Source organism: Cryptomeria japonica, chromosome 6 (assembly GCF_030272615.1).
Source record: "Cryptomeria japonica chromosome 6, Sugi_1.0, whole genome shotgun sequence".
NCBI lineage: Eukaryota > Viridiplantae > Streptophyta > Pinopsida > Cupressales > Cupressaceae > Cryptomeria > Cryptomeria japonica.
This window is the reverse complement of record NC_081410.1, coordinates 432,734,178-432,806,266: the sequence shown is the minus strand read 5'-3', so window position 1 is coordinate 432,806,266 and position 72,089 is coordinate 432,734,178. Positions and strand designations below refer to the sequence as shown.

Sequence of the window (72,089 nt, the reverse complement as noted above, 5' to 3'; positions counted from 1 at the left end):
TACTATTTTTCTCAGTGCATTGAACAAAGTAGTTCATGTTCGGTGAAAAACCTACATTCATAAGAAATAAAATAAAAATATATTAATTGTTATACTATTTGGAAATCTTATAATAAGGACTAAATACTTTTAAAAAAAAACTTTTAAATGAATTAATTTGACCCCCCAAAAGCTAATGTAAAATTGGTTTTTTATCAGCATTTGATAGATGCAAAGGAGACTCCATTGCAAGTATGATTTAGAAGTAGAGAGGTTCTATGCAAGAAATTTTGATCTAAGAGCCTTTGATTTATCTCTTCAATTAATTACTTAAAATGGGACCTCTTAAAGCTTAAATCATTATATTTTTTTAAATATGTATGATTTCAGTAAAAATCAGGACGTACCAAAAAGTGGGAACCAGCTTTGTGAGTTCACCCCGCTATGTTCTCACCTTCATTGATGACTACTCCCACTTCACTTGGGTCTACTTTCTCATTCATAAGAGTGAAGTATTTGACAGATTTCAGGACTTCAAGACTCGTTTGGAGAAGCAATCCGGGAAAGTGGTCAAGATTCTTCATACAGATAATGGAAGGGAATATGTGAACAAAAGACTTGAGGATTTTTGTACATTTGAGGGGATTGATCTTCAACATTCTATTGCATACACTCCACAGTAGAATGGAGTTGCAGAGCACAAGAATAGAACTCTCAAAGAAATGGCTAGTTGTATGATACATTCACGTTCTCTTGATCTCGCCTTTTGGGCAGAGGCTATCAGTTGTGCCACATACATCCAGAATCGGGTTCCTCACAAAGCTTTGCAAGGTATTACTCCTTTTGAGGCTTGGGCTGGTAGGAAACCGATTGTGAGACATTTCAGAGTCTTTGGGTGTCCAACATGGGCTCGCATACCTCCATAGAAACGCAAGGCATTCTAACCTTAGAGTCGGCCTTGCATATTTGTTGGATATCCTGAGGGTGTTAGGGCATATAGATTGATGGATCCTGAGACACATGAGGTGTTTATTGAGAGGAGTGTTCACTTTAAGGAAAAATCTCCTAGCTTAGCCTCTCTACCTCCTCCACCTTCCTCCATTGTGGATAGTGATGCTAGTGATTCAAATGATGAGAATCCTTCAACTCCAATTCGCAGGGTTACACCTCCACAGGGTCCACTTGTAGTTGAGGAGCCTCGTTCTCCACCTCCACCTAGACCTCATTGGGATTGACAGACACTTGAGTCTGTGGGTTCTCTTGTTGGGGATCCTTCAGATACACAGAGGACTCGATCATAGCATCAGGATCTTCCACATGCATTCATTACTACCGCTTTCAATCCATAGACATTTCGGGAAGCATCAGGGGTTCCTGAGTGGGACCAAGCTTGTAGCGGATGGTAGTGTAGATAAGTATAAGGCTCGGCTTGTTGCGAAAGGTTTCTCTCAGGTTCCAGGTGTTGACTATACTGAGACCTTTGCGCTTGTAGCCAAGATGAACTCCATTCGCTTGACACTTACTATTGCTGTAGCTTATGGTTGAGTTGTACATTAGATGGATGTGAAGAGTGCTTTTCTTCATGGGGATCTTGATGAGGAGATTTATATGGAGAAGCCACAAGGTTTCATCCAGGATACTTCCTTGGTTTGCAGACTAAGGAAATCTTTCTATGGCCTTAAGCAGGCCCCCAGGGCTTGGTACGCCAAGATGGATTCCTTTATTCTCTCAGCAGGGTTCACTAAGTGTCATTTTGATCCGAATGCCTACACTTTGCGACAGAATGACTCTCACTTGATACTTGTGCTCTATGTTGATGATTTGATCATTACAGGGAGCACCTCATCCATCATTAGCAGGGTCAAATCTGCTTTGCATGATAGATTTTCTATGACTGACTTGGGTCTTTTGCACTACTTTCTTGGGATAGAGATTTCATAGTCACCTTCTGGGATTACACTATCGCAGCCCAAGTATGCTCTTGATCTACTTGCATGCTTTCATATGGTTGATTGTAAGCCTGCCCTAACTCCCTTTCTTTCAGGAGTCAAGCTTGAGGCTCAATGTTCTTCTTCACCAGTTGATATCACATTGTATCGTCAGCTTGTGGGTAGTCTCATCTACTTGACTCATACATGCCTTGATATTTCATTTGCGGTTGGCATGGTTTCCTGCTTCATGCAGGAACCCCATGAGCTTCATTGGAAAGCCACCAAACGCACCCTTCATTACATCCAGGGTACAAATCACTATGGGATTCACTATGTAGCAGGCACAAGACTTCGCTTGGTTGGTTACACAGACTCCGATTGGGCTGGCGATCTTGATGATCGTAAGTCTACTTCAGGTTACAGTTTTCACCTTGGTTCAGGCCCCATTTTTTGGCAGATCAAGAAGCAGTATGCTATTGCTCTCTCTTTGACTAAGGCTGAGTATTGAGGAGTTGCTAACGCAATGACTGAGACCATTTGGCTTCAGTAGATTCTCACAGAGTTTGGGTTCATCACTCCACGACCGACAGTTCTACATTGTGACAATCAGAGTGCTATTGCAATCTCGAAGAACCCGGTCCAGTACCAGCAGACCAAACACATCAAGATCCATATGCACTATATCCGAGAGCTGATTCAGGAGCAGGTCATTGATTTGTAGTATTGTCCTATAGTGGAGCAGGTTGCTGACATCTTTACCAAACCTTTCACCGAGAGTAAGTTCCAAGAATTGCGAGCTCTCTTGGGGGTGCAGGATGTCTCATTAGGGTGGGTCAGCTGACTTCTCCTTCCTCTCTTATGGGGGGAACTTTTTCCTCTTTGAGGTTTTGTCCTTCTTCTTTGAGAGTCTTTTGTACATTCATCTCTCTTTTGGGGGGAGTTTTTTCCCCCTGGGTTTTCTTCCTTTCTCCGTTTGTGAGAGATTGCATTGCATAGTTTTGCTTGCATTTGCATATTGTACATGGGTACCTATCATGGCCTAATAGTCGGGACCCATCTTGAATTGTTGACTTGAGTCTTCATTCCCCTAAGTTGCACTTAAGGGGGGGTGTTGGTGTAAATAAATATTCATTATGGATATTATTACACTTTACTTAAGTTAACTTAGGATAATGCATCTCTTCGTAATCTAGATTTGAGACACTTAGGGAAGTGTGCACATAGGGATATAGCTTGTAGGAGAAATTCCACCTTTTGTGGTCTTATTTTGTTGTTACACTCCACATTCGGTGGGTCATCCACCTCTTGTGGAATATTATATTATTTCTCCTACCTACCCCTAGTATTTCTTACCTACCCTTGTTTCTCATTGAGCTACATGTCATGATTGTGTGCTCGTACATCCATACGGCCTTGCCTATATAAGCAGGACTATATTCATTGTATTGATTAATCCAGTTGATCATTTGCATATTGATGAGAATACAGTTTGTTCTTGTCATTCTTTTGTCTCTCTTTTATACTTTTCATTGTGGCCTTGATCTTGGAAAAATCTCACACCTACAAACATACAAATTGATTGTCAATTACTTATATTATGGGTTCCTATTTTGGTTCCTTGTGAAAGTGTTGACTAGTTTCTTATGGGGCTAGAATCACCGACATGACTAAAATATGCAAGGAACGTGCATTTTTCCAACTCCATATTGTTGAAGGACTTGTTTGGTGCTTCCATTTTTAGTTCAAGATGAATGTTTGGGCAAAAGTGGCTAAGTATGAAAAAGGCAGAGCTTTTAGTGGTTCTTAGAATTGTCGGAGCCATCAATTGTTTCCTAGTTCCCAATGGATTGTCAAACACTAACTAGGGAAAGAAGAATAAATAAAAAATGAAGGCAATGAAGTGCCAAAGATCCTCATTGTCCCAAAACCATAGGAACCTCCAATCAAGTTTCTAGTTCCATCTTTGATGTTGATAAAGCAAATATCCTGACTATTTTGGTGATTTCATGAGTTCACAAACCCAAAGGTTTGTCAATTCGTCAGTTTGCCAAAGTGTTGATTCATTGATAAAAATGAGTTCTAGTGCCCAAGTCTTTCAGGGGTTAGAATTTTGACATTTCTTCTTTCCTTCTATTGATTTAGGATGTTTCATGGCACAATCTTGAGGATTGATGTTCCATGGAGGAGGGTCTCATCAACATTTCTAGAGTTTCAATGATGATTTTACACTTATAATGATTTGAGAAATTAGTGACAATCCTAAACCTTATTAATGCTACAAGAGGCCAAAATTGGTGTGATTTTCTTTGCCTACCCCTTTTGGAGACCATTAGTATACAACCATATCTATTGGTATTTCAAAAAATATTTTAAATACTATTTAGTGTGAAATAAAGGAAAAATTATAATGCCCATTCCTTGTTTTTAAGCTTATTTGATCAAAACAACCCCTCTTAGGCATGATTTTAGATAGATTTATTAAGTAATTTATCTTGATAAAATGACTCATTAATGTTGAAGTATGAGACTACTCAGAGGGATGAGTTTTCATGCCTCCTCATGATTAGATCAATTTTTCATGGACACTTATCAGCTAGGAATTTAAAGAAAGGCGTGACTAGAGTTGATATTGTAATGTGTCTCTTTGATAATTTGTTCGCTGACTTGTTGTGAACTTATGGGTCGAAAAAAAATATTTTTTGAGAAAGGTGGATAAAATTTTCTACAAGGAGATAGTTGTATAGGGTCGCTAAAAAAGATATTTTTTACAAGCCATAGGTTTCATAGTTCAAATTTTGGGTAAATTTTTTTTTGTATTGTAGTGATTTCAGTTTATCCCAAACTTGTTATATCATCTTGTAAACATTGAAGGCTAAATGACTAAAGGTAGAATCAACCTTAGTTGAGTGTTTTCATATGTATGTTATACATTTTTTGATGTATTTTGTCTAATTTTTCAACTAGAAGTCTATAAAATCCTTGTAAAGATTTTGCAAGGTATCTTTTTAGCATGAAAATAAAATAAATGTATGGGAATCAGTAAAAGCACAAACCTATGTCACATTTCCAACTGGAAGAGTTCCGTCCAAAACTACATGACCTATATGTGGCACAAAGGGTTTCAGGTGAAAGAGTCTCGATCGAAACCCTAAAAGATTTTTTTTCCTTTGCAAGTTTGAATCAACATAAAATTTTCTTGTAAGGTTTCAAGAAAAAGGCTTTTGGTCAAAATAGTTTTGATTGAAACCCTTCCAGTCGTAATTACCTATGTGGCTACCTTATTGGCAACCACATCATCATTTTTTATTTTTTTTGGAACTTTCTACTTGAATTGACTATTTCTTTAGTCAAAATCGTTTTTCTTTTTTGTGGCCGATAGATGTATTTTATATATTAATATTAAAAGTTTAAACTACAGACATTGTCCACCATACTCAAAATGCAGGGATTAACCCCAAAGTCTGAAACAGTATGAAAGGTTTTTTAAAAAGAGTATAAACCAACAAGAGGCCTATATGCAAACAACCATACCCCTCTAAACACAATAAAATTTAAACTAGAGAAAACACTACCAAAAAGAGCTAGGCCTAAAGACAAAAATCCTACTTGGATTTATTTTTCATCTCGGGACCGTTCACCCAGTAATCTTCAGCTTTAAACTTTGTTTTCTTTCCCTCACCTTGTTGCTTCATCTTTGCCTCTCAAGCCATTCTCTTCTGAACTTCGTTGGTGTAGATGAAGACCATTAAATCCTCCCATGCCTCTCAAGCTTCTTCAGGCCTCACAACTCTATCTGCCCCATCTCTCCACCGCACAAATAGATGATATTCCACATTGATGCGATCTGGCATGATGCCTTCTCCAAAAGGACGTCGCAACCCCTGCCTCAAAACCACTCTCCTCAACAGAGAAACCAAACCACACAGAGAGTGTGTAGGAACACATGCTTTGGCCACCCATGCAACCTCCGACTTCGTCCCAAAATTGAGTCCCCAAGCCACCAACATCGAAATTATGTTCATATTAGCTCTGTACCTGAACTCAGACACCAAAAAATCATTACCCAATAGCCTCTTAATAATATCTAGAAACTCTTCCTCATCAAAAAGGAAAATACCACCCAGTCTCTTGTCTGTGATTCGACCCAAGAAAGCCAATTGTTGTTTAATGGAATGCAAAGTGAAATTGGCTTCCATCTCTACAACTTGTGCTTTGGGGAAATTGCCTTTTGTCTACCAATCTTCTACACCATGCCACGCCACCCAAAACTGCTTTCCTTAGGTCAGAAAACAAGGGACATGCAACAATTAACGAAGCCAAAAAATCTAGTAAATTAGGATACAAAATCCTTTCCCAACTCAATTACACGGTAAACCACGTGCCACCATACGTCCTTCCAATAAATAAGAGCTTGCAATAATGGCAAGCAAGTTGGTAACACAGTTTAAATGATGAGAAGGTAAACTTGGTGAGAAGAAAATTAAAAATCATTTAACACTTCCCCACTAGAGGGCAAACACCCAAGCTCTACATGTTGCTCCTTAATTCGATCAAGCCACATCACACCTTTTGTTGTCCCACCATCTAACTACCTGCTTATCCAACTCACACCCTAGGTGGGACAAAGCATCCGCCTCCACATTTCCTTCTCTTCGAGTGTGAGAAATTTTAAAATCTTGAAAGAGATTTATTTTTTTGCAGATAATATTAATAAATTTATTGATACACCAACATTGTGAGGGCCCTTTAGTAATTGCATTTGCCACTGTCTTTGAATCCCCCTCTAAATGCAATTTGGAAACTTTGAGATTACCCGCCAAATCAACCACCAGCAAAGCAGCTCTCACCTTAGCTTCATTATTTGTACCCTTAGGCAGCCTTTGAGCTCCTTTTGCAACAATCATTCCTTCCTCATCTCTGGCAATACAACTCGTTCTTGAGATACCTGGATTACCTCGCGATGCACCACCAAAATTGTTCTTCACCCATCCTTTCTTCAGTCTCTCCCATCAATGCAAAAGCTAATCCCAAACCGTAGGATGTACCCTACAAGGCCATTAATGGGCTAGTCAAAATTGATTTTAATAAAACTAAGAATTCTCTTTTGTAGAGCTTAGAGTCCACAATCCAAACACATATCATATATTTTAATATTTTGATTAGTTTTGATATTTTTTAGAGTATTGCAATTAGGTTATTATAATAAAACATGAGGTTGATTAGAAATTTAAAAATATCCAAAAAAATTGAAAAATATATGGCTTACTAGAGGAGAGAATCCTCCAAAAAGGTATAATTTGTTTTCTAAAAATGATAAAAAGAAATTAGACGTAAGTTGACATTAAATGAAAGGTATTAAATTCTATTAAGTTCAACTTTAAAACATTATTATGAGAAAAACATTCATCAATTTATTTTCAATGCACTAGATATTGAAGTTATCTATTTAGGAAAAAAATCCAGGAACAATAAAATTGTTTGGTCTTTCTTTTGTGACATTAATTGAACCTTAGTTTTTTTTTTAAACTTTCAGGAATTCAAATTTGCTCATTAATTTATAACACATCAAATCAAATCAATTGTTAAAATTTTAAAAAATTTACAAGCATAAACTTCATCAAAATTTCTACATTTTATTAGTTTACACATTTTAGAATTCAAAACATAAAGACCTCTTTTATGCGGTTAAAGTCCTTTATAAAAGTGTGACACACATTTGTATTTCTACCCACATTTTTATAGATAACTAAGTAGACAAGCTTAATATTTTACAACTATCTATAGTTTTTATGAATTTATGTGTAGAGCCCAACTTGCTTGTGCGTTTTGGATAATTTAGTCTTTTTGTGATGTGTTGATTAATGTATCACCTTGTTTATAATAGTGGCATGCTTGATTAAAAACAAGGACTTTGTTGCTTAATTGGATAAAAGCACTAGTCTATTATTGGTTTCTTCTCCCATCATCCTCAACACACTCTAAATACATCAACTCAAAAAGCTCTTTCCAATTAGATTACTTGTGTGTGTGACCCATAACAATGTTTTAAATGCATTAAGAAAATACGAGTTGTTGTAAAACACATTTTCAAACACTTGTATGGATAATTATCTACTTTGAAAAGGTGTTCAACCTTGAATCTCTTAAACCAGGATATAGGCACGAAGTGAGAACCATAATAGGAGTGCACTATGCAATATGGTTTGTGTCAAGGTAAGTGTTATGCTTATGTGGTGAAATATATTCTAGCACCTTTGGGAAACCCCCCTCGGTTTTATAGAGCCATAAGCGAAGGAGGTATTACCTACTTTAATAATTGGTTCTTATATGCCCAACCTGAAGACAAGTTTGTGGTGATCTTCCTAGGTATCCCCTAACACTTGGGAGATTACCAAATCTTAGGGATTTGGGGTCTATAGTCAGGTCACCAATAGTTGCAACATAGAAGAATAATACTATGTTTACAAGAGGTATCATTGATTAATATGTAATTACATTAAACCATTCTCTCAAAATGGGTACAAAACTAAATGAGGATTGGCATGGATATGTAAATTTTTCTATTATAATAATATGCATTTATTTAATTAGCTAGATTTATGTAGAATGATTTTATGTCTTTACAATATTTTTGTAGATGGAAAATTCTAGTACCTCGAATGCTAATCTAGGCTACTTAAAAATGTAATTAAACTATCAAACATTTATCTAAATTGAAGTGTTCGATGATCGTTGGATATGATTCATGTAAATCAATGTAATTTTAGCAAATCAAATGCATGAAGATATATATACTCAAATATTGGAACAACGATGAAGATAAGCTTGATGTTGTGCATATTTCATATACTTAGGTATAGAAAAATATGTAATTTAGCTATGCTCGTTTGCTAAGATTGTATGCAGATTTGTAATTGATTTTGATCATTTTTGTACATATGAATCAATTTTGCATTGTAGATATAACCTCTAACATATATTCTTGATTTGACTCAATCCAAGCTTTTTTCTAGCTAATTCATTTGATTCTTTATGCCTTCAGTATTAAAGATTGGTTATTAAAAATACGTTGTCGAGGGCTTGACTTTGCTAGGTTGACCCCTTGATCAAATGGGCTTTAACAATCATGATTAAGATCAATGAATAGTAGGCAAGTATATGAGTGATCTACATGATTCTAATGCAATATTCTAACTCTTTTTAGCACACTACAAATTATAGTGTTTCTATAGATGCTTCTTGTATGTTCTAGGCTCTTGAATGATTGGATATGAATCAATAGTCAAACAAATGTTTTCAAATATTAAGACATGTTGAATTGTTACACAAATGTGTGCTAAGTTGGCCTCCAATGACTACTGGAAAAGGGTAAGAGTAAAACAATTATAATTTTATAAAAAAAAATTTTGGGTCAAATTTGTACCATTTGGGAATACTCTTGCAAGTCACAGTAAATGACTTGGGACAAATGATGTAAAATATAAGGATCTGGATGAATATAAGGGTCAATGATAGAAATGCGTGAGAATGAATATGGATAGGACAAGGATAAAGACAAGTGTATAGAAAAGTAAGTGAGTATTGTTGATGGGTTCCTATTCTATTTCCTTGTGAAAGCAATACTCATTTGGCTTTTTTGGGATTGAATGTTGTCATTTTTATAGTGCTTTTCATATTTTAGTATAATTTGTGATTGCATTTATTATTTTTATTTCCAAAAACTATCAAAAACCATTAAATAGGGATTTTACCTTTGGTAAAATCTCCATATAGCCACACAAAAAACCTCTTTCCTTTCTTGTGTTGCAAGTTGCATTAAAGGATGAAGTGATCCAATCTATGCACATTTGGTGATATCTTCCTAATTCTTGGTCATTTCATGAATTTCTTGCAATAGATTAGTTTGTTGTATTGTCGTTTCATCATTCTAGTTATTATTTAGTATATTGTATTTATTTGGTTTTCTTTTGTTGTATGTACAAGTTGTTTTATGGCAGAACAATGTTTCAAAATTTCTAGTCATATGGAATGATGTTTCATTCCAACATCCACAAAAGCACTAGCATTTGACATAGTGATCTTCAACTTTTCAATTTAAGTTCCTCCTTTCTAGTATTTCTATGCGTGCATTAAAACTATGATTTCTATGTATTTTTTGTCATTAATAGAATTTATTTTCTTAAAGTGTTTTAGCTTCATTTGTCAAGCATATATTTGTTTATAATTAAGACACTAAAAGGGTTAATTCATATAATTTCACTAGTAGATTAGTTTAAACAAAAACCTTAGGCTAGTTGACCGTAGTGTGATTCAATATTGAAATCCTTGTTGAGGAAAGCTTGTTTTTCCTTCATGGAGTCGAATTTCACTTCATTACACTAGCCTTATGGACTCTTGGTTTTAGAGCTAGGGCCATATTTCCCCCTAAGTAGAGCAAGACCTCATTCTTTCCTATAACATTTTCATACTACTAACGTTATTCTTAATGGTGATTCTACACATTGATCACCCTCCTTCAATTGGGCTTGACTTCTTGAATGTTCATTTCTTGTACAAATTTATTTTTATCTTGCATATTATTATCAACTTCTAGTTTGTTGATTTCCTCCAAGGCATTTGCATGCTTTAAATTAAGCTTCTCCATCTTTGTCAGAATGAATACCTCACCATCAACTCTCTTGGCCAACAAGGACGTTCTAAGATTCATTATTGATTTTGAAGTGAAACCATTTCAACATTTTGCCATGTGAAAAAATTATGCATACCAACAAACATCTTGACCAACATATTCATAACAGAAGCCACTACCTCTATAAAAGAGGAAGGGCAAGAGATATCCTTAGAAGCAAGGGAGGGGTTAGGCTTGTTTCCCTCTACCTCAAATAAATTGTCCCATCGCCACCAATATCCTCTATCACAACTTCACCCTTCTCCTTATGCTTATGTTTCATAATGAAGTCCTCTTCGTCCCAAGAGTTTTTATCAACATCCAACTCATCCAACTCATCAACATAATGAAGTCCTTCCCTTTTCAACATTTGCCAATGTGAATAAAATACTTATACATATCAAAAAACTTCTTGACCAACATATTCATAACAAAAGCCACTACTTCTATAAAAGAGTAAGGGCAAGAGATATCTTTACAAGCAAGGGAGGGGTCAGGGTTGATCCCCTCTACCTCCAATAAATTGTCCCATCACCGCCAATGTCCTTTGTCACCACTTTAGCCTTCTCCTTGTGCTTATGCTTCACAATAACTTCTTCTTCATCCCAAGAGTTATTATCAACATCTAGCTCATCCTCACACCACCTCCCCCTTTCAACATTTGACCATGTGAAAAATGATTTATGCATACCAACAAACTTCTTCACCAACATACTCATAACAAAATCCACTACCTCTATGAAGAAAGAAAGACAATAGATATCCTCATAAGCAAAAGAGGGATCAAGATGGATCCCTCTACCTCCAATAAATTGTCCCATCACCACCAATGTGCTCTGTCACAATTTTACCCTTCTCATTATGCTTCATAATGACTTCCTCTTCATTCCAAGAGCTATTATTAACATCCAACTCATCTCACACCACCTTCCTCCTCTTCATCAACATCCAACTCATCGTCACACCATCATCCGCTTCTTCCTAGCCTTGGATTTGGCTTTTCTAAAAGAAGACCCCACAACCATTCACAGCTGCTGCTACGTTTGGGTTCTAGAAGCAAGAAAAGAGCATGTGAACAGGGTTTTCTGTCTCACTCTGCTGGCCGAATCGGTTTTGTCTTTATAGCCATGGCAAACCCCACCTCCACCTGTAAGGCGATCAGCTTTTCCCAGATCTCGATATCAATGTCTTCAGTTTTCCACCTCCCAATAGGTAGATGTCTTGACAACTGGTGAATTTCCCGTATCCCATAAAACTAGCATTAGAGGTGGGGTTCAGTATATGGCCCACCAAAATAACTCAACTTTTCAGATGATCTGGTTCTGCCAATGGATTACTTGATTGCGTTAAAACCACGCAGGGATTCGAACCAGCAACAGGTTCCCCAGTGGTTACCTTGCAAGGCCATAGATGAACCTTCTCCAGCTTATTACAAGTTCCATACAGAACTTATTGGGAAAGATTAAATGAATTTAGTATATATATATATATATATATATATATATATATATATATATTTTGTTTGTACATGAAGATTTAATAGAATAGGAGATTTTTAATGTTGAGAGGTCAAAGAAAGTTTATGGGATAGTAGACCCTGTTAAGATCTTGTTATTTTAGCATAGTGAAGTGTGGTCTTCTACAATTTAGTTTGAATATGAGTTTTCCTATTATCACCACCCATTCAATATTGAATAAATTTTGAAAATAAGTCATTGCTAAATCACTTATGAAGTTGTCTCCGATGTCATTGTATGCTCTGCAACCTAAAATAAAATGGTTTTTTTGTTTCCACAGTCCTTGTCGTATGCAAGATACAAACCCCCTCTTTTGGCCTTTTTCACCTTCATGTTTCACTTTGGAGACAATGTTAGTCCTCTGTTGGGCAAAGAGAATCTTCGACCTCCAAAGGATATGGCCTTAATATAGGCCTTTCAATGATGGTCTATGTTAGGGGTTAAATTCTTCAAGTTGATACTTCTTTCTTCCAAACACCTTTATCCACATAACCTTGTGAAATTTCTCAACCACATAAGACTTTACATCTTTACTTTCATTAGGGCAAGCATTCAAGTGAAGGTGCCACTTGTTCATCTACTTACAATTCAATTTCATTAATGTCTTCTTTCTTTCACCCAAGACATCTTTAAATACAACATTGGGCCATATTGTCATTAGCTAAACTTTTTTCAGATATCTCAAAAGGTACACCATAGTGATGGCCTTAGCAGGAACTGCACCTATTTCAGCTAAAAGAATCTCTTAGGGAGTCTCCATTTTTAGTTTGAATTGCTTCTGATCAAGAATTTTTGAATTCTCTTTATCTATGTCTATTTGGTGTCAAAAGTACTACTAGCCCAAATTTCACTCATAAAGCACCACATAATTACTGAAAAACCAAACAAATTTGAATAGTTTTCCAATCTTATAACTCTGCTTCTACTTCTATTTTGAAGAGAAAAGAGTGCTCTCCAACCTCCCAAAGTTCTTTTCCCTTTGCAAGTTTCTTGAGTTTGTTGTTAAAGTCAATCCTCACATATTTATGCTTTGTTACTTCCTCTAGAATATTACCTTCAAAATAGAATTCAAACCGATTATTTTTCCTTTTATTGGAAAAGATCATAATCTTGGTCTTACCAATATTAACTTGCATGCCCACATCTTTGCAAAAGTGCTCAAGTGCGGCCAAATGGGCTTTGCAACAATTGGGTAGATCTAGCAATCAAAATAAGATTCATGGGGACATTTCAAAATGTCCTCATCTTTTAACATGAATAAATTTGAATTGTTCTCTAGCCATTTTAATAGTAATATATACAACCAATATAATTAGTGTGTAAGGGAACTCCCTTAATTTGATAGACTTTAAAAATTGTTGATGCCTTTTTTCAATTGCTCCCTCATAAGTGATTTCGTTTTCCATATTTCTGATTTCCTCTAGAAGTTGTTTCGATGTAATGTAAAATTTAGGTTTAATTTATTCCAACTCTAGCCTATAATCTATATTTTTTTATGCATATGTTTGTGTGTGTCCACATGCACATTTGTGAGTGTGTGTACGTGTCTATCTATTTCTTGACTTTGTGTGTTTGTGTTTGTGTTTGTGTGCATGCATCTGCATGTGTATGCATATGTTTGTGTATGTCTGTGCACGTGTCTATATGTCTATCTTTGTGTGTATTTGTTTGTGTGCATGTAGTATACATGTGCATGTTTATGCATATATTTGTGAGTGTGCAAGTGTTTGTATATATATATGTGTTTGTGTTGGTGTATATTGGTGCATCTATATCAATGCGTGCATGCACGTGTTAGTGTGTCCATGTGCATGTTTGTTTTTGTTTGTCTGTGTCTGCCATGTGCATGCATGTGCCTATGTGTGTGAGAGAGAGAGAGTTAAGATGTATTGCAATGGATCTTTGCAACCATATATACAATTTTGAATGTATGGTCATCATCATTAGAGCATCTACTCAAGTTTTGACACAACAAATTGTAAGATATCATGTGATGGATCCTTGCAACAACATACACAATTTTGAATGTATGGTCAACATCGTCAGACAACCTACTTTTGATTTGACATAATGCATGACATCCTTGCATTAAGAACAAATTTTCTTACCATAACATACACAAGTTTGAATGTATGGTCATCATCATCAAGAAATCCACTTAGTGATTTGACACTGTATGTAGGTCCTTAATGGTATATTTGGCCTAAGCGATTACTCATGACATAATCTAAGTAGGTTGAATTCTATTTTATAAAAAAATAGCAAACAGTAAGAATTTCAATATCAAACATGGTGCTTTGGTTGTGTCTTCATAGCATTTCTATGACTCTAAATCAATTTGAAAAGCTGAGTCATGATGGTTGAAGTACAAGAAGCTAAATAAATATTCAAACTTTGCGAAATTCATTTGTCACAAAAAAGGTGCTACAATTGCCTCCTACGTCATCAATAGTTGTTGACCCACCATAATATGCAAATCTTGAAAATATTGAGACTTCAATCAACTCAACCTCTAAGATTTATCATAATCACTTTTCAACTTTGTTACACAAGGATGCATCCCCACCCCTCAAACATCCATCCCTGCCCCTTGAGGCATTTCAAAGATGGTCGAACATTAGGGGACATCCCCTAGCCAACCCCCTAATTGAAAAACCAAGAAATGTCCCAAAATGTGTCCTTGCATTTGTGGATGGTAGGAAACTTATAAGGGATGCATGGTTGACTCTCGAGGCAATCAAGGATATCTCAAACATCCCTCGATTGTCCTAGGGATGGTTAGGTGTCCCCTATGGAAAAGAACATATATTTCAAATTTTTAATAATAAAAAAGGACATATAGCAAATATTTATTAGGTTTAAAAGGGGTGAGGGGATCCCACACCCCTTATTGATTGTGTTGGAGACTACACCATTGCTATTGGAGACCATTCAAATATCTTATATCAATATTCAATAAGTACACTTATAAGGATAGGGGTAGGAACGCCTCCCCCGTGTCACACACTTAAAAACTTTACAATGAATATCGAGTTCTACAATACATACGACCTCATTTACCATGCTATTATAGGTTGGAATGCCTCCCCCATGTCGCAACCATTGCATCAAGGTATGTTATTTCTCTCTCTCTCTCTCTCTCTCTCTCTCTCTCTCTCTCTCTAAGGTATGTTGAGACTCTCTCTCTCTCTCTCTCTCTCTCTCTCTCTCTCTCTCTCTCTCTCTCTCTCAAAGGTATGTTGAGAGAGCAAATGCAATTGGACCTCTTATGTTCAAACATGGTTATTAAGAACTGGTTGTTCCATTGTCATGGATGGGTAAACTAATATTCGATATCAACCACTCTTTAATATTACTATTACATGTCTTGCTAGTTCATAATGTTTAGAGCTATTAATTGCTTTGGAAAACATAAGGATGTTGATTACCAATTTGTTATTTCTAAAGGAGAACATAGAGGAGGTTGGGTCTTCTTATATTGTGCAAGCTATGACAGTTTGATCTTATGTTTGTAAATTAGCTAGTTTGTTAGTTGAGAGCACTTTTTAGACTCCATGTTGTGCACTATGCTTTGTATAATGCTTAAAAAGACATTGACAAAAATAAATAGGCTAGAAATAGTAGTGGCCAAAGCTAGAGACATACAAATGTTTGTATGTGACTATCACACTTCATTTGCACTCTTTTGATCTTATTCAAAGAAAGAAAACCCTCAAACCAATTGATACTAGGTATGTTGGCTTTTTATTTTGCTAGAGAGGATGTTGGAGGTGTAGAATTCTCAACAATCCATAATGGTTTGGTTTGTGGGGAGTGGAAAAGGGAGGCTCAGTCATATATGAAAGAAAGGGTGATGAGAGAAAAGGTGCTTACTAGTTTTAATGTCATATTTTTAAAATAGTGCTTGCAAATATATTTGCTCTATTATACCACTTATTGTGGGGGCAACCAAGTATGCAAATACAAACTCCCCTAGCATTGGAGAGATTTATGAGGCTTTTGATCAAATGAAGGAAACAATTTGTGACAAGGATGTCGAATTACAATTCTATGAAAAACATATCAAATCTATTGTCAAGTAGTGGAACATAATGAACACCCCTCTTCATATGATTGGCTATACTCTTAATCCCAAGTGGTACACACCTAGAGCTATTTGAATTCTTCATTCTAAAGATAAGGTAATGGAAGGGTTTATGAAGGCTCTTTGTAAGACTTATAGCAATGAGAAGGCAACCATATTTAGAGAGTGGTGGCTTCAGTTTTCTAATCTTCAAGGTCCTACATTCAACAAACCAAAGGCTAAGATGGATTAAGACATTGTTGTAAAGGAAAAAACATTGGATGGTGTAAATTTCATGGGAAGAGCACACCACAATTGAAACAATTGAGAGGAATTGCTCCACCTATGGTTTCATCCACTCAATCACGAAGAATAGGCTTACCTTTAAAATGGACAAAAAAAAATTAGTTGCAGTTCATAGTGCCTTGAGACTTCAAAATCGACAAACTACTGAATATCAACAGACTCCAACAACACATGGAATGTTGACCCTAAAAATGTTAGAAAAATTGACAAGGTGCAACCAAGATTGGTTGAGGTTCCATTGGAGGAACAACTTCAACCCAAGAGTGATACAAACTCAATGTCTTTTGATATTGATAGCCCAGATGAAGCATAGTTGTATTTTGAAGTTTGACCATGTGAGACTTAAATTAAAACTGAATTTTAGTTTTAATTTCTGAACTTCAAAATTAAAACAAACAAATATTGTTGTTATATAATATGCTACTGTTATACTATTGCCATGATTAAACTACTATTATTATACTGCTGAGATACTACTGGTATAAACTCTCTCTCTCTCTCTCTCTCTCTCTCTCTCTCTATATATATATATATATATATATATAAATAATTGCCAACCCGCCACCATCCCCACAAGATGGCCCTTGGACTGCTATCCTTGAAATGCATCCCCTGCAATCCCCGTCTCTATCCCCAAAATGCCGTGGAACACAGTCCTTGCAATATTTACACTATGGGCTCATTTTCCCTGGGGTCTCACCTGGCCATCGTTGCCTTTAATTTGGTTACTGTGATTAAACGTATAAAAATAATCTAGGAGTGTTGAGTCAATACGACTTGTAAATTTACAAATCTGAAAATCAATGGGAGAGAGAAAAGATATTTCTGTTCATGGAAGTTAGATAGACTATCCTATTCACCATACATCAAACAACTTAAATTTAAAAGATTATATGAACGCTTCAAAATGGAATCCATTATCTCCAAAAACACTGAACGATACAGGTAATGAACAAAGTACGAACATGTGCTCATTGTGACACCAAAATCACTATAAATTTCAAACAAGAGAAAAGCATATTTATAGTTGAACTCTCCAAGAGTTTTAAGCGAAAGAATCAATTCAAATTTCTTCAACCATTTGTAGTTCAATTTCATACAAGAATGTCGGTATGTTTTGAGGACAAATATGCAGCTTATATCCATGAACCTACAAAGTTTGAAGGTACCAGACCTTAGCACACCCACATTCATTTGCCGATCAAAAGAGGTTTGAGATGCAAAGAAACTGCAATATTATACTTACATAATTATCAGTTTCAAACCATTTTGGGATAATAAGGAAAGACATCTTACTACACAAATGTTACCAAACAGGCACATGCAATTTACTACAATAAGTCAAGTCAGGCACTTCTTGATTATAATCTATATTGCAGCCATTTAAAGCAGGCTATTAGCTATGCATAACAATCGGTAACATTAGAAGTTCAATGTTGGAACTCTTAATAGAAAGGAAAAGAAATATACATGATATGGTAAACCAACAGGACCACCAAATTATTCCATTGTCAAATAGAATGGGCCTGTTTTATTATTTCGAAGTTTCTACAAACAACCTATATGTAATACTACATTTTTGAAATCCTACTTGATATTTTGGGTCTGGATTAAACATCAAACTTGGTGAAATAAAAATATCTGAAAAATAAGGTCTGCATGTACACTCACATTTAAATGTGTCTTACATTTTCAAATGGATGTTCTAACTCTTTTACCCCATTATTCACTTTATATCAAACATTCCTTTCCGTACACTTGTATTTGTCCCAAGTTCCTGATACTGTAACTGAAACAACAATTTAATATATTAACAACTCCAAAGATGGCATTAACCAAGCACTTCAATTTGCATCACTGAAGCTGTGCTATAATAATTGCACTCCAGGTCAGACCTGAGTATTTGACAGTATTTAAGAGTTTTGATCATTTCCCCTTCGACAAATTAAAAACTTACCACTACACAAATATTAATTTTTAGTATTTTACATAGACTTCAGTGCAATTTATACAATCACATGGATTAATTACTTTATTGCTTGAAAGCACAACTGCAACTAGGAGAATCATTTCTTTCAGCTTATAAACAAGTCACAGGATATATACGATTCATTACGTCTCTTACATGACATGACAACAGGTATGAGTACCATTCTGTGAAGGAGACAACTGAACTTGACATGATTGATCTTAGCCCACAATTTGATACTACATGGTACGCTGCACACCAGTTCCACCACCACTGTTGTCTTCTACATCCTGTAGAAATTTCAAATGTCTAAAAGAGGTCAGAAATCAAAATCACAATGGCTTGAAAAACAAAAAACAATAAAAGTGACTTTCTTGCCACAAAACAAAAGAATATATAGTAGACATAAAACAGGCTTTATACTAATTCTAAATGCATTTAATACTGAGAAAAAGAGTAGATAATTACTTTATACTTAAAACAATAAATATTTAACTATAAAACCAGAGACCAAAAGTTTCTAAGAAAAAAAAGAGATTAGAACAGAAAATAAGATTTGTCATGTCAGAATATAATTTGCAGAAGATGAATACGTACAAGTTGCTGTAATGTATAGAAAAATTCTTATACCAGCTACAGAAAAGGGAAAATGTTGTGATGGATAAAAATCTGACACGGCGCCCAACCCAGCCATCTCCCAGCCATCTCCTATAAGAAATAATGACCTAGGAAAGACTAAATCAAAAGTGATATTCGAAGACATCACTTTGAAATGTCACTCTATGAATATTTGGCCAGTGGCTAGCAAGCCTCGTCAAACTTCCCATTAAAATGTAAGCTATTAAATCATCATTGTAGCTTGCACTCATAACAGCCTTTGGTCAAATCTGAACTTTAATATAAGCAGTTATCAGGTGTCATATTATTAGTGGACAACTGCCACATTCTTGATGGCATCCAAATAACTGAACATTTCCATTTAGTTCTCACAAAATAATTGCCCTTACATTCACTTTGTACATATAGACATTGAATTGTCATGGGTAGATGATTTGCAAATCTTTGTAAATAAAATCTACAGAAAAATATCTTTTCTTTTCCTTTATTTCAAAACAAATAAATATCCCATTGGATAAACCATAATATAGTCATTCAAAAGTAATTCTTGGCAGGGAAAAACGGACTCCAGTATCTATTTCTATATAAGAGTGGACATCAACATGTATTCCAAAAGAGCTCAACTATTCCAATAATCCAGTTCAACAAATATACAGATTACTTTTTTAAGTGATTACTAGAACCTTCTAAAAGAGTTCCAAATAATACCAGACCAAGTGTTCAATCATAGTTACTACAATTTGACATCACTGCATAATCTCACATTCGAACTCAATGAAAAGTACATTGCTACTCTTTTCCAATATATAAGGGACATGGTAATAGAGCTTGCCGCAGTCCTGAAAAATAAGCTCAATATTTAATAGCAGGATTCAATAGCTTTTGTGAACATTATTAAGAATCTAAATATGTATAACCAGGACTTATTAGCCAGTTCCAACACTGCCATTATTCACGTATGCCAAGCCATTGAAATTTGAAGTCATAAGGGTAGCACCATTACGAGATCACTGAATTGATCAACACTCATTTGAAATCATCTTTCTTCAGCTTTCAAGGAATTATATATGAGAAAACAAGAGGAATCAATGATGGGTTCACCATTGTTGCCCATTATAGCTGACCTCTTTAAAGAAAATTTGAACATCATGAATCAGGATAGTTGATGATACTAATTCAGATGGGCCATATCATAAGCTCTAAAGGGTTCTTTTCCCATATCAATAGCCATTCTGAACTAATAGATATATTCTATTTTAGACAGATCATCCTCGATCTTCTCAGCAATTTCTTATTAGAAACTTGCTATTCTTGTAAATAGCTTGTATTATTTATGAGCGTTTTGCTCATTCTGATTAATCAATCAATTCTTTGAAATCCATTGCGTGTCTCGCACTGTTTTATGCTGTTCGTGTCCTAGCTGGTCCATGTCTCAACACTGCCAACAAAATTGCTAGAATCTTAAAAGAAAAGGTACAAAGGCAACTTTTCTACCTCCTAACACCCTTGAAAACAAACTGACAGGTACAAATGCATAACTATCAAAAATAACATTGGTGTTAACCTAATTCTCTATCCCTATGGACCCCTAAACACAAGAGAGTTTAACAAATCAACCAAACTAAGGTACATTGCACCAATTTCCAGTAGAACTATGTTGAAAAAGAACATTCACATGTCATAAAACACACATTCACATGTCATAAAACACCACATATATTAACAATGTGAAGATCAAAGCCAAGATCAACGATTAGACTCAATAGCACCTTTTGGAGAGAGTTCAAATAGGATATATTGGGACGATATTGACAGAAATGATGGTTGGAATCTTAGTTAAACTTGGCAACCCACCATCGACAAACTTGGTAATGAGGCGGGCCGTGATGCTCAATCTTTCAAAAAATCCAAGATATGCCCACCCAGCATCTTCATATTTTAATTATTTATTTATAACACTTCAACAATTTGAAGTATAAATGGTAAGGAATAGGTGTTGTACACCTTGCATAAAATCGATTATTTTGTTTATGCAAAATAAGTAGTTGTTTGTGGTGCATCCTAGGTGAAGTGTTTAGCCACATTAAATATTTATTTGGGTCTACTTGTAAAGTTGTGTGTAGCATTAGATTTGATATTTTATGTTCGTTGCTTATGAGAAAAATATTTAATATTTAGGAAACTTAGTACCAAAAAGTAAATGTGTAGTCAATAGTTTTGTGAATTGATGGTTTTGAGTCACATGGTTTCACCTTACCACTTGGTTGTATTTGTGTGAGCTTGATTGTATAAAAGCAAGCACATGTTTAGTGGTTGGGGTTGGTTAGTTGGCTATTTTGACTAAGGCTTGTGCAAGCATCCCTTGTAGGTTGCACATGTAAGAGTTTGAAGCAAGGCATGGTATGTGTGGTTACATTCTTGTTCACATAGACTGCATGTAGAAAGTTTGATGTTTCATAGGTGTTCATGGAGACTGCAGATGTATTGTAATCTTTATTGTTGAATAATATGAGCGATAGATGCTTTTGAGAGGCTGGTTTTTTTCCTTTTGAGGGCTTTCCTAGAGTATATCTTATGTCATCTTTGATGGTATGTTGTCTATTCTTTTGCATATGGATTTTGAGTACTTGTTTGCATGATTTTCTCTATTTGGATTACATGAAAATTGTTATAGATGACAAGAAATTTCCTTTCATTTGGTATCAAACCCATGATTTTGGTTGGTATAACCCTTGTATAAGAAGATTTGGTGCATAGTTTATTACAAAGAGTAATGATCAAGATAATAAATATGATCTTTATTATTCGTTGTTAACAAAGGAGTCAGAGACTCCTTAAATACAGTGAACCATGGGGACGCGTCCCCCCGTCAGAAACGTCTCGGGGACGGGGGGACGGGGACGCGACGTCCCCCGCCGTCCCGCCACCGCCACCCAAACGCCACCGGGACACGGAGGCGTCCCCGCGTCTCCCAGGGAGACGTGGAGACGTGGAGACGTCTCCTTGGGAGACGTTTGGGCGTCTCCCAAAGAGACATGGAGACGCCTCCACGTCTCCTTGGGAGACGTTTGGGCGTCTCCCCGTCCTTCAAGAGACGTGCAGACGTCTCTCCAAGGACAGGGAGACGCCCAGACGTCTCCTGTCGCCCCCACTTATATGCAATGTTTAAAATTAAAATTTAAAAAAAAAGTGAGTTTTTAAGTTTTTGGAGGGTTAAGGGGTAACTCTAATTGGACGTGGGCCAATAGAAAAATAACACCCGACACCTTTAGAAAATAATAAAAGTATTTTTGGCCTCGCGGGGCGCTGCCCCTCGACCCCGCCCTGTATCGCGACAGGGAACGCGCAAGGGGCGATGCCCCTTGACCCCAACTTGGGGGCGCTGCCCCCAAACCCCCGTTGAAAAATATAGGGGGAAACCGCGTGGAAAATCTAACCTCCGAGTTTGATTAGGCTCCATATAACAACACAACTTAGAAATCTTGGTATTTAGATTTAGTATTTCAAATTTCCTATAGTCTCATTTCAAATGTAATTCTTACACTATAATACTGTCATACATCTTTTCAAAACTAGTTTTTCAAGTACTATATGTATATGTACAAGTATATGAGCACCACCCCCCCGCCACCCCCCCCGCCGCCGTCCCCCCGCCGTCCCCAAATTTAGGCCCTTGGTCCCCCCGTCCCGGAAACGCGTCCCCCCCGTCCCCCCGTCCCCCCGTCCCCAACGCCCGTGGAACACTGCTTAAATAAGAGATTGCAAAAGATCTATCCGATAAGGGTAAGATCGACAACTAAGAAAAAAGAAGAAGAAAACTAAGAGAATAAGAATATACCTAAAGACTATTCTGACTTCTTAATTGACCATTTTAACTAAATATTACAATATTATTTTAATACCCTCCCTTAATGGTCAGTTTGTCAACTATACTAAGCCAAACCCAAAAACTGGAAATGATTTGCTGGTCAAAAAGCGTAGAAGGCTAACTCCTGCTCAGAATGTTTTGCGATATGAGCCTCTAGTAGAGACCCTCCCTAGTTGGATAGCTGATCAGCCAACCTCTTTCTTCAACACCTCTTCATGTGACCGAGTTTACTATCCCTCCCACAATTCTAAGTCACAGAAAACAAGAAACACAGATTTTGTCATGCTCCCAAACTCTAATACACAATAAGAATGCAACAAATATCCAAGCAGATTGCAACTTTAAATAATTGAAGCTCGGCAACTATTTAGTGCAGGGCCGACCCAGCATAAGTAATAAATGTTGGCAATAATTATTCAAGGAGTGCTGATCAACACAAGAAAAGCATTAAATACCAAGGGCCGACCTCCTAGTGTTAGCACCCACAACAAGAGGCCGACCTCTTGAAGTGTTCGCCCTTTGTGGGGAACTAAATTAAATTGAAGTTATTATTAATGAGAGGCCGACCCTTTGAAGAGTTGCCTCCCTTTTGAAGAGGAATGAAGTGGTACCAAAGGAAGGTAAGATGGGAATGGGAGGCAGGCAGAAAATAAGATATATCAGTCCGTTCAAAAAGCAGAAATAGCAGAACAATTTCATATTTGAATCATAGATATCTGTATGCATCATCAAGCAACAAATCCAAGCAACATCAGTACTCATAAGAGAGCAGATCAGTTTATAAGACAACAGCAATCAAGTATATAAATTTATCAGATCAGAGGATTACCATATATTGCAGACAATTAGCAACATTATTCATCTTTGTGATATGCAGCATGATAATGTTTTTTTGCATAATTCGTCACATATTGATACAGGCAGTAATATGTATGCAACATAATAATATATTTGGTACATAACCTCTCATATATATTAGACTAGGCAATAATGTGAAACATCTCTAGTCTATTCATCAAATTGCTGCAATCAATCATGACGAGGTTAGTAAGGGAATACAAGGAAGGAGAGCTGATATGAGATCCTCTTCTAAGTATGCCACCTCATGGTGGATGGTTGGTGGCCTGCCACATGAGGCCAAGGGGGGCAAGGTATATCCTGCCCTTGGGCTTAGATGGGAAGGATACTCCAGGCACCCTATTGTGGTTTTCCCTCCCACCTCTACCATGGTTGATTGTTGGAATGAATTTAGAGAAGTCTCAATCATAGGAGGGTGAATAAGGTGACACGAATAGGGAGGGCAAAGACAAGCTTCCCCACTAAGTACACCACCTCATGATGGATGGATTGCATGGGGCCAAGAGGGATGGTATATCCGCTCTTGGGCTTAGTGTGAGGATTGCTTTGGGCACCCTATCATGTCTCCTCATCCAAGTCCTGTTCTGGCTGAACCCCAATAACGAATTATAGATATTGTATGATTTATTTAAATTAAGATGGTTATGAATGTATGTTCTTTAACCCTAGCAGAAATGATTGATTTTATGATTTATATTTTCGATAATTGTCTAACATGATTGTAGGATCTCAACTAGGATCTATCTTACTTAAAACATTTTTTCCTGGGTAAAGTTATATCTCTAACTATATTACATTTCTTGTTTTTATTGAACTGGTGATTCTAGGGCAAAAATTAGGGTAATCCCAAAAGGGGACATTACAGATTTGAAAAGAAGACTTCGAAAAAATTTTAGGAATCAATTTGCCAAAAACCCAAACAGCAAACAAAAGTCACAATTTTTATTAAAAAAATTGCAAAAACACTACTATTTTTTGGAAAAAATAGATCAAAACCCTATCCACCCACGTTTTTGTAATAAAACATCTAAAATTTGATAGCAAACACCATGATTTTCTGGAAAAAATAAATCAAAACCCTAGCCTTCCACACCACAATTTTCTTAAAAATCATTCAAAAACCCCAGCTACCCAAAAACCCAAGGCATCAAAAAACTACAATTTTATCCAAAAAGTTCTTCAAAAACTGCCAAAAACTTCTAGAAATGACGTCTGAACAGGTAAAAAAGACATCTTGTTATGGCATTGAATTTAATTTGGGTCAACCATGCGTGATGCGTAATGTTGCATTTCTAAATTTGTCATGAAGCAAAGAGTTAGGAGGAAGTTGGGTGTGAGATAATCTTACTATTGAGAAAGTTATGAACGTCACTAGAAAATTTCAAGGGGAAGTTCAAAGAGATATCGGAGTAGAGCAGCATAAGCATGATGGTGACAATGATAGAATATGGGATCCAAGTGTGGTTCTTAGACATGAGGTGGTGCATAGTAGTTCAGTTAAGGGACCAAGAAAGATTGTTAATGTCACACATATGAAGAGGGATTACTCCCATGATCGTTTTCTTGATTCACATGAAGCTTCAAATGAAGACCAAAGTGAAAATCTTGATGATGTGCAAAATCATGTGATCAAGCATGATAAGATTCTTGTTGCTAGTCCTACTGGTAGACCGCCTGATAAAGAAGAAAAAAGTGAGGCACTAGAAGAAGATTGAAATGCTATTATACATGATGACTTCATCATCTTAAAGACACCTCCTTTGGTTAATTTATGGTATGAAATCAAGGTATACAGTGTTTTGAATCTAGCAAAAGCATGTTTTCATGATGGACTTTTTTTTATATTGCATCCACCTTGAATGGTGTTTAAGTGTACAAGTTTGAGTTTACCAAGAAGTAGTAAATACCATCACTATTGTGAGATGAAGAATTGTGTTGAGTATTTTAGTATTCTTGAAGAAGTCCTCATGATTATCAAAAAGATGAAGCACTAGCATGATTGTGTTGCCTTAATCGTCAAATTTCATGCAATAGAACATCAAGTGATTGTGAGTAACGTTGTGTTGTGACCTTTTCACACATTGCCCCATTGCAAATGGGGACCCCCTCTTTCTTGCATTTGGGTTTTGTTAATTTAGGGTTTTGGCAATCGGGTGACAATTTTGAGCTTTAATGTCCGAGTCTCATCCCTAGATATGGTCATCTTTCCAGGTCTTTGTGATGCAAATAATGATGAATTTTTAAGTTTTGAAGTCAATAGGATCAAAATGTTGAAAAGGATGTTAAAATGGTTAAAATGATCCTAAGTGTCAAGTTATCTTAGGTGTTGATTTATCCTTGTAAGCATTGAATTTCAATTTTGCCTTAAAATGTGAGTGAAAAAGGATGAAAATGTTGCAAATTGATGTGAATTTTGTGCGAAAATGCTAGAAGTCCCTATAGGAGTCGAATTTCCACTCCTAAGAGGTGAAATGAACCCAAAAATGCACAAAGACCTGATGGAATTCAATTTTCCACCCTTGAAAACTTCGGAAAATTCATAAAGTCTCGATGGGAATAGAATTTCCACTGCATAAATTGATGAAATTGGGTAAGTGTGGACTTAAAAGGCATAAAAATCAGCTAAGTCCTGATGAGGTACGTTTTTCCACTAAGCAATTAAGTCATAATTGGCAAAGTCCCAATGGAAGGTGTTTCTCCACTGAGCAATCAAGATGAAAAAGCATAAAGTCCCAATGGAGGGCATTTTTCCACTCCATTTTGAGCATCAAGTTACCTATTTATTGTTAAGGACAAGAAAAGTCTTGATGGAGGTCGAATTTCCACTCCAAGACTTAGTTTACAAGCAAATGAAGATGTTTTTGTGGAAAGTCCCGATGACTAAAGAATTTCCACTCAGGATAAAACAAAGGAAATGATGAGTCCCAATGGAGGTTGTTTTTCCAATGGGCTCACAAAGGTGAAAATGCATAAGGAAAAAGAGTCCTGATGACCCACGATTTTCCACTTGAGGGAAAAATGACCAAAGCAAAGTGAATTTAATGTGTCCTGATGGGCATTGATTTTCAACTTGGAGAGAAAATGATCAAGATGATGCAAAAACAACATTGAATTGAGTGTCCTAATGGAGGTCAATTCTCCACATGGGGTTAAATTGCAAGAATTCAACTAAAATTGTGAATTCTGATGTGCATCGATTTTCCATTTGAGGCATAATTACAAGGAGATGGCTGAATTTCATTGAAAATTAGGTGTCCCAATGGTCATCGATTTTCCACCAAGGGGCTGGAAATCAAAATTACTTGAAATTTTAAGGACAAATGTGTCCCCATGGAGATCGATTCTTCACCATTTCATTTGGTGGACAAGACAGGGGGAAATGAAATTGAATTTAAGTGTCCCCACACATCGTTTTTCCCCCACCTTATTGAGGTACTGTTTTTTAATCCCACATTCACTGTGTGGTAAAGTGAAAGGTGAAATGCTGGATAAAAACATAAGCCAACAAGCAATATAATATCATTAAGTTGCTGATTTGACTTCAAGTGAGCTGGAAGAGAGGAGGATTGAAGATCGCCTAAGGTATAAAGAAGATATTGCACCACATTTGGAGAAGATATTGCGCCACCATTGAAGACACTTTGCAGCCCAACTGAACACGCCATTGCCAACTAAGGGCATCATTTCCGGCCACCACTTCAAGCTGAAAACGTATTATTCCTAGCCATACAAACATAGATTGCATCAGCAACATGAATCCACAAGTGGAAGAACAACATTCTGCTGATTTCTGAGACATTTTCAGACATATTTTCAGATTTTTATACTCACAAATCAGACTGGGACAGCAATCTTGATTGCAACATCATTCAATTTTCCGAGTTTGAAGGATATTTTTAGACTTACAAATTAAAATCAGGCCTTTATTAAGTCTGAAAATCACGTTTCCTTAAGGAAAAATTTCCAGATTTTGATCAAATCATTTGCATTTTCTAGAATTATGTTACATAGTTTCAATTTTTTGATTTTAAGCTAATAAGTCTGAAAATTATTTAAAAATCAGAATCTAAGTCAATTCTGGAAAATTAATTGTTAGAGTTACCTTTGCAAAGTTATTGACTTCTAGCTTCATACAAGTACCATGTCAAAGGTGGAGATAGCTCCAAGGAAGACCCAGTTGAAGATTGTGCTTGAGGATTACTATCTGGAATCTCAGATTTCTTCCAAATGGAAGAAGGTTGGAGACACCAACATGGAGTACCTTGATAGGAAAAGGATGAAACGAAGGATGCACGGAACAAAGAACCAGCTATCCTCTCCCTTGGCAGTCAACATGATGAAGAGTGGAATCTACCACACAACTGGATTCCCATCAACAATACAATGCAATGAACTCATGGTTGACTGTGCCAGGCACTACGACCCATAGTCAAGAACAATCCAAACACCTAAAGGGTTGGTGCTTGCATATCTCGCCGAGGAGCGAGTAAGAGAGGCGTTTGGGATTCCCAGTCACTAAAGCATGCAAGCAAGAACTAAAGAGGACACCCAAGCCACGTTCGAGAAAGGATAGGATGCATGTATGACTCTTATCAACAACGAGTGGGTCCTTGAAACAAGGCGTCACCATTCCAAGTTACCTAAGAGACTCCTAAGTTCAGATTTCAAAGAAGAGGATAGTAATATGATCTTCCTACTCAACAGGATCATGGGGGCACCTCAAGGAGATTTATTTGAGACATGGATGTTTTAATTCATTGAGGAGATATCAGTTGGAATAGTAATGATAAATTGGGCAAAGATTATAAGTGATAACTTAGATATCCAGTTGAGGAATTTGGTGAGGATGAAGATGAAGTCTTTCTACATGACTTCTTACTTAGTCTACATACTAGCAAGAAACATCGTATACAAAGGACTCATATGCAAGGGCGAAGTTGGGAGCAAGCCAGGACAATATAAGGTGTATGAATGTTATCCACAACTCCACCTACATGAGAAAGAACAATATAGAAGGGTGAATGATACATTTAAAATGTACCTCACACGGTTGCTATAAGGTGGAGTACATAAGAGGAGGTCCAAGAGGCAATGTGTAATGAACCCTTACTGCACCTGCCTTGCCTTCCTGGGATTAGGAACAATTTCGTCACTCCCAAAGTTTGGTAAGGGCAATAAATTGGATCTAGGGCTTCTTGCAATATTTAGACATTATGATGAACCCATGTCAGCAATGATATTAAATCGGTTACATGACTTCTGCATAAGAATAAACTTATTCGGAATGCTAGGGTAATCCTCCAGGCTGGCCTGCCCATCCAAACCCATCCTGTCTCTTAGGGCTCGTAGGGTCACTTGAGGATGGGCCCAGTATGATCTTGGCTGGCACTCCCTTGTTCCGAATATGTTAACAAACAAGGAACATAGAAAGATAATAAATGTTTACAGCAGACCTAGAATTAATAATTACAGAATTTGTGTTATTTAGCTATCATTTGTTTATCCTACTAATGGTGGAATTGATTCATCACAACTGGCTTAATTGCAGAATATGATTATTATCCATTAGCATCCATTTCCTTTATTTATATTAATATACCTATGAATACATAGATCATGGTTTATTCCCTTTTTATCTGTTACTAGAGTGCATTTTAATGATTTACTAACTAAACCTGATATTGCAGGTTGCATATTAAGTGTGGGGGATAATTTCAATTTACTTTGTTTGTTGTACTTTTGCTTATTATTGATATGAGTAATTCCATTGGCAAAGAGTCTTTATTCATTGATCTACATTTGTGATTTTTAGCAATTAAACTGTACAGTTACATAAGTTATGTTCATTCCACATGATTTTAAAAATAAGTTACAGGAAAATAGAAAGAATACATTTTTGCATATGAAGACACTTCACAGAGCGATAAGAAAACATGGTTGCATTGTGACACCCAAACGGACTAGCCTGGGAATGTACCTGACTGCCAACGATGGGAGGGGGGGGCTCTGTACGATTTAGATGCTGGTTCTTCATCGCTGGGAAGAACCAGCGTCTCTTCCTCCTCACCATGTCAGCCTAATACAATCGCAGCCTATCCCGTAGGGTTCCATGCATAGTAATGAAACTGATATGATAATATTGTTGAGTAACAAAGGTTACCTGTTTGTGGATTCTCCTGGCAATTTCCTACTTTCCACCTCTTACTTTCCCGTGCTTTCCCTAGACGGTCGTGGTTTATACTTACCATGAACCGTGCAACCTTTTTGGTAACCATGGCATCTTTTACGAGTGGTTTTGGGAAAGGATACGCCTTTCCATTCATGCTATTAGTTAAGGAAAAACATACTTAACCAACCGCATAGACTTTATCAATTTGAAATAAAATACATTTAACTGATCGCATAAACTTTATTAATTCAAAAGTTGAAAATAATACATTGCGTGTAAATCTGATTCGGTTATGCATTTGTTGTTTACATGGGAATATGACACGATGTCCTTAGTAGAAAAATATGGATCATGGTTTATTCAATTCCCTACCTTCACATACCTAAGGATCCAAGGATTCACCTGTAAACCATACAAGCTTCCTAGGTATCCAATTGACAAGATGGTGTTGCTTGAGGTGGTGAGGCAGCTATCGGAATTTGATTGCATTTAGAAAGAGAAGCATAGGCAAGGTATAACTTTTCCTATCACACTCGGGAAAAATGGAGATATGCCTCATTGCAACAGCGGCAGATACAGTTAATGAAGAATTGGAATTTTTCCATCTCGGAATATACAAGGCTAGGAACCATTTTGATCCATTTTAGAGGATTTTAACAGCTAAAGGAGAGAAGTTTACACACAAGGTTGACATCATGGACTAATAGGCAAATCTTACAGATGAGTTCGGAGTTAGGAGAAAGATGTGGTCTCCAATGTCAATGGATTTCATGAGGTGTAACTTCTTCTCGATTTGTGATCAAGTAAAAGATGATGGGAATCATATTCATCTTCAGTATAGTAAGGAGAAAGACAAGCCGGTTCCATCATCTGATTGGTCGCAGCCCAAAGTGGTAGACTTGAACATTTTGATGAGGGAAGTGAATGATTGCTCCAGAGAATGGGTAGACAAACAAATCAACAAGCTAAGGAGGCAGAATACAACTTTGACCTATAAGAAATGAAGTGTGAGGAGTTTTCTCTCAATGATGATGAGAGAACTATAAGAGATATAAGAGAAAACAATGATGAGGAAACTCAAGCTCGTAAGAGAAGAAAGGGTATACTTGGAGGAGCACAAGCAAAGGGAAAGGAGTTTGCCAGTCAATAATCTAGAAACAAGAAGCACAAATCCAATACTCCTCAGTCTACCATGAGTTCCTCATCCGTTAAGGAAAATGATATACTAGGAGAAGACAATGAATTCGAACAAGGTTTCGACATGGAGATCCTACCAGATAATGATCAAAATGAGCATGCATCAGCACAATCAGCACCACATGAAGATCTCCAACCATTCAGCTTGAGGTCAATTTAGGCGAGGATGTGGTGGATCTTAGTAAGAAGAGAGTAGAGGATGAGGTAATTTCCACCTTGAGAGGACTTAAAGTTGATCACGAACTCAAGAATGGGATGGAATTTTTTGAAATTCCTGATTGGTTGATGAATAGTATGGAAAATAATAAAGTTGAAGTGCAACTGATTGAAGATATAGATGACTTCTTAGCCCGGATTGGTAAGGCTAAAGAAAAGAAGGCAAAGAGGTTCTCTAAAATTACTATAGATGATTCAGGATCCCGCATTTTGCATGTGGTTGTCCCAACAGTTGACAAGCCTAGAGATGAGATCACTCCCATGGACTATTAAGTTACAACAATTGATATTGGACCATCCACAAAGCAACAAGAGTTTCAGGAGCTGAATTCCGCCAAAGCTATTGAGGCACAATTAAATAGAGTTGAAGAAAAGAAGGAAATGTTAGAAATGGGGAAGGGGAAACTCTAGGAGTACATTGAGGAGTTGTCAAATCCCCTAAGGCATGAGGATCCTACATTTGTTCCACTTATTGCTATTGCTCAAGGGTCACTTAATGATCATCAGGCAATGATGAGTACATACCAATACGTTGGAAAGTGGATAGAAGATATTTCAAAGCAAGTAGAGGACTTCCTAATCCAGTTTGTCCAAGCCTATGATAGAACAACATTGCTTCTAAGCGGGATACAATGCTTGGAAGGAGTATGGGAAGAGTTTCAACAAGTCCAAGACAAGAATATTCCTTGCGTCAAGGTGTTGAAGTGGATTCCTCTATCAACATTGATCCAAGAGGGTGTTATTCAAGAGGGAAATGTGTATGATTTCCATGGATGGTATTGTTCTTTGGCAATGAAGAAATTAAGGTTTGATCATGCAAAAGATAAGTGCATGGAAATGGAGGGTCAATCTTAGAGATACAATCCAAGATCCTTACTTCGATTGAGGAATTATTAAGACAAGATGTCCACACTTCTAGCAGCTTGAATTTGGAACGATTGAAAGAGAAGATGAAATTTGTTTGCTTTCAAGGGCTAGATTCTATCAGGAAGAATCAGCAAGAGGATTTGGTCTCCCTTATGATCTACATCAGCAACTTGCAAAAGCTTACACCAGATTGGGAGAACATCTTCGATGCTTGCTTGGATGCCCAAGTGTCACAATGGAAGAGCTCAATTCAGTCATGTCCAAATTCATTGAATATGCACCCAAAGAGCGGAATAAGGAAGGAATCTTCTAGAAGACAGCTTGCTTGATAACTAGGCGCCATCTCATTAGACCTCATTCCTCGAGCTTTGTGATATGGGTAAGATTCTATTTTTTGTTGACAGGCTCATTAGTGTAACTGGCTTGTACTATTTTAGCTTTTATTTCTCTCAGTTTTCAGTTTAAATGACAGAATGTTGGCACATGCATAAGAGACACGTTCTTGATCAAATCTGATCAGTGGTCCAATCTTGTCTCCTACCCATCACTTCTATAGAACTGCTCTAGGTTCTTCATTCAGATGTAGTGCAACAGAAAAAAATTTGAGTGTATCCAAATGAAATGAAATTTGTTGAGCAAGTTTTGTAGTTATATATTTATCTTGTTAAGAAAATTCTCTAACTTCTAGTTTTGGAGGATTTTATGTGAAATTTAGATAGCTAATGAGTCTAAACTGAATCTCATTTAGTTAAAGTTTCATAGAATTTGATTTCAGCCTCATCCTTTCTGATGTCCCATTGTCTATAATCAGTAAGACTTGATTCTTCATAGATTTATTCATAACTCTTCAACTTGATCTATAGACCCAAAGGCAATCACACAAACCATTAACCATTCCAACACGTAAACTGAATAGTTAACTATTTAGTTGACAAAAAACTTAGGAACTATATAAAACCAGACCCGTTTTATAGAGATTGCAGCCTCTAAATAACAGCTCGTAGTCTTAAAACAAAATTTTGTCCATGTTTTTTATTACAAAAACTTCATGCATATCTTAAAAACTATCTAAAGATAAAACTGTGCTTGCACAATGGTGAGCATCACTTACCAACACACAACTACTACATTAAAATGCTGAAAAACTGAATTAAAATGCTTTTGCAGATTTGAGTGTTGATCACAATGCCACATCAAAAAAACTTTGCATGGACACACTGCACACCAATTGCCAATAGCACAAAGGTTAAATGCAACTAGTGTCAGAGTGAAAACAATGGTGGAATTTATCAATTCAAATGGCATTTGGCAAAAGAAGCAGGAAATAACACCACCATTTGCACAAGATGCCCTGCAAATGTCACATATTAGGCAAAACAAGCTTTTGATGCGATTTTTGAGGGTAAGACAAAAAACTAGGAAGGCAAGAACCTAGGTTGAAATAAGTTATAGTTCTACAGATGCTAGGAGGAATCACTTGGATGAGGAACATGGTGACAAGTGTTATTCAAGGAATCTGGGTCAACACCTTCTACAACATGTGGCCCAAACATAGGTGAAGGAAACATCAATGCTTTCCCCGCACCTCAAACTACACCAGAATCACAAACCACTTTGGAGAGCATAGGATGGAGGAAGAATGTCCATGAACAATCAAAGAAGGCAATTCCAAATTTGTGGTACTACTCTAGCTTGCCATATTGGCAAGGTATGGAGAATGCTATTACAACTGCAAATCCTAGGCTTCAAACCACATCTTATGACACACTAAACACTCAATGATGTAGTAAAATATGTTAAAGATGTTGTTAATAAGCATTGATTAGAGTGGGCTAATAGTAGTTGCACCATTATGTCAAATGGATGTACAGATAGAAGGAACAAAACCCACATCAACTTCCTTATCTCTTGTGATATTAGAATGATATTTTTAAAATGTGGATGCATCAAATACAATCAAATCTGCAACTGCATTGTTCGAGATGTTTGACCTACTGGTCGTGGATGTAGAGCAAAAAAATGTGGTTATATTTATTACAGACTTTGAACAAAGGAACTCATTAAACAAAGGCTGACCAAGGATGCCATTAATGGGCCCAAATTTGGATATAAAATGGCAGGAAACTTTCAAATGACTCTAAGCACGAGTGGACTTGCACTAGGCCTTCTACCTCTATAAAAGGCAGGCAACATCGATTTGGATCATCATTTGGACATCTTGTCAACAAACCCCAAATTGCAAAGTCAATCACTTGTGTTCATTTGTTGGATATCAAGACAAAAACCCTTAGATTTTGGTGATTAGTGCACAAAACACCATTGGTCTCCTTGAGTTCTAAAAAGGAAACATCTTTTGGATTCGTAAGGACATCTTCACATAGAGGTTGCATCTACACTTTCAATTTGGTGGATTTATGTGTTCAAGCATTTCAACATTGTGTCTATTTTTTGAATATATTTGTAATCAATGTAATCTTTGTTATCAACAAAACATTTGAAGCAAAAAATGTTTGTAATCATTGAATGAATTATTTGAATGGAATGCTCTATTCCAACAAGTTTACATGAGCAAAGCCATATGTGTTTTCTGATATTTCAAATTTAATATTTTTTATTGAAAATCAAAGTTGCATGCAGATGGATATGGATTTGGGTTAGAATACGGTATTTGATACGGATACAACTTTGAAGACCCCCAAACATGGATACGGTTGGATATGGCAATCACACACACACACATAAATGGTAATAGATTTTTTAATTATCTTTAGTTTATTTGATTTTAAATTTTTATTTAAATTAAATGTTAAATATTTAACTATTATTCATTATTGATAGTTAAATTATATTTTATTTATTTATTTTCATATTTAATGTTGATGTAAATGTGAAAGTATTTAACTATTTTAAAAACATTGAAATTTATATAAATTTTAATATTAAAATATAAAATCACCTTAAATATATTACACATTAATAAAATTATAGATATTAATTGAGAAACAAAAACCTGAAAACTTTATAATTCCTGTAAAAGTATTCAAATTTATGTTCAAAAATTGGGATGTTAAGGATTTTGTCTTTCTTTAATTCCTTAGACAATATTCAATGCTATTAATGTGTGCTCTCTTAGTTATTTCTGATTATGAACTGAAACTTCTTGTTTGCAGGTGGCTGTAGATAATATTTATTGATTTCGATATATCTTCAGCATGCTTCACGGCACATATATAGGCATTGCCTTGTAAGATCAAGGCATGCCTTGACCGGACATGTCCAATCAAGACATGTCTTGATCAAGGGTGGTGCCTTTTCATAAAGCAAACCGATAACTATCGGTTAATGTCAATGCCGATACATAGCAAATGCCAATCGGTTTGTGATTTAATGCGGTTTGATTATCATTGTAACTGATAATAAATCGGTTAGATTCTAATGCAATTTATCATTAACCGATCACTAATCGGTTTATTCTTAATGCTATTTCGTGATAATCTGGTAAATGTAACCCGATTATGGATCGGTATAAGAGCAAAAATATGTTAAGACAATATCTATTCTAGTTGTCATATGACAACATTGCTATTTCGTGATAATCGATGGTAAATGTAACCCGATTATGGATCGGTATAAGAGCAAAAATATGTTAAGACAATAACCATTGTAGTTATCATATGACAACACTAATTAGTGTTGTCATATGACAACTAGAATGGATATGCAGAACCGATTGCAATCACAGCATATAAATGAAATCACTGCATAGCAAATACGATCATATCTTGATCAATGATAAAGATGATTATGATGTCTACCATTAGTATGTAGATTTAACGATAGGATAGATGATTGAATGAGAGACTTCATTTATCTCTCATTCAATCATTTATCTTACCGAAGCTACATTGTTTCAACAATTCCCATTTGGAATAGATGAATTCTTCGATTCCAATTTTGCGCTCACCTTGCAGCACATAGTCTGAAGTCAATTCAATCAAGGGAGCCTCTTAGCTTCTATATTAGAGAGGAAACGATAGAGAAAAATTAATTCAATTTGGAAGCATTAGTAGTAGCAATATCAATTTAGTTATGTGCGTATTAGTAGCAACCATGGGAGTGGGTGGGAGACACTTGGAGGTAGACTCCTACTAAAAGCAATGTGCAAAGGAGACTTGGTTGTTTGGTTGAGTCTGCCTAAAGAGCATGACCAAAAGTGGTGCACTTAGGAAGAATCCAAGTATACATTGCCATTATGTGATGAAAAGAAAAAGGCTAAAACAGGGGCAAAATAGAACTTGTCCTATGATAGATTTAAAATGCAAATGACAAATTTTTTGAAATGGGTGTATCTAGCACATCTCTAAAATTACCCTAATTTTGGGCAGGCATGGGCATGGTTTCCAACCAATTTTTAAGTCATGTCATACCTGTATCCCTATTGGATACACGCCGGTACACATACCAGGGGAGGGAGGTGGCGTATCTTGCAACCTTGTTGAAAACTCATTACAATATTTAAAATCTAAGTATTTTATATGAATATTCAGCTAAGAGTCATAGTTTTGCCCCCCATCCACCAAGTGCAAAACCCTAAATGAAGGCTCTAACACCTACAAACAAATTAAAGTTGCAATTAATAATAATACTTATAGATTGAAAAATATCTTGTAATTAAAATTTAAAATAAAATGAATTTAAATGATACAATATGAAATCTAAATAAAAGGTAGAATTTACCTTCATAATCTTATTAGATCCTAACATTGTTTGTAGATTGAAGAAGGCACTGTATGGATTGAAACAAGCTCCTAGAGCTTGGTATGGAAGGCTAGATAAGTACTTGATTGATGAAGGTTTTCAGAAGGGTTCAACTGACAGCAATTTATATTTCAAGATGATTCAAGTAAAATCTTAATTGTTGTAGTGTATGTTGATGAACTACACTCTCTCCATCCATCTTCAAGACTGATTCAAGACTGTCTTTGCACCCCTCTCCATCTATCTAGTAAGAATGATCAAACCATTATTTGCCCACAAACATCGACTTCAAAGGTGTTAGCAAACTATAAATGCTTTGCAAGCTGAAGTTAGTTGCAAATTGTGTGACACCCACTAGCACAAGCTCTTTCCCTCGGGGTGCTCTCTCATCAAGCTAAGTATGCAAGGGTAGTGATTGCAGATGTATTTGTTGGTGTTTATGGCATCTTCCACCACAAATTTTAACCAATCAAGTTAATCTATGTCCTCCAATAATAGATTAAAGCAATGGGACCATAAGAGGTCCAAAAACAAGTTGGGTGTCTCTCCTCAAGTAGTCTTCTTGCCACCACATATGCTATTGCATTATATGTTGCAACTTGAAACACATTTTCCATAACAACCTCTAACACAACATCCTCCAACATTAAACTCAAATTCTCTGAATCTTTGACTTTGTTTGAGGCATAGGTGGACCTCAAGAACACTGTCTCACCATTTGAAGCCATTAAAAATTGATCAATGGGCAATTCCTTCAATTTGTCTACCCATTTGATAATATGTGCATCCATACTCGTAGCTCTACGCTTTCTACTCGTCCACAATTGTCTCTACATTTGCCACTACTTTCTAGATAAACAACCCATCCATCATGTTGAAAGGAAGGTTGATGTCATACCACAAATTTTCACACACCACATTTGCTTCATCATGTTCTTCCTTGTTCCAACTTGTACTTCCAGATGAAGGTTACAATCTCTCTTATATGTGCTTTTGATTACCACACCATGTTGGGATTCATCATTATTGCAATGGCTACAGATGTCCTCATCCTCACCATTTCTTTTATCAATGCAAGGAATGCATTCAACCTCTAACTCAACATTTAAACACAATTTCACATCAATAGCCAATAATCTATACAAGGTGGTATTTAAGGCATTGATGCTTCCACTCATCTTCAACCCACAATAGGTGCGAAATGATTGATTCCATAGTCAAAACCAACATACCATGCTCCAAGTGGCATCCCTTCAGCCAGTGCTTCAACTTTCACTCCCTGACTGATGCAGGAGCGTCCCAAAGAACCTTACAACATCCTACTACAATAGCCAATTGCGCTATGCAAATTGGAATGCAAATGGGATGGGAAGTCTGCTACAACATACCAAGGCGATTATTGTCCAAAAGTTCCCTTCACCAAAAGATAACCATGCCTAGCAATCGGAACCCAAACCTATGAGAGAGTGTGTGGAACTCTTTCATACCTTGTGAAGCTTGCGTGACACATCACACTATAGATATGGGTCAAGGCAACCCCTAGATGGATCTACACCCCTCTACATCAATTTTTGATGTTTCTTCATCCACCTTGGGCTGACACACACGTTTCGCTGTAAATTGGGCTCAAGACCAAGTTGAAGCCGAAGCGGATCACTCCTAATGCTTGGAGCTAGTGTATAATCATCCTCTGAATTTATTAGAAAGCAGCTTAATAGTTAGGGGTTTAGGAGTTAGGGAATTAGGATCCAAAACTAAATTTTGCATATAGATGTAATAAGCCTATGGTGGCATGTGTGCCTACATGTGTGGCTGATGGGGTCTAATGTAATTTGCACATGGGAAGGCTTGCGAGAATGTATGTTTTCTATTTTCAATCAATAAAGTTTCATGTTTCTCTCAATTGTTGTGCTGGTTGAATTTTGCTACAAGGTTGGACAGTCCATCTGGACCCTCCATCCTTGATTGCACCAAGCAGTATCAAAACAAGATTAGAATCCTTTGGGAGTGTGTGTTCCGAAAGGCCCTAGTGTGGGAGATCACTGACCTAAGGCAAACTGCAAGTGTTGTCAATTGAGCGCTGAATTGTGAGGTAGTTGCAACCTTGTAGCCAAATTGTTGACCGGAGGTAATCACACCTAATCCGAAGGAAAGATGCCACCGAGGAGGATGCCTGTAATGGCCAATGTCATTGGAAGGGTAGAGGAAATTATGGACATGATGAGGACAATGAAGAATAGGTTGGATGCGCTAGAAGAGGTTAGGATAAAGGGCATAAACCCTAGACCGAAGGAGAGTGACAATGAGGAGCTAAGGATCTCGAAACAAAATGAGGAGAGACAAGAAGGAGAAAAATCAGACCAAATCAAGATGATGACCGCCATCACCAAGATTGGGAAAAGGCCAAGGATAAAGATTCCTGATTATGCCAGCAATTTGAATCCGGAGGAACTAATTGACTAGATAAATGAAATGGAAGAATACTATGAATATGAAGAAGTTGAAGATATAGTGCAAGTCACGTTTGCAAAAACTAAATTGAAGGGACATGTTGCTATTAGATGGAAAGAAGTACAACTAGATAGAAACCGGAAAGGAAAGGATCACAAAATGGGAGAGGATGGTGGTGAAACTGAAGAGTCAATTCATACATGTTGACTGAGTTAGAAATGTTGAAGAAACTCCAAAACCTGAGGCAAAGGGAGAAGACATAGTGAAACTAGAAGGGAGAAGGTGGTGCAGTATATCAATGGTCTCAAAAGCAACATCCACGAGGAATTGAACATGGTCTAGATGATCAGGGATGGAGGAAGCCTACCAATTTGCGCTGAAGTTGGAAGAGAAGTTGGCTAGGAGGTTAGAGTGGATGCCGAGAAGTAGAAAGCAAAGGATTCTGAAAGGTTGGTCAAAACACAATGAAAGGAGGCCATACACTGAACAAAACAAGGAAGGAGCCCTAACCAGAGGGAGAAACGAAGACCCAAGGAAGATTCCAACCTCAACAGAAAGGAAAGTAATGAATGCTACCATGATAATGGATACTGGAGGAATGAAAGAGGATTTGACCAAGGATCATTCTAGGGAACTATTGATGTGTTTTTTATGCACAGTCTAACACAGAATAAAGTACCCAAAAGTATCTTATCCTCTCTTGAACGAAGTTACTCAAGTGCTGAAGATTAGCTTAAGGATCACTTGAGACAACTCCAAGGTTCATAAATGTCGGGTCACGACGTGTGGATAAGCTCAATGGTTTGATGTGATTATGCTAGAATCACAAGGGGACTTACATTCGAATACTTGAACGTTTGAATTGTTGGAACTTAGATCCTAACTACTTGCTTGGAAAATAAAAAAGGGCAAAAGACATAGGGTTTAGGGAGTCTAAGATGCTCCTAAGAATGCAAGAGAAGAGTGAATGATTCGATGGAATCCTACTGGGCAAGGTCTCAACATCAAATTGAACGATTTGACACGAGCTCTGGGCTATCTTCTAAGGGATAATTCAAAGATGTTCAGATCATTACCATCAAACATTGGTTATCATTCAAGTTAATGCATAAACAATGGACGTATAACAATTGAAGTTAAGCTTTTATGATTCTAGTTGACCACGCAAGGCACACTTATAATCAGCAAGAGGCTAGTGGTATGGACTAGATGGATTCCACGCAAATAGATTCAACAATTTCCTCCATTCAATCTAATCAACATGAAAGTAAATGAGAAGTAGAAATCATAGGACTTGTTGAAATAACACAATTCACCATATCTTCAATGAAAGAGTACTTCCATTTACAATCCTTTGCAACAATCTCTTCTTCTCCTATTCTAATCTAACTTCTAACTACTAACTATTCTTCTCTTATTCACTAATTCTTTGCTACTAAATATTCTATTCTCTATTCTACTTTTCTGTTAACCCTTACAAATGAAGAACTTGAGCTTTATATAGAGAGCTCATTACAATGAGTGGCCAGGATTGAATCTCTATCAATGACCAAGATTTTACAATGAAACCCTAATTAGGGTTTGTTACAACAAACTTTATTTTGGCCAATGAAATAATTACAATGCTTTGACACATGTCATCCCTAGAATATTCGACCAATAGATAGTGGGGGTAGGTACATTGGAGTTTGCACCATCATGGACGAGTCAGGTACATTGCATCTAGACATGCTGATGTGGAGCCCTCTGATTGATGGAATGGTGACTAGGATGCCACCTCAACTTGCACTCGTGGACTGGATTCATCATCATGAATGAGTTTTGAATAACATTTCTTGATACTCAACATTATCCAGCTACAGCAGTGATGTTGATGATCTTCTAACTTTGATTAACTCTTCTGAAACTATCCTTTTGAATGTCTCAATTGTGGAGTTGCAAGGTGTAGATGTTGACTTCTTCTTAGTTTTGGATCTTGATACTGCCTTGGAATGAACTCTTGATGTCCAAGCTGCTTCTTCACTCTTTTGAAACTCTTTCTTTGTAACTCTCTTCATGTTGTTGGTGTTGTGGATCATGTCCTTGTGTAAGTGAATCCTTCTTGTTTAGTCACCTTCCTGGATACCCTTGTGCTTGCTGATGAAGTTTTTCCCTTTGAAGTTGCATGGTGGCGATCTTGCAATCCTCCTTTCACATCTGCAAAACAAAACAAATATGATATCAAACACACATATGATATATAACCTTTATATACCCTCTTAATTTGACATAGTCTCTGGTTTTCTATGTGTTGCAGGTTTGATGAGTGCATTTAGAGAGGTGGTCACTCCTTGGTTTGAGCAAATTCGTTGTCTTCTTGATGAATTCACTTCTTCCTTACAAATTAAATTTGCTGTCTTGCTGATCAGATTTGCTGTTGATGCTGATTGGATTCCTTACCTTGCTGATGAGATTCATTGTTGAAGGAAGAACTTGCTGTAAATTGGTGATTGAATGAATGCCTTGAGTCCTCCTATATAGGTGCTTTAGGGCAAAAGACGCATTCTTTAGGGTGAAGGCCGACTCACAACTTATTAAAACATTTTCCCTTTTGAATTTGAATTATGGTTTTGGCACCAAATGTGTTTTTGATTGCTCTTTCAATGGTCTAATAGAGAATTCGCTCCTAAACAAGAGCAATGGAAGTACAATTCGCTCCAATCAGGGAGCAATCGAAGTTTCCAACACTTAGCAAATTTTGGCATATGAATCTCTTTCAATGAGCAAAAGGGAAATTCGCTCCTCCAAAGTGGTGAAGGAAGTGATTTTCGCTTCAACATCAAGGCAATGGAAGTTCATCAATTTCAATCACTAAGCTAGATTTCCACCTCTCATGTCTCAAAATCGCCATCCCTTCCATGTGAAATGCTTGAAATTGTCATCAAAATTGCCTTGGGATGATTTTCGCTCTCAAAGAAGGGCAATGAAAGTGAAATTCGCTCCCATTGAGGAGCAATGGAACAAAATTTCGCTCCAATTCCAATGCAAAGGAAATTCTCTCTCAAACACAAGCAATGGAAGTAGAATTCGCTCCTAACAAGGAGCAATGGAATTTTTTTGATACTTAGCCAACTTCTTGTTCTTCACTCATCAATTCATCTCTTGAATTTAAGTCTTCATATGCAAGAGTTGTCAAATTCTCTTCACCAAACGTCTTGTCGATGATTTCGCTCCAAGATAGAGGCAATAGAAATGAAATTCCCTCCAAATGAGGAGCAATGGAAGGACATTTCGCTCCTAAAGAGGAGCAATGGAAATTCTCTCACACTGGTCAAATTTTGCCCTTCATCAACTCAAGCTTGGGCGTTCTGCTATCTATGCAAGTAAATGAGGCATCCATCCAACCTTAAGTTAGGCTCAAGATCAACTTCGCTCTCAAATTCAGATAAAGGAAGGCAATTTCGCTCCCAACAAGGAGCAATGGAAGTAATCTCCAAGTTGATACTTAATTCAATCTCATCCACTTACCTTCATTTCATTGACTCAAACCTTAAGTTTTTTAGCCATTCATGCGTGAAAATGTGTCAAATTGACCCCAAAGAAGGCTCTAGAATCAATTTCACTCTCAACCAAGAGTAAAGGAAGCAAATTTTGCTCGCAAAGGGGTGCAATGGAAGTGAAAATCGCTCCAAAAGAGGAGCAAAGGAAGTAGTCTCGATTTTGCCACTTGACTCATTTTCGTTCACTTACATTCATTCTCTCAACTCAAATGCATCAAATCATGCTCATGTGATGCTCTAGAAGCAAATTTGATCTCAACCAAGGGCAAAGGAAGTGAATTTCCCTCCAACTAGGGAGCAATGGAAATGATTTTTGCCCTCAAACTCGAGCAATGGAAGTGACTTTAAACTTACCTTCTAACTCGGTCTTACTAACTTGTACCCTAGTGTTTAGCTTTCATGCATCAAAAGACCTTAATGCTTGCCTTGAATGTGATTTTTCTCTCAAATTTGCTCTAAAAGGAGAGCAATGGAAGTGTTTTTCGCTCCTAGAGAGGAGCAAAGGAAGTGACCTCAATTTGCTATCTCCCCTAATTCCTTGGTCAAAATGATGATGCTTTTCACTTCTTCTATGATCAAAATGATGCTAGAGGCCTCAAAACTTGCTCGTCTCCCTCAAATTTGCTCAAAAAGCCTCCATCACTCCAAGGTAAGTGCAATGGAAGAGGATTTCGCTCCAACTAGGGAGCAAAGGAAGTTACCACCATACTTAACCTAATTCAAGGCATTCGATCAAAGATCGAATCCTTTACTCAAACCAAGACATCTCATGATAGTAAGGGGCAATTTTAGGTGATTTGAAGGGCTAGAGAGGGATTTCGCTCCCAAAGAGGAGCAATGGAAGTAAAATTCTCTCCTAGGAAGGAGCAATGCAAATTTTAGCATACTTAGTCAAATTTTTGCTCCCAGATCTCACCTCTCATTGAGGTACGCTCAAACCATTTGGATAATGAAGGGAACATTGCAATGTTGACTAGGCTTGATATAAAAGGCTCCTCCATCCAACTTCCATGCTCAACTTGACTATCTTAGTCATTCATTCAAATCGTAGCCCTATAAGTAGAAGACGAGTCATCCATTCCAAAAGCCTTGATAATTGACCGTCTTCATTAAAACCTAAGGAGACAAACTTGACTTGATGAACCCTCTAGCTACTTAAGAAACTATACACCTTCAATGGAAAGGCTAATAGCAAAGGACTCTAACACTACCCTAGAAAGCAGAAAAAAGTGGAGGTCCCCATTTGCAATGGAGTGATGTGTGAAAACGGCACAACAGGAACCTATTTCAAGTGTGGGGAAGTAGGAAATCGCACCTTTGAGTGCCGCCGAAGAAGTGCAAGGAAGCAAGGAGAATCCAAAGCCACACAGATCATCCAAATCTATGTGAGATCTAGAAAAGGGAGAATCGCTGGTCATGAGAAGAACTCTACTGTAGATGTAGATCAAGGAGAAACCAGCACAAAGGAAGAGTCTATTTCAAACAAGGTGCAAGTCAGGAGGCAAATGTTGTAATGTCATCATTGACAATTGTAGCATAGACAATTTGGTCTCAGAAGATATGGTTTGAAAGTTGAACCTGAAGAGGACGGTTTGAATTGAACCTAAAGAGGAGGAAACATCCAAACCCATACTCGATTGCTTGGATTCAAGATGATCACAAAATCCTGGCAAGTGAACAATGTCTTGTCAAATTATACATTGGATTATATAGGGATGAAGTATTATGGGATATCATGTTGATGGATGCCTACCATTTGTTGTTATAGAGATCTTGGCAGTATGATAGGAAGCTATACATGATGGGGAAAGAATACATACACTGTGACTTGGAATGTGAAGAAGCATATTTTGACTCCCCTTGGTGAAAAGTAGAAGGATGTGGTATGTGGGAAAGCTATGATTTGTTTGGTGGAAGGGAGTAATTGTTTTGGATGGTTTGAGACATGAAAACATGTGTTTTGCCCTAATTCCAAGGTGTGGCAGTGAAGACTCAAGGAGTGCCACTACAAAAGGAGAAGTACCCCAAAAGGTCTCGGAATTACTAAAGGAGAACGTTCTAGAAGGGCTTCCACCAATCCAAAGCATCAGCCATCACATAGACCTCATACCTAGCGTGAGTTTACCAAACAAAGTAGCACACTAGATGACACCGGCAAAGAATGCAGAGTTGAGTAGACAAGTTTAGGGGTTGATGGAGAAGGAACTAATCTGAGAAAGACCGAGCCCTTGTGCAGCATTTGTTGTCTTTGCGCCAAAGAAGGATGGGGAATGAAGGGTGTATAGATTCTAGAGCCATCAACAAGATTGCTATCAAGTATTGATTTCCCTTGCCAAGAATACTTGACATTATGGCTTATGAGTGGCACAAAATACTTCACTAAGATTGATCTCAATAATGGATATCATCAAATAAGAATTTGAGAAGGCGATGAATGGAAGACTGCATTCAAGACTAAAGAGGGATTGTATGAGTAGTTAGTCATGCCCTTTGGATTAACTAATGCACCAAGCACATTCATGCGGTCAATGAACGAGATGGTGAAGGAGTTCCTAGGTAAATTCCTCATTGTTTACCTAGATAATATTCTAAATTTTAGCAAAACAAAAGAACATCCATACCATATAAGCCAAGTGTTCCAATGACTGAGAGAAGTTGTTGATCAATATGAAGAAATGCAATTTCATGAAGACATAGTTGGTTTATTTGGGGTTTGTCATCTCTGAGGAAGGATTGAAGATGGATCTAGAGAAGGTGAGAGCAATTCTGGAATGGCCAACACCAATAGACATTGGGGAGGTAAGATCTTTTCATGGCTTGGCAAGTTTTTACAAGAAGTTCATTAGGAATTTCAGCACCATATGCACACCAATGACTAAGACCATGAGAGGAGATCGGAATGAGTTTGAGTGGACATCCACAACACAAAAGTGTTTTGAGTTGTTGAATCAAAAGGTGATAGAGCAACTGGCTTTACCTGATTTCAACAAGGTTTTTCGAGTAAATTGTGATGCCAACGGCAATGATATTGGAGTGGTCCTAAGTCAGGGAGGCCAATTGCATGTTTCGGTAAGAAATTGAATGATGCCTGAAAAAGATACTTAGTCTATGACCAAGAATTCTATGCCATAATCCAAGCTCTTAGAAGTGGAGACACTATCTGCTACCAAAGGAATTTGTGCAATATAATGATCATCAAGCTCTCCAATACCTAAATAGTCAAGGCAAATTGAATCAAAGGCATGTGCGGTGGGTTGAATTCATGCAGCGCTATACCTTTGTCCTGAAGCACTGGAGTGGGAAGTCAAACAAGGTTAATCTGATGATGCAGATGAGAGTGGCAATAATAGGATTTAATGAGCTAAAGAACTTGTATGAAATTGATCTTGATTTTGTAGAGACCTGGAAGGCAAACAAAGATCCAGTAGTAACCAATAGGAGCAATTGGCTGGATTATTTCATTCAAGATGACATGTTGTTCAAAGGGAACCAATTGTGCATTCCCAGGGGCTCAATGCAGGGGAATCTGATCAAGAAGAAGTATTTTGAAGGATTAATAGGACACTTTGGTATTGACAAGATTGTAGCTTTGATGAGTGAGAACTACTATTGGCCTCAAATCTATTAAGGATATTCTAACATATGTTCAGGAGTGTAGGACTTGTCAAGAAGCCAAGGGAACTAGTCAAAATGTTGGTCTATATCAGCCTCTTACAACTCCGAAAAGGTGTTGGGAGGACATTAGCATGGCCTTGGGAGGACTTGTCAAGAAGCCAAGGACTCAAACGGGACATGACTCCATATTTGTGGTAGTAGACCAATTGTCCAAGATGGCAAATTTCATTCCCTATAAGAAAACTCATGATGCAGTACATATTGCTCATCTTTTATTTTGGGAAGTGGTGAGACTATTGTGGAGCATTATCTGCTGGTGTAAATTATGTCTCATAATTACACTTTACTTAAGTTGACTTAGGATAATGCATCTCATAGTAGTTTGCATATGAGACACTTAGGGAAGTGCGCATCTAGGAGAAATTCCACCTTTTGTGGTCTTATCTTGTTGTCACATTCCACCTTCGATGGGTGATCCACCTCTTGTGGAATATTTATTATTTCTTCTACCTACCCTTGTATCTCATTAGGCCACATGTCATGATCGTGTGATCGCATATCCATATGGCCTTACCTTTATAAGTAGGCTCATCTTCATTGTATAGTTTATTCAGTTGATCCATTTTTGCATCTTGATGAGAATATAGTTTGTTCTTATCAATCTTTGTCCCTCTAGTGTTGTGTTATCTGTCGCGTTCTAGATCTTGGTTATTATTGACAAATTCTTATAGTTTCAAATCAAGATAGCAAGTTTATCAGATATTTTTAGAGGACATTGTGGAAGAAGATGAAAATAGACCTAAGGTTTAGTTCCACATTCCATCCCCAAATTGATGGTCAAAAAAAGGTGGTGATCAAAATCTTGGGAAACCTACTCAGATGCTTAGTAGGAGACAAAGCTGGGAATTGGGATTTAATTCTACTGCAAGTAGAATTTGCATACAATAACTCAGTAAAACGAAGTACAAGGAAGACTCCATTTGAGATTGTCATTGGATTGCATCCTAAGGGAGTTTCAAAACTCAAAGACATCAGTACAAAAGATAAATGAGTGTGGCCGAGGAGGAATTTGCAAACCACATGGAGATTGTGCACAAGCAAGTCAAGCAACATCTTGAGATATGAATGATAGGTACAAGGACTGCGCAGATACCAAAAGATGCCATAAGGAGTTTGCTATAGGAAATGAAGTCATGGTGTATCTTTGGAAGGAGAGGTTTTCAATAGGCACGTACAACAAGTTCATGATGAAGAAGTTTGGACCTTGTAAGATCCTCTGAAGATTTGATTCTGGAAATGCTTATGAGTTGGAGTTACCAAAGGGCAATGGCATTTCACCAATATTCAACATTGCAAATCTCTATCAATTTCATGGAGTACAATCTAATGGGAACAACACAAAAGCCCCTCTTCAAGACCAGCTTTTGCAACAACAACTGAAGCAAATAGAGCAGATTCTAAATAGCCAGACTAAGCGCAACACCCAGAACAAGGATTATAGGGAATATCTGGACAAATGGAAAGACAAGCCTTAGGGACGCGACATGGATCTTAGAGGCGGAGCTGGAACAACTTGGATCATTTTCAAAGCTAGCAAAATGCGAGGTGCACTTTTCAAATAACCCCAGGGGTCTGATGCAAGAGCATCCCAGAGAACCTTACTGCATCCTACCGCAAAAGCCAATTTCTCTCTACAGATTGGAATGGGGACGGCATGGGAATTCTACTACAGCATACCAAGGCTACAACAATTGGGGGCTTATTGTCCAGAAGTTCCCTTCACCAAAAGATCGCTATGTCAAGCAGCTAGAACCCAAACCTACGAGAGCTAGCATGCAAAACTTTTTCGTACCTTGCAGTGCCTGCACGACATGTCACATGGTAAATATGGGTCAAGGCAACCCCCAAATGGATCCGCACACCTTTGCATTGACTTTTGATGTTTCTTCATCCTCCTTGGGCCAACACACACGTTTCGCTGGATATTGGGCTTGGGACCTAGCTAAGGCCGACACAAATCATTCCTGATGTTTGGAGCTAGTATATCATCATCCTCTGAATTCATTGGAAAGCAACTTAGTAATTAGGGAATTAGGATCCGGAACTAAATTTTGTACATAAATGTAATAAACCTATGGCGGCCTGAGTGCCTACATGTTTAGCCAATTGTCATGCCCTGCCTAGGTCTAGGGCCAACCTAGGGTTTAGGGGGATTTTAAATTAATTTAAATAAAACATTTTCTGGCCAACCCTCTTGATTCTAGCACCCATGTGGGCAAGGAAAAATAAAAGGACTAATAAAAATAATGATAATAATAATAAGTTGATCAGCCTGATTGGAAGGGTTGCCTCTTTTGATGAAAAGGCACTCCTTAAGGGTATAAAAGGAAGGCTATAATAATTCATCTTGGCAAAAAATTCAAGGGAAAAAACAGCTCCTATTTTAGAGCAGATTCACAGCAAACTTATAAGCATATTTAAAAGAAGATATATGAGTAGATCATGGGGATTAAGATACAGAAGTCCATTCAAAAGAAACACCATTAATCAAACTCGGAAGAACAGACCTTAATTAGAATTATGTCAACATCACAGGCAGATTGTTCAATAAGCCACTACGGCAAGCTTGGGAAATCGGAAATTTGGATTCTGATTCTTATATCAGAAACATAGTTAATCACATGTTATAAAAGAGACAATTCAGGCACAGCGATCTTATATTTGGAAGTTCAAAAACATATAAGTGTACCAGTCATTAAGGTAGTGAAACAATGCAATCATAGTAAATTTTGCATACATATATCATCTGACCACGTGCTCATTGAACTTTATATTTGATTTCTCTTGAAAACAATACGTTGAAGTTTACAACAGATTCAAAGGTTATATTATTGCCAAGTAAAGAATCTAACATTCATATAAGAGCTACTAATTGAATCTTGTTTGAAGTCATTATACATTTCCAATCAAGTCCATAAGAAGCATAAGTGTAATTGTCTTATTAAATTGTAAAGATTGGGGAAAACTTATAAGGGGCATTACAAGTGGTATCAGAGCATGTTCCTGCCAGCCTAAGGGAAATTAGTTGATGCAATTAAGTCAACAAGCTTTAAGGGCTATCAAAAGAGAAAGGAAGAAAGCCAATTACATAATATAGAGGCAACGTTTGACGGTGAAACAAAAGGAAATCCATGTAAGAAAACAAGGCACGATGAGGAAGATCTCAAAAGCATCCAAGCAAGAGAAGAAGGGACAATAAACAAATGGAGCTTTGTGAAGGAGCCAATCTAGTAATTATGTTGCCCTTACATCCTCAAGACCTATGGGGCATATTAAGAAAATGTTTGAAGCGTATTAGAGAAAGTTTATGACACATCAATGAGCATACAAGAACATAAAGATTGGGGTTAAGCACACTTTTTGACTCAAAAATGGATTAGGAGCAAAAGAATTGAGATTAGACCCACTTTCTGACTCGAAATGGATTAGGAGTAGAAGATTTGGGGTTAGGCCCACTTTTTGACTCAAAATGGATAGGAGCAGAAGGATTGGGGTTAGGCCCACTTTCTAGCTCGCATTGGAATAAAAGCAAAAAGATTGGGGTTAGGCCCATTTTCTGGCTCGAAATGGAATAGGAGCTGAAGGATTGGTGTTAGACCCACTTCTTGACTTGAAATAAATTAGAAGCAAGAGGATTGGGGTTAGGCCCACTTTCTGGCTCGAAATGGATAAGGAGCAGAAGGTTTGGGGTTAGGCATACTTTCTAACTCAAAATGGATTAGGAGCAGAAGGATTGGGGTTAGGCCCACTTTCTGGCTCAAATGGAAAGATAGGGTTAGGCCCACTTTCTGACTCAAATGGAAAGATAGGGTTAGACCCACTAAAGGGATCTAACAGCATGTGTATTTGTTTGTATACTCCATGACTACATATATTCATGTGTATGTTCCGTGTTTGCATATATTTATGTGTATACTTTGCGTTTTTATGTGTATGCTTTGTGTTTGGTTCATACTTGATATGTTCTAGAGATGTGAATGACTAGAAAGATATAAGCTGCATTTGAGGTCACAGATGTGTGTCATGCTTCTAATCCTCATCTTGATCACCCTTGCTTTGATGCAAAGAGATATCCAAGATATTGAGCAAACATTGGGTCAACCAAGTCAAATAAGGAAGACAAATCTCCAAGGGTTAGTTTAGGAACCCTCATACTGATAAGAGTTGGTTAAACCCATCATTGTTTGACAACAAGCAAATTTGGGAAGGGCAGATTGTCATGCCCCACCTGGGTCTAGGGCTGACCTAGGGTTTAGGGGGATTTTAAATTAATTTAAATAAAACATTTTTTAGCCAACCCTCCAAAATCTAGTACTCATGTGGGCAAGGAAAAATAAAAGGACTAATAAAAATCAAAATAATAATAATACAATATAGAACAATAATGATAATAAGTTTTCCGACCTGATTAGAAGGGTTGCCTCTTTTGGTGAAAAGGCACTCTTGAAGGGTATAAAAGGAAGGCTATAATAATTCATTTGGGCGAAAAATTCAAGGGTAAAAACAACTCCTATTTTAGAGCAGATTCGCAGCAGACTTAGGGCATGTCCCCATGCTGCTGCTTAGCTTATTTTGGCTGGCAGCCGCTGCTCAACTTTTTAAGGAGCAATTTGTGGAGCAAGTGACCCCATGGATAGTCAAACGGCTGCTTATTTTTATGCAATCTTCTTAAATTATTTTGTAAATGAAATTATTGATTTATTTTTTACGAATAAAATTTATAAGCAAAATTTTAGGCAAGTAAATAGGAGAGCAAAAAAATATGGTGAAGCCATGTGTCTTTTTTTTCAATAAGCAGCCACTGCTTATTTCTAGCCCCCCCTTTTTTTCAAAGCTTATTTTCATTTTTTAAGCAGCTGCTGCTCCACTAAAATAGCGAAAGATTCCAATTTATTCTTTTCTGTTAATTATAATTTTACATGGGAACACTAACGCTGCTTAAATTTAAGCAGAAAATGCTCATAAGCAGCCGCATGGGGACATGGGGTTATAGGCAGCTTTAAAAGAAGATATATGAGCAGATCATGGGGATTAAGATACAGCAGTCCATTCAAAAGAAACACCATCAATCAGACTCAGAAGAACAGACCTTAATCAGAATGACATAAGCAACACAGGCAGAGTGTTCAATAGGCTACTACGGCAAGCTTGGGCAATCAGAGATCTGGATTCTGATTCTTATATCAGAAACATAGTTAATCGCATGTTGTAAAAGAGCCAATTCAGGCACAGTATTCTTATATTTGGAAGTTCAAAAACATATAATTGTACCGATCATTAAGGTAGTGAAACACTGCAATCGTAGTAAATTCTGCATACACACATATATCATCAGACCATGTGTTTGTTGGACTTTATATTTGATTTCTCTTGAAAAAACTACATTGAAGTTTACAAATTGCCAAGTAAAGAATCTATCATTCATATTAGACCCACTGATTGAATCTTGTCTGAAGTCATTATACATTTCCAATCAAGTCCATAAGAAGCGTAAGTGTAATTGACTCATTAAACTGTAAAGATAGAGGAAATCTTATAAGGGACATTACACCAATGGGGCCTAATGTAATCTGCATATGGGAAGGCATGCGAGCATGTATGATTTCTATTTTCAATCAATAAAGTTTCATGTTTCTCTCAATTGTTGTGTTGTGTTGTGTTGAATTCTGCTGCAAGGTTGGACAATCCATTTCAGACCCTCTATCCTTGACTACAACACTGACACCATTGGATGCAAAGTACAAACCATGAAAATAAGAAAACAAATTGAATTGCTCTAAACTCTAGTATCGAACAAAAAAAATTCTGAACCATGGCTTTAAAAATTTAAATAAAAACAAACTTTTCAATATAGAAGCCCTGCATTAATTTGAATGCATGTGAGACACAAATTAATATTAAGTGAAGAACTTAGAAATGTAGAAGAAATCTAGAAAAGCTTGGAAAACATTAAGAAAAATAACATACTTGAAGCTTTGAAAATTGTAGAAAATTCACTTCCACAATTCCCTTCAATCACTCAAAAGAGATGAATGCAGGTAAGGCAAGATTATGAAACAGAAAAAATGCATTTTTCCATGTTATCGGCATGTACAGCCCATGGACCGCATCTGCAATGAGTCAACAAGTCTAAGTCACAAACTAGTCAAGTGCTCACAAGAAATTGTTTTCCATCTTTTTTAAGTATTTTGGGTTTGCATTGTCCATGGGTTGCAACTGCAATGCATCAGCATGTCTGAATAGACTTGTGAATACTAACACCAAGTCCGTGGCTCAAATTTGTGCCAACAAGGCCACAAGTAAACTCTTGGTTTTTTCATTTCCTACTTTGAATCATGATTTTAGCAGGTACTCAGCAATTTTTTAGACTATGGTAATGAGAATGGTAGCAAAGAGCCACACAAAGGCATGTGTTTCCTAACTTTACATATGTAAATGGTTTTCTAGTTCATAAAGTTGAGATAGGCATATGACAATAACAAAGATAACAGACAAGAGAGTCTGCTAGCAAAGAAGTCAGAGCACAACTAAGGAGGAATCTTCTCAAGTAGTCTTCTAATAGACCTTGGGTGTCTTGTTTAGGCCACAATGAAAGCATTAGCTAGTAGCCTAGACCACAAATACAAATCTAATGACAACTATTTTGGAGCTTGAGCATAGGATGTTTGATATTTAGTGTGAGATTTTGGCAGTTTCCTTGACCATTATTGTCTGATTGAAATAATTTTTATTTTTATTTTTTCTAAGTTTGAATCAGGATGTGCTTATATATTTTTTGGTTTGTTTTTGGTCTATTATTATGTGCATATATGTTACATCCCACTTGTGCCCTAGTTGATTATGTGCAGTATTTACACCCTAATACATGTTAACCCTAGTGCATTTTTTTTTATATACTCGTAGATGATTAATGTGCCCTAGTTTCATGCTTTAATTGATGGAATTGTTCAGATCATTATGCATATGTGAATGATGTTAATTATGCTTTCTATAATGAATTGATGGACTTTTATTGATTAGCTGATGAATTTACAGTTAACAATATGATATAATGTTTTACTTTTGTCATGAATTATTATTTGTCAGAATTGGACAAGATTTGGATCTAACTGATTTTGTTGGCCAAGTGTGTGCAGGAGACCATCGTCCTCCGCAAAGGGAGGGAAAGTATCATCAAGTCGGAAGGTGAGAGGAAAGAAAGGACTCAATGCCGTTTGAAAACCCTAACCTAGCCAAGTAAACCTATGTTGAACTTGCCAGACCTTGTTAGCCAATGCGCCAAGTAACCTAGAGGGTCAGTGCAGAGAGTTTAGGCTTCATAACCCTAGGTTTTGTCGCTTCTCGAAGCAATTACTAATTATTGTCATTTAATTAATTATTCATTAATTATTAATCAAATTTAGTTGGGACTAATGTTTCTTTTTATTATAATAAATATATATTTATATATATATATATATATATATATATATATATATATATATGTATATATATATATATATATGTATATATATATATATATTACATATATATCCTATGTGAATACCTAGGTATGTACTTCCGTAGTCAACTATACATAGGATGTATGGGTCGTATATATATAAATATGTATATTTAAATCAATTTATAATTTGCATGGCAAGGTTTATTTTTTAATTAAATAAATTATTATTTTTGCCAACTTTAATTAGCAACTCAATAATTAAGTAAATGTTGTGTGAGGGGGAAGTATGAAATTAATCTCTCCTAAAGCCGCTAGGAGAATTGGCTTGGAGTATTTTCATATTGTTGAAAGGAAATAAGTTTTAAATAAAACATTTTAATCTTATTAATGCTAAGCTCATTACATAATTCTTATTCAATGAGCAAGCTACAATATTTTATCGGGCTCATTGGAAGTAAATTAAAAAAAAGAGAGTAATGCAATTTTAAAACCATGTTATATCGCCATCCTTTATTCATGAGTTATCGGGCATTTGAAGGAAATAAAACAAATAGGTTAAAGAGAAAGCACTTCATTATATCAATATGGGAAGGATATTTTCTTTCACGAGCATGTCAAACACGTGAGGGAGAAGCTTCTTCAAGAAGCTAAGAAAAATGTTGAACGCGTGAGGGCTGCAAATCACGTGAATCATGAGGCAGGTTTTGCAATTCCGCCTGGTATTAGGGCATAGCAAGCAGTAAAACATTTTTGGCTAATACAAAAAGAATGAGGAAGGAAAGAAAATATCATTCTACTTTGACGACAGGAAATAAGGGTTTGCTTGGTATTTTTCGGTGATTCCAGCTTGTGGTTGCAATGTGGGAAGCTTGATTCAGAGATTCATTTTCTTAAAGACATACCAGGTCATGTTACCTTCTTAGACCTGCGATTTTACCCTTCTCTCTTACCGTTATTTTCTTATTTCGAAAATATAATGGGAGGAATGCATAAATATATCAGTTGTATGTAAATTGCTGGGAGTTTTAGAGAATTTCATGGAATTTCATATGGGTTCGAAACCCTTATGCATTCTTATAATGTATATTAGTTACTGTTTCAGTTTTAACGAGTAATACCCAGCATGATGTAATTCCATGTATTCTGTTTAGGGTTTATTGGTAGTTTGAAATTGAAAAGTAGATATATGTATTTCATCTGCCATTATTCTGCTATTAAATTTAGTATTAACTCTGTTCCTAGAATGTAAGGAGAGGGTTAATGTAGTTTGGGGTATATTATTTTTGTTATCTCCATGAGAAGATGTATGGTATGTATACGTATGTATTTGTATATATATATATACAAATAAATATTTATATATGCCGTATGTCTGGAAAATTCCTTTCTATCTCCTAAAATCTGGTTTATGAAGTGAGCAAAAGAATTTTGAACCTGTTCTACTGATTTTGGGTAAACGGTTTGATTAATTTGCAATTGAAAGAGGAAGGGAATTGTGTCCTTCCCTGTTTCCTGTATCATGAAAGGTAGAGAAAATCCTGAAAAAATTCTGCACTATTTTTAGTGGGAAAGATTAGTAGGAAGCCTGAACCTATGTATTTTGTTTCTGCATATGACATACCTCAGATTCATACAGGATTATATCTATATATATGCACACATGTATATCAATGTATTTATAAAGATATATATGTATGTGTATGTATAGATATAATAGGAGGTTTTGGGGTGAATTATTGGTTGTATTTAATTCTTTTTCTTAAAAAAAAATTGATGGGTTAATATATCAGCCTCTTGAAAGGAGCAGTCCATTCTATTTTCAGTTATAAAAAAAAAGGGGTTGTCAATTCGTGTAGTGTTATATACATACTTACATATATATACTTGTATAATTACGTGCATATACATGGGTGTGTGTGTATGTAAGCATGGAGGTATAACACTTCATACCGGTATGTGTATCATATATAGATTTTGAATCCTTAAACTGCGTAATAAGCTGAAAACAATTATACCAGCAGTATCCCTCAGATTTAGAATTGGAAACCTGCAAAGTCTTGTGTTTAGAAGACTGCTGACACCTTAATCGAGCTTCCTCAAATTTGCTTAAATCTGATCAATCCGAACAGCAATGTCGAACACACTATCTATTTGAAATTACCCCGCCAAGTTATAAAACTAACCTATACCTAGCCTAGGAAGGCAATGGGTAGAAGAGCACTATTGTACATGATGTAGTTAGCATCGCTATTGGGAGGTCACTCTCAAGATGCCAGGACAATAGAGACATGTCCAGCAAAGTTATATTCCATACTCAGGAATTGTGCATACAATTTGCGGCTCTTATGCCCCCTAACTTTCCAAGCTAGGGATTTAGTTGGAATAGCATAAATCATTGCAGTCTTGGATGAGAAAGAAATTAATGATAACACTTTAGAGTACTTAAACTATGTCAATTGAACGCTAACACAAGTTTGGCCTTAGTTTCCTTTTGAGTTCAGTTGAACTCCTAGAACCTAGCCTTATTGCCGAGAAGGGTGAGATCATTGATAGCGCATTAATTTGTGCTTACAGTGTAAAACCTTGGCCAAGGTGGTGCTGCGTAATGCATGCACTCATCTGATCTTTAGTACCGGATACACCTCTAGTTAGAGCGTCATACTAGTAGGGAGTTACCCTTAGTGTATTACCGACTAAGCGTGTAGGTCCTAACACCAAGTCTCAAATGGCATTGAGTTCTCTTTTTCCATTACCTCTCAGCGAAGGGCTGGGCCAATCCAAATGGATATGGCACGAGGGACTAGATAGTTCGTGGTTGGGCAGAAAAGCGCCCTAATGATACTTTCCCTCCTCACCAGTATCATGACAGAGTTTTGAAGTTCAGAATTTTAGCATCAGTTGAAAGTACTCTCTAAACCCTTCCTTCTCTTTTATTTCATACAATGTTGTTTATTTATTTATCTTACATATATGTTTAATTTTAGTTCAATGAAATTACTTTCAGTTATCATTATCCTTGTTTGGAAAAAAAAAAAAAGAAATCTCTTATTTCTATGTTACTTGCAATAATTATGTTAACAGCTATATTTGCAACGGTTACTTTCGTTTGAGTTAGTTACCTTTATAAAATAAATGTTTCCTTTAAATCTTTAGTATGTTACAATTTAAGCTTTTGTTTGCTATATTGTGAATTGCCCATACATGTTGGCTTACCAAGCTCAGGATACCATTTGACTAAGAAGCCATATCTGAGGTGTATCCATTCTGCCATAGTTAAACTAGAATTGCAACCAACCTTATCTAGATGTACCTGCATTATCACAACTATATTAAAACACAAAGAGCATTCCCAATTGAGCTTGAAGCCAGGTCATTTGTGATTAATTATTTTCACATTGAAACAAATTGCTGCAAGGGTTAGAGATTGGCCACTGAAGTACATCAGGTAAGCATGTTAAAGATGCCAAATGTAAAGATGAAGACAGCAGCATCCACAACAATTTGAATTATATCTCTTAACTTCATTTTGAGTTCACCTTGTTTTCCTTTGTCTGTTCAACTACTTGGCATGCTTAGAACCTTTGGCTATTAGGACACTCTTCAAAGAGGGTAAATGCTACTTTGTTCAACAACTTTGATAGTCATGGCCAATATACCTATAATGTCCCCATTTATAGCAATATTGTTAAATTTTGTAACGTCGGTCGTACTATTTCATGCTTCCGATATATATATATATTAATTTTTACACCGTTCATGGTATCGGGTGGTAAAGCAATTCTCAAACAAGTCACACTCCTTCCGATCGGATAAGTAAATGGTGACTAGTTTATATACTGTGGTGAGAGGTACGTAGGGAAGAGATGTGTCTTCCCACGTGGGAAGACATATCCCTTCACTACGCAACCCCTCATCCACTTATATAGCATGCTTACATTGAGGAGGATGGACACACAGAAATTAATAAGTGTTGTGCATCTTCAAAACACGCTATAGCAGATAAAATACAACTTTCAGATCATATCTCCATCTCTTCTATTTTGATCACAGAATTTTGAAAGAACTTAACATGGTATCAAAGCCAAGTTAAGGAAGATCATATTAAAATTCTGTAACGATCTCATAAACTTTCACCAGGCTCTTACTAAGATCACATTCCCATAATCCTAATGGCAACCGGAGTTAGGTTTGAAGATAGATTAGATGGAGCATCAAATTTTGTATCTTGGAAATTTAGGATCATGCTTGTTTTGAAAGAAAATAAAATTGACTCCCATGTCAAAAGTAAAATTCTTGAACCCTCTAATGATACAGAGAAAATTCAGTGGAACAAGGACAGTGAGAAGGCCCTTAAGATAATTGTGGATTCAGTAAGAGACCTTATTGTACCAGTTATTTCTAAATATGAGACGGCCTTTCGGATGTTCAAAGCACTAGCTGACATTTATGAAATCAACAACACTAGCAGGGCTCTCACCCTAAAGAATCAACTACACCATATAAAGATGAATAAAGGAGAAACAGTTACATCCTATTTCTTGAGGATCACTGAGCTTAGGGATCAACTATCCACTATTGGACATCTAGTAGACAACAAAGAACTTGCTATGATAGCCTAAATGGACTTACTACCTCATGGGAATCGTTCATTCAAGGAATCAGTGCTCGTTCTAAATTTCCCAAGTTTGATACTCAAATGGGAAGAGGTCTTCAAAGAAGAAGAGAGACATTTTTGAAGTACAATGTTTCAAATGTGACCAATATGGGCACTATGCAATGAAGTGTCCAGACAGGATCAAACAGCAAGCTTCAATGGCAGAAATTAAGAAAGGGAGTAATTCCGAGAAGCTGGTCTTCTACTCAGCTCTCTCTAGTCAAGTCACCTCCAGTTTCAACACATGGGTGATTGACAGCGGAGCATCTCGACACATCACTAGATTTTGTGAGCACCTAGATACACTTGTGGAAAGTTCAAATAAAGAAGTGACAATTGGTGATGACTCAAATTATGCAGTTATGGGAATAGGAACCTGCAATATCAACCTGAAGTCAGGCATATCCCTACAGCTGACTGGAGTTCTATTTGTACCTGGTATAAAGAGAAACCTTGTCTCAGTTTCTGCACTTGAAGATAAGGGTTATAGATTAACCTTTATGGAAGGAAAGGTACTTGCTTGGCCAAAGAACTCCACCATCAAGAAAGCCCACACCATTGGAGTAAGACAAGGGAGCCTCTACAGACTTTGCACCACTCCACCTCTAGCCTTGATTCATGAGACTCCAGATTCGAATGAACTTTGGCACAGAAGATTAGGGCACCTTCATTTCCATGCCCTACCTAAGATAGAGAAGATGGTGATCGGCTTACCCAAGCTAAGTCAAAAATCTGAAGGAGCTTGCAAAGGGTGTGCCTTGGGAAAGAATACTAAAGGGTCTTTTAATTCTAGCAACAACAAATCCAAAAATGTATTAGAATTAGTTCATTCTGATTTATGTGGACCCATGTCTGTACCCTCATTAGGGGGATTTTTATATTATGTAATATTTGTAGATGATTATTCTAGGAAGACCTGGATATGTTTTTTGAGGTACAAAGAGTCTGAAGAAATCCTTTCTAAATTTAAGGAATTCAAAGCTCTTGTAGAAAATATGACAAGTAAGAAAATCATAACCTTAAGAACAGACAATGGGGGGGAATACACTTCTGATATGTTTAAAGATTATTGTATAAATGCTGGGATTAAGAGGGAGTTAACTGTACCTTATAACCCACAACAAAATGGGGTAGCTGAAAGAAAGAATAGGACTATAGTAGAAGTTGCTAGGGCTATGTTATTTGACCAAAATAGAGAAACCTCATTTTGGGCTGAAGCATCTAGGACAGCTGTGTACATTCAAAATAGATGTCCTCATTCTCTTCTTGACAATAAAACCCCTAAAGAAGCCTTTACTGGCAACAAACCTGACATAAGTCATTTTCGGATCTTTGGGTGTCCAGTCTATATTCATGTCCCCAAAGAAAAGAGGTCAAAGTTAGAACCTTCTGGAAAGAAAGGAGTATTTGTTGGGTACAGTGAAACCTCTAAAGCCTACAGAATATATATACCTGGTCAAAGACAAATTGAAGTAAGCAGAGATGTCATCTTTGAGGAAGACATAGCATTCAAGAGGTCCAAAAGCTCTAATGAATTAGAACACCAAGATCCTCCTACAAGCTTGGATGAGGATTCCACCCTTGAGATTCAGAGGGAGACCCTTGAAGATGTTGAGCATGAAGTTCAAGGCTTAGCTTTAGAAGAAAATTATCCCGAAACTAGGAAGAGACCACTTTGGGCTAAAAAGATACTTCAAGAAGCTGAAAATTATGCTACTCCAAAGGGGACCTTTAGAGAAAGTAAGAGACCTAACCTATTTTCCAGTTATACTGCCTTGATGAGTGAGATCATTGATGCAGAACCATCCTGTGTTGGAGATGCGCTCAAGCATCAAGTTTGGAAAGATGTTATGTCAGAAGAGTATCAGTCAATTCTGAAAAATGATGTCTAGGATATTGTGCCTAGGCCTAAAGGCAAATCTGTGGTATCTTCTAAATGGCTCTTCAAAATCAAACATGCAGCAAATGGCAGGATTGAGAAGCACAAAGCAAGGTTTGTTGCTAGAGGTTTCTCACAGAAAGAAGGTATTGACTATGAAGAGACATTTGCTCATGTTGCCAGATACACTTCTGTCTGAGCAGTTTTGTCTATTGCAGCATCTAAAGGATGGAAAGTCCATCAAATGGATGTTAAGACTGCTTTTCTGAATGGTAAGATTGAAAAAGAAGTTTATTTGGAGCAACCTGAAGGTTTTGTGTTTCATAAGGCTGAATCACATGTTTGCAGATTAAAGAAAGCTCTATATGGACTGAAACAGGCCCCCAGAGCATGGTATGAAAGAATTGATCACTATCTCTTGGAATTAGGGTTTTCCAAGAATGAAGCAGATCCAGATCTCTACTACAAGGTAATCAATGGTGAATTATTAATTCTTATTCTTTATGTTGATGATCTACTAATCACAGGAGAGGATAATTGTATTTCTCAATGTAAGAAAGAATTAGCCTCTGAGTTTGATATGAAAGATTTAGGAATTCTTCACCACTTCCTTGGATTGGAAGTTTGGCAGCAGGCAGATGGTATAATCCTTAATCAAGGAAAATACGCCATTGATATACTCAAGAGATTTGGAATGATGGATTGTAGATCCATGACCACACCTATGGAGACAAATCTGCACAAACTAAAGGAAGCAGCTGCAGAATCAGAGTTTGCAGATCCTACCCTCTACAAACAAATTATTGGATCTCTGATGTATTTGGTAAACACAAGACCTGATATATGTTATGTTGTTAGTACACTAAGTCAGTTCATGTGTGAACCTAGGGAAATACATCTTGTTGCTACAAAACATATTCTGAGATATCTTCGAGGAACTATTGGTTTTGGTCTGAAGTATAAACATGTAGACCTTGACCTACATGGATTCACTGATTCTGATTGGGCTGGAAGCATAGTTGACAGGAAAAGCACATCAGGATGTTGCTTCAGTTTAGGATCAGGAATGATCTCATGGATATGTAGAAAACAATCTTCAGTTGCTCAGAGTTCTACAGAAGCTGAATACATTGCAGCCTCCATGGGAGCAAGAGAAGCAGTATGGGCTTCGGAAACTGCTTGTAGGACTGTTTGGTCAGCCCTTAAATCCTACTGTCATCTACTGTGACAATCAGAGTTGCATCAAGCTTTCAATGAATCCAGTATTTCATGACAGGTCTAAACACATTGAGATTCCTTATCACTATGTTCGAGATATGGTGGAAAGGAATGTGATCCGACTGAATTATATTGGTACAAGTGATCAGATTGCAGACATTCTTACCAAGCCTCTCTCCAAGATCAAGATTGAACACTTTAGGGATAAACTTGGTATGGTTGAAAATGTTATTTAATTTTGAGAGATAGTCTCATTTATTCTGATATACTAATATATTTAAAGATGTTTAGTGTGTAAACTCTTTTATTTGTCATGTGTGTGACTCCATGACTGCATGGACCTTCTGTGAACATTATTGAAGGGTGACGACTTTTCAATAATGAACACTTGTTTCAAATTGATATTGTAAGGTGACGATTTACAATTATCAATTTAACTATCTTGATGGATATCATGTGACTTGATATCTGTGGACATGTCATGATAGTATATATATCTCTAAGACATTATGGTAGATATTTGTTGCTTGATATCATTAAATAAACCATAATTATGATAGAGATCTTCATGGTGAATATTATGAACATAATATTCGTGGACATGCCATGAAATCATTATCAGTATGGTAGGCATCATGTGACTTGATGCCAGTGCACATACCTTACTTGATAACTATGAGTTATGGTGAGTACCATGAGACTTGATATTCATTGTTGAACCATATCTCTGAATATCACTATGGTGTGATATCTCCTCTCTTCACAATCAATGGATGAATTGTGATGTTTTCTCTGCCATGAAATGTGTCCTCCCTAGTTAAGAGGGAATGTTAAATTTTGTAACGTCGGTCGTACTATTTCATGTTTCCGATATATATATATATATATATATATATATATATATATATATATATATATATATATATATATATATATATATATATATTTACACCGTTCATGGTATCGGGTGGTAAAGCGATTCTCAAACAAGTCGCACTCCTTCCGATCTGGTAAGTAAATGGTGACTAGTTTATATACTGTGGTGAGAGGTACGTAGGGAAGAGATGTGTCTTCCCACGTGGGAAGACATATCTCTTCACTACGTAACCCCTCATCCACTTATATAGCATGCTTACATTGAGGAGGATGGACACACTGAAATTAATAAGTGTTGTGCATCTTCAAAACACGCTATAGCAGATAAAATACAACTTTCAGATCATATCTCCATCTCTTCTATTTTGATCACAGAATTTTGAAAGAACTTAACAAATATTGATTTGTGAGCATTTGCTCTAATTCCAAGTTTTTTCCATATGCAGCTTGATGTGTGTTGGGAAGAACTCCAAACTTCTTGGAGTGCTTTGGGTTGGTTAGCAATGGCTTTGATTCATGGCAATGAGCTCAGTTAGCAGTATGGATCAGTATGACACTTTCAGAAGTGATTTTCAACACTGGGGGATTCTTCAAACTTCTTGGAGAAGCCATCTATTTTTAGTAAGACACCTTGTTGGCTCCGATCATCATCCTACATCTTCAGTATCATCTCAGTGTGATCAGAGTTTGATTCTGATGCAGTTTTAGTGCTTTCCACAACTTGGGTAAGCTATTGAATTATTATTTAATTAATTCACTTAAGTTGTCTAATGTTGAAAAATATTACAAGGACAACATAGTGCAATAGCCCATTGGAAAAGTGTTAAATTGTATTTTAAGTTGGATGCCTAAGCTTGGGGGTTTTTCCTCATGAAAAGTAATATTAATTCTCCAAAAATGTCTCTATAAGGGAAAAAAGAATATTATGATTTTAAATTTGATTTTTTCCCTCCAAAAAACTATATAATAAAGAGGTGTTGGGACTCAATTTGAGATAGCTTTGTGAATTTGATATTGTTATGCTGTTGGAATGAACCTGAGTTCTTCCAAGGCTTCTTGAAGATGAAAACCCCCCTAGCTTGTCTTGATAATTCCATTTAGAGATTACAGATTGATGTTTCAGATTTTGGGTTGTTGAAATGAAGAGTTATGCAATGTCTTGAGTTGCTGGTTTGGGATGATGGTTATAAAGTTTGAAAGATTATTGAAGGTGTTTGTTGGAAGGCGATTTTGGGAATCTCATAGTTGGTCATACCATTCCAGCTGGTTGCCTCTTGGTGGGTAAATATGCTGAGTGCTTCTTTCCCTTTGTTTGTTGTTTAGATTCCATTTGTCCTCATCATTGCAAGCCGAACACTATACCAAGGTGCTGTAGTCACAAAGAACAGGCTGTAAAAGTATGGCACAGGCCATACCATGCAATCACTGAGAATCAAGTAAGTTGGGAACTTGAGTACCTAGTCTTGGGAGCTCTTTTCACTTGGAAAGGGGGCACCTTGATACTATTTGAAGATTCCAAGCCTTTGAAGGGTGGAGACATGAATGTTAGAAGAGTTTTGATGATACTTTTGGGGCTGTACCTGCTGTATCCAAGCCCGGCTCAGAACTGTTTCTAGTCATTTCCTTCACAGCAGTTTGTTTTCTGTCTTTGATAGAGTTTTGTTGTCTTTGGGCAAGCCTTGGAGTGAGATCATGTGAATTTTCAAGATTGGAGTATTAGCTATTGCTGTCATAAGTGAATTCAGCTGCAAATATATTCATTTTCAGACCTGTACAGGTCTGATTTCTGTTATCAAACCGATATACTTCTTTTTCCTGTGGTTTGGGTGAACTTCAGTGTGCTCAAAGGTGTCTTTCCAACTTGTAGACATTGTGTGGTGATTGCGAAAAGAATTGGTCAGTTTTTGGATGCTTATCGCACTGCCCAGACTTGTTACAATGAGTTCAAGGGTTGAATCAGAACAGTTCCAGCTTAATCTTCATCATCCATCAAGGCCTCTTGTGATATTTCAAAAGTTGGGTGAACTAGTTCTTGATTTGGTCGCTATTTGGGGTGTTTTCAGTAGTTTATTTCAGATCAATGGTACTTATCTTAATCAGCATTTTGTAACAGCAGATATATAACTAATTTGGCATGATTTTTGTGAGCTACCATTGTAACACTGGGTGGGAGTAATGCCAGGGATTTGCTTTTGTTTATTGCTGATACTTACCCCACTAAATAAGTGATTTATTATAATCACTCCCCACTGGATAAGTGAAAGAGTTGTTTCTATATTTTGTATTCACTCACCACTAGATAAGTGGAAGAAGTTGGGTTTCATTTCAGTATTTTATAAGCTTTCCCCACTGAAAGGTGGAAGTGCCATTGTAATTCCAACTGAATAAGTGGATGTTTACTCTTTTAGTATTGCACATGCACCCCACTGAATAAGTGGTATTGGCTGGCTTGCCACCTGGTGCCTTCCTTTCAGCACTGCATTTCAATTAATTGTACACCAAAACACCATATGCTCTCACCTTGCCCATTCTGGGATTTGGGTGATCAAAAAGTGGGAAGAATTCTGCATTGCATCTTAAATTCAGTTGAAAGTGACATTTTCAAAACAAAAATCTAGAGTGGATATTAGAATACTTCATTTTCTAGACTAGAGTATATGCATCAGGCTTCTCAATTTTCTCAAGAGATCAAAGACATTGACCTCTGTTGCTATTGTCTGAGTTGGCAATTTCTGTTGAAAATATGAGAAGCATTGTAGCTAGCTGTATCTATGGAATTTTGATTTAAACTGTTATTCAGGTGTATTTGGGTTCTTAAGCTTTGATGTTTTCCATGTATGGCTTCTGGTATAATGAATCCTTCTCTCTTTTTATTCTAAACAGCTTCCTCCTAACACTGCCTCCAGATTTCTGTCGCACTGTAATATTTATGATGATGTGATATCATGTAAATAGTTCATTGTCAAAAAAATATTAATATGATTATGGTCTTGACAAGTTTTCTATAACATGCCAATCATTGCTAAACATTTCCACAATGATTAAAGATTATTGTTTATATTTTCATCAAAATTCAATAATCTTGAGTCCAAAACTAAATTATCAGAAATCGTTGACTACACCAAGTTATAGGGCATTCAAGTTACCCTATATTCATTCATTGTACCTTTTTACTAAGGACAAACATCAACCAAAATGGATATAGAAAAAGCGCTAGAGAGAGAGGGTGGGGGATAGGAAAAGGGAGAGGGAAAGAAGAGAGAGGGAGTGAGAGAGAGCAGACATATAGGATGCATACGTAAGACTCAAGATAATATATCAATAATATATCAAAAAATTGCCATGTTTTTCCTAAGTAGCTTAAAGCTAATTACCTTCAAAGAGGAAGTGTCCATGCTACTACTAGATTCACTGTTCAGAGGCTGTGGAGCAACTCGGCTTGAACCTGAACTTGAAGGGCATAAATTTACTCCGATGTTGTTGCCAGAACACATCTTACCATGGTTCTCATAAATGTGTTGCCTAGAAGGTCCATTTCCTGAGCTTCCTTCAGTATCTTTGGGAACAATGGTAATGCCTCTTCTATTTTTGCCTTCCAGATCAAGATGCTCCACCATATGGGCAACACTACCAATTCCTGTAGTTACAGCCCGCTGAGCTTCCTGACCAGGATTTCTCATGGAAGTGTTGCATACCCATAGTCTATCCTTAAAACCTCTTGTAGTCTTTGAAATAGATTCTTTATATCTGGCAATGTTCTTCTTCATGTTACATTACGAGGAAATAATATTGAAAAGTAGCTAACACATAAAATAAAATGCAAACCTGGCTGACATGGCTGAAAATCGGCATTTAAGTGATTCAGAAAAGGACTGCATTTCAGATGGTCCTGCTCTCCCTTGAGACTTAATGGAAGGAAGTCCTGCAACATTCCTGGTTGAAAATTGTGGCAAAACATGGAACAGAAAGAAACAATTATTTGCATTCCACACTTACTCATAAAACTTTTCAAAAATTCACTGACAATTTTCAACTTGATCGATAGCCCTTATTATTGGCCTCACACACCTATGTGGAACAGTTGGCATTATTGCACTCCTAGCTGAATAGAAATCAGATTCCACTTGAGTCGACTGAGATGCTCGCTCAAGTTGCTCGCCCTCACCAGCTACAAGAGATGTAATAGGGCTGTCTGCAGTCAATGCCGGAGAATTTCCACCCTGAGAAGCTGGAGAATTGGAGACGGGGGTTGGAGGAAGCATATTAGGATTTGATGAAGGCAAAATAAAATGAGGGTGACCATGAGCAGAAGATCTATTATGTGGCGTTCCCCTCCTGGCAAATTGATGTGCCCTGCTCATTGCAGCCATTCCTGCCAAATGCTGCATTACATGCTCTTCAAAATCCAGTTCATCTGCATTGATTGGAACCTGCATGTGCTTACCATAAAAGAAATGACAAGTCACTCTAGCCTGCCCGAACATGTTTGCAATGTACCAAAAAACTAGACAAACAAGAACAACTATCTAAAGTTTGGTTACAGACATTGTGTAAGTTAAAATCTTCAAACAAAGTAGGATGAAAATTTGACAGATTTTGAGGCCTTCTTAATCTGGAGATCTTTTCATTTTCCACAGCTTCAAGTAAGTCTTGACTGTCAGGAACAAATCAGTTATGCATCGGTGACAGCTCAGTTCATTAGAATACTTGCAGAGCTCATTCAAAAGCACGCTTAGAAATTAAAATATTACAAAAAACCTGGCAGGGTCCTTCAAACTAAGCAACTGCCAGCACATAGGGCACTGTCTGCTTCTTTGAGACCTGTATGAAAGAAACTCAATTGTAAGAGCCATTAAATTTTCAGTTATCCAAGGCACTAAGCAAGTTAACAATAATAGTGTTCTACACAGTAAATATACAATTAAGACCATCATAAGAAGTAAGCCAATTGAGACATTAAAAAGAGAAAGAAGGCAGCCACCATAAAATACACATATCAAGACAATAGCCATAAATTTCCCACGACTTGGTCAAATGTTCTATTGAATAAATGCGATGTGTCTGAGAGTGAGATGTAAGTTCCACCCATAACAAATAACTGCCAATTCCAACAAGCTCACTCTAAAAAATAAAAATAAACCGTATAACAGCCTATCCTAAATTGGGGTGCTTTCAGAACAAAGAATAGATGAGATTATAAGCATGGGGAGCAACCAGATTCGGACCAGAGTAAAGGCACTCTTGCCAAAAAGGAAAAGGACAGAGGCAAAAGGCACTTGAAGCAAACCCACAGGCAATTGTTTGTCCTGGTCTGCAAATGCCAGATTGGGATTTTCTATTCTTTATGCTGTTAAACCATAGCCTTGGGGTACACTGACACTGGGGACTTATATTCAACACCAAAATTCAATCATTGAACACATTCTGAATAGGCCTGAAAGATCCTGGCACAAAGACTTGTGTCATGCAGACCTGTCAAAAAACTATAAATTCGTTTTATCTCATATAAATAAGATCCAGTTCAAACGAATGTCCCTACACGTACAGCAGCCATTCCTCTGTTGTGATTTTATAGAATATTCACAGCAATAGACTTAACCTACATTATGGTACATCCAAAGAACGATTTAAGTATCCCATAATCATCCGCCAAAGAAAATAGCCAGCCAAATTAACTTGTTTGCTACGAAACTCACCAGTCCAGAATGCATTGTAAATGGTACTCGTGTTTACAAGTTGTAACCTGAAGAAAAGACGGGGATCCAATGTTAGTTTTAGTCAAAAAAAATTATTTGGTTGAATGAACAACCTATAGAGGGCTCCCCCCCCCCCCTCTCTCTCTCTCTCTCTCTTTCTGTAAAACAATTGAATTAAAAGAACCATGGAAAAGATAAAAAAGTTCATTTTAAAATTGGATACATAGAAACAATCCTCCAAAATTTGAAAAAGTTGATATATCTTGATGGGATTTGCAGACTAATTTGGCCTACCGCATAAAAAAGTTATCTCATTGCAGACACACACACCCACCCACAACATATTTAGATAATTGTTCGCTCTCCTCTTAGTGGGTCTCCATACGTTTAAGTATGTACATAACGCCAAACACAATTTATGCATAGATTAATAGTGAGAGAGACCATGGATACTCTCTTCTGCATCTGTATATAGAGAGATATACATAAATATGGTATGCTCGTTCACTCTCCTTTTGAGTGGGTTATGTCTCTATGCATATATGTAAATACCTACTTGAATGAATCCATGTATATATAAAAAGTAGGGCATTGAGGGGGCACAGATGTCAATTTTGATCTGTTATTTATATAATTAAAAAGATAGTGAATTAAAATCATCCCTGGGAAACAACTACTGAAGAGCACAAAACAAATTAATCATATAAAATGAGATGGCAAGAACTATAAGTACAAAGATATCAAAAAATAGAAGGAATTCAAACCGTAGAAGGATCATTGTGTGAGAAGGGATCGAGGCAGATGCTGCAGGCATCTTCGCAAGCTTCCTGTATGCCTCCTTCCACAAAGGCCGCTGCACTACTTAAATGGGTGTCTGCTAATTCGGCTGTCTTGTTGTCCTCATTGTTGTTATCCATTAAAGCTCTCCTGTAGAAGATTATGGATTATATGACTTGGCCTGATAATTGCATTAGATAATATGAGGCGAAAGAGATTCAAAAACTCCTGTAGAAGATTAAGGGTTCCTGCCTTTGCCTGATAATTACATTCGAAAATTTTTAATGTAGATGATAAAATTTGGGTACCTGATTAAAAAGAGGGCTGCCAAAATAGAAGCCAATTGTGCAGAGTGATGTTACTCCCGACTCCAACCCGCCCACTTTTCGCCCACGAAGAGTCAAAGGCTTCTCCGGTAGTCCGTCCTTAAACATCTAGATTTCCCACTTAATTACCCATTATCTATCATACTCTTATTTCTAACTTCTCGCATCAACAAAGGAGCATCAACTTTATTGGTGGCTTAAAGAGATACCTATATAATCCCGCTGGTTTTTTATGGGTTTGCATGTTTTGAGAGATGGGTGCTGTATGGCTTATGATGATATTAGTGTTCAATAAGAGTGCATCTTGAAAAGTGATAGCATGTATCATTTAGTTGGCGAGGACAAGATTAATCAGATTGTTAGTTTTTTGGTCAAGATTCAAAGCAGGAGATCTGACATGGAAAAGATTATGAAGTTATCAATCTCGTGGACGTTAGTAAAATCATTCATTCATTCATTCATTCGTATTGTGCTAAAAAAAGAAACTATACTTTCCTAAGCTTAATGTAGACTAAATCGGTTGCATTTATATAATTAAGCATACACTAACTTTAGATTGACAAATAGACATATATATTATGAAATGATAAATATTGAAGCATATAATTAAATGTAAAGGAGCTTGAGGTATTTGGTAATATGATTAAAGAAATGGTCAAATATGTGGTTATGGGTTTGAAAGGATGTAAAATAGCTTAGATTAAGGTAAGTAATTAATGTATAGGAATAAGTATATGGATAGGGATAATTAATGTATGATTTGAGAGAGTGTTTTTAATTGAGGGGAATTGGCAAGTTAGCTTTATAACAAGGTGAGTGTCTTTTATAATCTTTTGAGTAATTTACAAAGGACCTCACATCACAAATTGCATTATAATTAGGAGTCAAACTCATAATCTAGGCTATCTAAAGCAATGATTAATATTGAGACCCTCTATAATGTTTTGGGTGATGTATGATTTGGGGGAATATATTGTAATGCATGCATTTGTGGACAAGGTAATGAATAATTGCATAGAAGTGCATGTGAGTCGATGAGAGAAGGCATTGTGAAGGGACTTGAATTTGTACAAGATTACATTTGAAATGTATGGAAATAGGAGTCTTAGCTTAGAAATGTAAACTAATAACTTAGGTGATCATTTTTTCCACCTTGTTTCATTAAGGAGGGATAATCAACAAGATCCAACTTTAGTCCTAAGGGAGGGCTTTGATTATTCTCCTCTTTTTGTTTATTGTCGATGTGATTAAGTAAAATGATAGGAAATTGATAATATTTAGCATAAATAGAATTTATACAAATTAGAAATCAAACGCCGAAGAATAGATCTAGAAATAAGACATAGATTAGAACCTGTCACTAAAATTTGGGCCTAAAAGTGGCGAACAATTGTGCTAGGCACCTTAGTCCTGACATGTATCTTGCAACCTAAGACTTCAGATCCTAGATCAGAATGCTCTTCAAATCACGCTCTCCAAGATTCAATCAAAAAGTGTACACATGTGAGTGAATTGGCATAGTCCAAGGGTTACTGCCTATTCAAAATCTTGTTTGCACTCTGTAACTCTACAACCTCCAACTTTCAAACCTATCACCTACACACAAAAAAGAGGGGGAAATGTTGGGTTGTATGGAGGCTTTCTTAAGTCAAACCCCAGATAGGAATTAACCTCCACTACGATAATGGTGATTAGAAAAGAGAGCTTACCCTTGATGGGGCAAAGGAAACTCTAAACTAAAATGCTAAATTGTCAAGATTATACCTCGAGATTGACAATGGTGTTGATGCAATACTCTTTAGATAAGTCCTTCAAGTCTTGATGCAATAACATGACATAACAAGGCATAAAAGACACAATCATGAAAACATGATTGCATGTAGGTTGATGTAGCTTGTTAATCCATAATGGTCAAATACAAAGAAATTTTCTCAATAATGCTTGCTCGAGGAATTATATCAATAATGCTTAGGCGAAAATGGGTTCCAAAGGTATTTCCTATTTTTGGTCGACTTCCAATGATCATAGTAAAATATTGAGATCAAATAACAAAGGGTGAGAATCAACACTTCGATGTATTTGATTTTGGGTCATTGTGGGAGGGACTATGGTGCTAGGTTCCATAGTCCACCCATGAAATGGTGGAATAAAGGAAGATGCAAAGTGTATAGGTCCAAAACATAGGATTTGGTCACCAAGTAATCAAATGACAATAATTTGGTAGTGACAAGGCCTAAAATAGGTTGAAAATCACCTATGAGAGGGCACACTAAAGCAAGGGCCCAAAAAGGAGTATGAAATTGTAAAGGGTTTACAAATTATGACACTGCATTTAGCCCCCACTTTAGCAGGAGTATGAACTTGCACTCTTACTCACAGTAAAGTAGAGAGAGAGAGAGAGAGAGAGAGAGAGAGAGAGAGAGAGAGAGAGAGAGAGAGAGAGAGAGAGAGAGAGAGACTAATAAGAGATAAGATGTCACTAAGCTTGAGAGAACAATCATCCAACCTTAGTATCTTAACTCACACAACAACATCCAAGGAAGGACACAAAAACAACACAAAGTAAAACA

At 36.8% G+C, this 72,089-nt stretch overlaps 1 protein-coding gene across 4 annotated transcripts; it reads right to left on the bottom strand.

Annotated features, from left to right (window-relative positions):
- Positions 1-18,096: 18,096 nt before the first annotated feature.
- On the bottom strand, positions 18,097-69,680 carry LOC131054606 (E3 ubiquitin-protein ligase RHF2A). Of its 4 annotated transcripts, none has more exons than XR_009108010.2 (10): positions 69,502-69,680; positions 69,181-69,343; positions 68,417-68,463; positions 67,479-67,541; positions 67,266-67,374; positions 66,789-67,150; positions 66,546-66,653; positions 66,095-66,467; positions 18,590-18,723; positions 18,097-18,253 (listed from the first exon to the last, which is right to left on the bottom strand). XR_009108010.2 is itself a non-coding variant. In XM_057989148.2 (9 exons), the coding sequence occupies exons 2-9, from the start codon at positions 69,331-69,333 to the stop codon at positions 18,673-18,675; spliced, it is 1,266 nt and encodes a 421-aa protein (XP_057845131.2). In that variant the 5' UTR covers positions 69,334-69,343; positions 69,502-69,679; the 3' UTR covers positions 18,166-18,672. The 4 variants fall into 4 exon arrangements, 2 of the variants coding, with proteins under 2 accessions (XP_057845131.2, XP_057845132.2); XR_009108009.2 differs by having other exon boundaries at positions 18,166-18,359; XM_057989148.2 differs by having other exon boundaries at positions 18,166-18,723; positions 69,502-69,679.
- Positions 69,681-72,089: the final 2,409 nt, after the last annotated feature.

Bases quoted from the DNA above. Each gene is read 5' to 3' on its own strand.
- LOC131054606 (XM_057989148.2), bottom strand. From the start codon at position 69,333: ATGGATAACAACAATGAGGACAACAAGACAGCCGAATTAGCAGACACC. The intron at 67,375-67,478 runs GTTTTTTGTAAT...TGTTCCTGACAG, and splicing joins AGTTTGAAGGACCCTGCCAG to TCAAGACTTACTTGAAGCTG. The intron at 18,724-66,094 runs GTAATTAGCTTT...AAATTTCTACAG, and splicing joins TGGACACTTCCTCTTTGAAG to GATGTAGAAGACAACAGTGG.